The sequence below is a fragment of the Lissotriton helveticus genome, chromosome 8, assembly GCF_964261635.1.
Source record: "Lissotriton helveticus chromosome 8, aLisHel1.1, whole genome shotgun sequence".
Lineage (NCBI taxonomy): Eukaryota > Metazoa > Chordata > Amphibia > Caudata > Salamandridae > Lissotriton > Lissotriton helveticus.
Window position 1 is genome coordinate 468,391,408 of NC_136069.1, and position 72,089 is coordinate 468,463,496.

Genomic DNA, 72,089 nt, shown 5'->3' on the forward strand with positions numbered 1-72,089 from the left:
GCAGATGGGCCTCTATTACCTACCTTTTACTAAAGGGGCGGAGGTGTCATTCCCAGTCTCTAGGGCGGCCCATTAATGTATGCAGATTGAGCAGGGGGCCTGAGCAGAAGTGGTCTAACTTACATTCAGGTGTGGTTCACCAGTGCGAACTAATCCGTGCACAAACAGTTCTGGCAGAATTTGAATTTTTTAATCTCAGTGAAGCAAATGTGAGACATTTTTCTTAGGGTTCCCGGACTTATTTTGCATCCCAATCCAACCCTGGTCATTCCTGAAGAATCTTAATGGCTGTGCCAATGCTTTTTTAATTTTCTCAACGATGGCCACTACGTACTCACACAGGCACAACAGCCATCTTTGAATGGGTTTTTTCAAGTAAAGGAAAGAAAGATCATTAAAAAAGTATGGTTACTGCTTGTTTGTATACATGCTGCCACACTGGTAGCCATTTTGTTTTATTTTTAACGTTTAGTTTTTTTATCCAAGATGGCTGCTCTCTTTTTTAATAGTTGTTGGCGCACAAAGGAATAGAAGCAAGCAGCCTCGTAGCAATGGGCAACTGCTGGACCCTCATAAAAATAAATTAACAAAAAAATTGAAAGAAAGACCTAATATACGGGGTCAGGAGTCTGGGCAATGGGCAACTGCTGGACCCTCATAAAAATAAATTAACAAAAAAATTGAAAGAAAGACCTAATATACGGGGTCAGGAGTCTGGGTAAATAATGATGGGAGGGATTTGAGGAGGGTTGTAAAAAGTGCCCCAGCCACTGGCGTAACGAAAAGTGAGGGGGCCTCCATGCACGGTAGTTAGGGGGGCCCCCTCCGGGCTCAAACAGGAGCTCTCCGGCCAGAGTGCAGTGCTAGGGGGGGCCCTTGGAGCTAGGGCCCCCCCCCGCACCGCTTGGGCTGCGGGCACCTGTGTTACGCCCCTGCAGCTGCCAAGTCTTTGCAAAAAAAGTAAAAAGAACATAATAAAGTTGGGGAAGAGCGTAAGGAAAGTAATGCACTCAAATGCAGTGCTAAAAGACTAATAAACAATAGCCCTTTCATATCAGTAGTGGAGGGATACAAGTCAAACAATCAGAATTATGATAAATTAGAATTGCTCTAGGGGTGGGCCAAACACAAGAATAGGGAGGGGAGCCATCGAAGAAGGAACAGGGAGCTGAGAGAGAAAAAAAAGCCATTCATTTTCATTTATGAGAAAGGAGGCTACCCAAAGCACAAGATATGTATTATGTAGTGTAGACAATAGGGCTTTGAGAAGAGACCCCTAAACCTGCCTGTAGGTTCAGACCTAAAAATGAGTGCCTAACGGCTGGTGTAGATTAGGGTCTCCAGGCCATCAGTGTAATTCAGTTCTTTTAGCTTGTAGTACTTTTTAAATGTAAATAAGGAAATTCCACAAGGAGATGCCAGACTGGAACACATTTTTTATCAATAGGGTCAATAGTATGACATTCAACCGCACTCTCAGCACAACCCTTTCCATAGAATGCAAAAGTGTTAACGCCAGATCTTGAAAGACTGTGGCTTTCGTTGCATCACCACATACTAAGTTTTTTTCAATGAACATGGGTCTAAGAATATAATATCTGCTTTACGTTATAACAAAATGACTACAGTTGTTACTTTTAAAATGTTCAGAGTACTGTAGCTTGTTAAAATTCTGTTGGGAGAGGAATGTCTTCTAAGTGGTTTACAGTTGTTTCTCCTGTCCGAGTGACTGACTGTGAGCATCTTGTATCCTGGTTATAGATTTTGCCCCCAGCTTCACACAAATTCAATGTGTACACAAAGGCCTATTCCTATACCTTGTTATGAGCGAGGTCCTGGCCTTGCCCAGTCACCTGAAGGGGCTCACCAACCATGTCCTCATTTGTTTGACAGTGGACTGGACTACAGTCTATGCTGTTGGTTTAACATGTAGAGTGGTGGTGGAATCGTGCTGTATTTTGTGTATCAGTAGTTTTGGCCAGATCTTTATTGTATTGTATTGTAATTGCATTTATATAGCGCTTACTACCCCTGACGAGGCGTCATATCTGTGTCAATGGATCTGAGACCTACTGGCACGCGTGTGTAACGTTCCACTTCTAGGTGCTAACCCAGATCTTAGCCCTGATATCCCAAGTGTATGTTATATGTGTGTGTGTGACCTGTATGGTACATGAACTGTATGAGTGAACCAGCGTAATGGAGGCCTGCCAGTTCCATTTTGAAAGCCCTGACCTCTTCCTGTCGACACAATGGAGGTGAGACTGATTTCCAAGACAGTGAGAGTGTTGCTGACACTCCTGAAGGTCAAGGGAGAAGACCTGGACACTGATGTGGGGAAAGAGAATACAGGGGTATCTTAACACTGCCTTTTGGCAAACAGTAGGGATGACGTGTGGGATTGCAGTCTCTGTTGTTTAGGGTGAGAAATGTCTTTTAGGTGAGGCTAGTCTTTTGTCTCTTTCTTGGTCACTGTGAGTATTGATAACCAGGTGAAAAAAAGCTCACACCTCTTTGTACCTCTGTTGTGGGTACTCCAGGCTGGATATTACCCTGCTATCAGAAGCATAACTCTACACAAAGAAAATGTCTAGAGAACATCCACTGTCTGCAGGGCCGGACTGGCCGTAGCGGGCACCGGGCAATCCCCCGGTGCGCTGCATGGGTGTGGGGGGGCGGTTTGGGGCCCGTTTTTGTTACAGGGCCGTTTTTGCAGAATAGCTGCAAAATCAGCCCTGTAACAAAATCGGCCGAAAACCGGCCCTGGCAAAGAGCTCGGCGGCACCCACAACCCCCCCGGGGGAGGAGGGTGGCCGGCCGAGCACTTTGCCAGGGCCGGTTTTGGTTCCCAGTCCGGCCCTGACTGTCTGCTTTCACAGTATAAAAATGTGAGCCACTGCCCACTTGTTTTTCCTGTTCCAAGTTCTCTTTGATCAAGAAAGGGAATGCTCAACAGAGTACGCAGAGGACTGCTTTGCAGCCAGATCTGGTGTATGCCTGATAGCCTGCTTCCCAGAGGTGAGTGGACATCATCTGAAGTCTTGCCTGGAAAGAAGCTGTTGTTCCCCTGACCCGAAGCACCTGAAGCCAACCTCCCTGCTTAAAGAATGAAGGAGCCTGCCAACCCTGCAGGAGTTGTGACTGGCCAGGGAGAGCCAAAAGCAGCCTGGTGCAGTGGTGTGAGGGCCTCTTCAAACAGGAAAGTCGAGGAGAGTGATTTGCGCACTCAATAGAATGAGAGCGCATTCTCTCTGGATGAATGGTTTCAGTCAAGAACCGCTGTAACAAATGGTCTGTGGGCCTGCATTTATGACGGGGCCCAAGCGTCTCTACCGCTGCACCAACAAAGTGTGCCAGAGCAGACTGTACTACAGTATCAAAGAAGGATTGCTGAGCAGACTACACCACTGTATCAGTAAAATGTTCCTAAACAGACTATCGCTGCATCAACGAAAGGTGCCAGAGACTGTATTGCTGTAACAATAAACTGTGCTTAAAAGGACGGTGCCATGGCAAAAACAACTTATTTAAGGAGACTGTACTACTGCATCAATGAATTGTGTCTGTGGTGAGGGTGTGCCACCCCAGAGACTGCATCAAGAGAGACCATGACCTCTAAGCCTGCAGCCCAAACCCCCATCTCACTAGAAGCCCAGAAATGGGCCTGGAGTCAGCCAGAGGCTTGTGTCTACACTTGCCTACACAGACGCCAGCTGGCAGGTTCCATTGCTGCCTTCTGCTATCGCTGTCTGAAAGTGAGAAAACTTTCAGCTGCTACATCTTCTCACTGAAGAGGAAACATGCCAAATGCATTCTGCAGCTCCTCGCTGGCTGCCAAGATAGACTGAGGGGTATATTTACTAAATATTAATGCCATGTTTGTATCACAAAAGCAATGCAAAACAACACACATTATTTTTTAACTAATTTACTTTCCAGCGCTAAACTTGTTTAGGGCTGGAAAACAATTGAAAGTCGCACAAAGCAGCACCAAGGGGGTGGTCTATGGGTGGTGCATGGGCGTTTCCATGCAACCACCCAAAGTTTCTGACACTAAGCCCTATTTACTTAAAAAAGTGGACATGGTTTAGCGTGAGCAAATAGCGCCAATTTCAAACAGGTTCTATGAAGGAGAAATTCTTTTCAGATCTCTTTTCTCTTCCGACTTTGTACATGTGCTGCACTCTACAGCACTCATACAAAGTGGGAAAAGGTTTCAAGTTAGTCTAAGCATGGTATTTTGTACTGGAAGGTTTCCCTTCCATTACAAAACCTCTGATAGACTCATGGAGACACCCTTGCACTATGGTGCAAAGGTGTGTCCATGGTGCATGGCAGCATATTTCTGCACCTGCGCAAGGGGAGGAGAGTGCCATATTTCTGTAAATATGCTGCTCTCCTGCTCTCTCCTTCTCTCATAGCGCAGCATTTCCGGCTGCTGCACTGCGTCCTGTGAGAATCTAGTAAATCTGCCCCTCTGTGACTTCGCAGTAGTAAGAAAAAACACGTGGGGACTGCTGAGTGTACTCAACCTCCCCTCACACCCCAGATGGGGGACCTACCTAGCCTAAGCAGGAGGGAGACCCGAGAGGAAGGAAGAGAGAGGGGTGGAACCAGGAACATTTATCCTCAGTGCCAGTGAAGCATTTGCACCTGTCACCTGTTCTGTGAATTATTGAGTGCTCTCTGTGTATTACAGTCCTTTTCTGTATCAAAGTAAAACAAGGGGTTGAACAGTCCGTTATTACGCTACAGGCTGATTGCTGAGTTCTCAGCTTGAGCACTCCCATGCAACCTCCCTGAGAAGAATGTGACCACTTGTCATCACTACCACTGAGAGTCAAGTGCTGAAGGGTTTGTATTTGGACAGTTGTGCAGAGCTGTAGTAGGAGGGGCCCAGGGATATCAGAGGCAAACAACGCCACTCCCCACGGTTGAGGCCCAGAAGCCCCCAAATTCTTTGTGGCTCCAGAATGATACCTGGCAATGTCCAATAAGAAAGGGCTGTCAATAAGGCAGGGTAATTCTAACGTTGCAACCAGCAGAGTCATAAAGTGTGGCCTTATTCAGTTGGGAAATGCAAATAAACCTCTTTGAGAGGGCGTTGGGCACCGATAAAATGCATTTTTGCCTCATAAGTTTATGTTCTTCACATTGTTGCTCCTTACACATAATCTATCTTTTTCCTCTTTACTCTGCTTTTTTGAACATATTCCCAACCTACTGCCCATCTTAATTCTCTTGACCAACCAACCTTCTTTGCTTGCTTGCTTGCTGTCCCTCTTCAAGCCTGCCTGCACTTGGGCCAGGTCTGCCTAGTCTCCTCACTTAACCACATAGCTCACCCTAATGTAATTGTAACTGCCTGTGCAGCCCACCCCAAATTCCTTGCTTGAGAAAGGAGGAGGCCTACCCCACATGTAGGGTAATTCCTGGGCTGCACAGGAACCACATGGATACCTAGTCATGTTCTAAAAGTGTTGTTTTTATTTTAGAAGAGGAGCAATGCATTACAAGAAAAGAAAGAACTTATGCCACTAATGTTGAGCCAATACATTTAACATGCTATACCTCATCTCCTTTCCTACATAATTCAACCCTCTCCGCAAGGCTCTAAAGCCCCATTACCCATCCTTTCCTCTTGTAGGTGACCTTTTTTTTTCTATATTCCTCAATTTACCAGCCTAGGGTCTGAATTAGAGTTTAGCGGACATGATAATCCATTGCATGTCAGAAGGAGTACCCTGCCTGCCACACTCTCGGTCTGCCCGCCCATTTTTAAATCTGGAGGACCATCAGCTTTCCATTGGTTGTGCTTCTATTGGCTCCATTGGTGGAAAGGCTACTCCAACCGCATGACAGAGTGCTGGCTGTTGGAGTAAGGACATCATGGTGCCCATTGGGGGGGGCATGGCTTGAGCGCCGATGAGTGAGGCGGCGTGAGCTGGTAGCTCCGCGCCCGATCCCCTAATTTATCCTGTTAAAACTAACGGAACGCTGTGAAAATCGAGTAACGGGTGTCGGAATACCGGAGTACTCATCTCCGACCAGCACCGTGACACTAAGAGGCTCCTGTGTGACCCGGGCTTGAGACGAGCGGACAGAGCGGCTTGTGGAGCGGAGGCAAGATGGCGGCAAAGAGCGGTGTCTGAGGACGTGCTGAGCCGGAGGAGCGCCTGATCGCGTAGGGCGGCTGGAGTGTTGGGAGCACCAAGACGCATCCTGACACACCGGAGGCGTAGACCTGGGAGCCGGAGAGCGGAGCATTTTGAGGCCTGGGCTGACTGGAGAGCTACGGGGCAGACTTGCTCCCAAGATGGCGGCCCGAGGGCTGTCTGGTCCATCGGGAGTGGGACTCTACCACTGCGGACCGGAGAACTAGTGGTCGCCTGGCGGAGTGGCAAAAGAAGCGCAGCGGTACTCGGCCCTTGAGTACGTACAGGGTAACGGTGGATCAGGATCCCGGGACCCGCTATGAGCTGGACTGGGCAGAGTAGAGCGTGCTGACCCGCCGGAGAGGCCTGCGGCTGATGCAACGACCCGGAGTGAGGCTACAGTGACGGCCAGGCGGAAGCGGACCGCCGGGTCGAAGGAACAAACAGCTGAGGTGCCCCGTTGCAACGCCCGGGTGAGTGTGGCAAAGTGGGCCCTGACCTGGTGCTGTGGAGGTGGGGGCGAGGGACGGGCCCGCGGCGCTACATGAGCGACGGCGGGGGTGCGCTGACAGTGTCCTTGGGCAGTAGGGGCAGCCCTGCTGCCATATAAGAACTGGAAGCCGGGAGGACGGACTGCTGCCCAGAGACCACTGTGAGCAGAGCGGTTGACCCCACCTTGGGCCCACGACCACCGCGCGAGCAGCTCGCAGGTGCTTAGACAAAGAGCGGACATTCGAAGGGCGACTAAGCAAGGGCCAGGTGAGGACTTTTGTGAGATCAATACCCTGCTGTGGGTCACGCTATCTAGGATGCATCAAGGGCTGCAGGACGGCTGGTGAAGCTGCTGGGCGGACACTTTGGCCTGAGGGCTGTGAGGACAGAGAGGCTACGCGGGTTCATAGACGACACCATCCTTTGAAGCCCACTGGGGGACGCGGCCCTGTGAGCGTTGGGCGAGGGGCTGCAGTGCTGTGGTGGTGAGCTTTCCAGGGTAAGCCCCCTCATGAATCCGACCTGAGGTGTTAGGAGTTGCTGAAAGGGGGGTGCTATAATGCTTACAGCGGATCGGCTCCATGGCGCCTAGTGAATCAACGCAAAAAGAGGACTGTACGCAGCCCATCAGCTGGGAGGAGTCTACACACGGGGCGAAGAATTGCCTAGCCAGGAACCATGAAGCCCAAGGGCAAGAAAGAGGAAACTATGGGACATGGCGACACCAGCAGAGCGGGGGGCGAGCCCGAGGAAGTGCTGTCGGAAATAGGGCTGCATCAGCACCTTGATAAGATCCTAGAAGCCATAGCGGCGACGAAGGATGCCCTGCAACAGGATATTGCGCAGGTTGCTATGGGGCTAGGGCTCCTACATGCTGACCACTCGAAACTGGCGGATAGGGTGAAGACAAACGAAATAGCCCTGCACAAACTGAAGCCGGCACAAGCAACTGTGGAGCACCAGTTAGGGGAGGCGCTGGAACGTTTAGCGACGTTGGAGAAAAGGACTGAAGACTCCGAAAGTCGCAATAGGCGTAACAACATACGCGTCGTGGGCTTGCCGGAGAAAACGGAGGGGACTGATATGATCGCTTATCTGGAGAACTGGCTTAAAACGGAAGTCGCCCCAGAGGGATTGTCTCCCTTCTTTACACTTGAGAGGGCGCATAGGGTTCCGGCTCGGCCGCCTCGGCCTGGACGTCAGCCTCGACCGGTGGTGGCCAAGCTACTCCATTTTAAGGATAGGGACGTGTTCATCCAGAGAGCACGCACGGCGGGGCTCTTCAGGGTAGGAGGTGGCACAGACACAATATTCCCGGACTACACGCAAGAGATACAGATATGTAGGGCCTCTTATTTGGCAGTCAAAAAGGAACTACGGGACGAGGGTATCCAGTATTTATTACTATTTCTGGCAAAGCTGAGAGTGATCATGGACAGCACGTCTCAGTTCTTTCTGACGCCTGACGACGCATGGACTTGGCTTGAGACATACAGTGCGGGCACTGATCGAAAGGGGCAAAATCATTCCGAACACCCTACGACCTCCCTGGTGCGCAAATCTCAACGTATCCGGAAACGGAACAGAAACCAGCAGAAACAGCAGTCGGCTCAACTGGCAGCGGACAGGCAAGGGGCTTTGGCGGCAACAGCTGAGATAACGGGCTCGCAGAGGGCGGAGTCGGCGGTGGGCACAGAGTCCGAGGAAGACAGGATGAGATCGGACACTGAATTCTCAGACACAGGCAGCAATAAGGGGCCCGTGGTAACGCCCAGAACTGCGGAAGGGATGCTGGATGAGTAATGATATGAAGCAGTTGAACAACCAAATGGGAATGCATATGCACGTCACTGACTCTGGGACTCACAGGGGACTACATAATCACAGCACATTCTCATATGGGATCCGAGGCGGTGGGGCTTGAGGCGAGGGCCGCTGCCTGTCGGGCCGAGTCACCCTCCCATTGCCCTTAAGGCGACCTGTAGAGGCTACTGCAGGATAGTATTGTGTGAATTGTTGTAAAGTTTGGATGGGGGCTGATAGCTTGTTATTGGGTCCTGTTCTGGGGGAGAGGGTTGAGGGTGTTGAATGGGGAATTGATGAGTAGGGAAATGACGATGGTGTGGGCGGATGTGAACTGAACAGTTTGATGCTGAGGTACGAGCACGATGGGAACCTTACCTGAATTAAGATGTATCACATGGAACGTACGGGGGCTGCAGACTATGATTAAGCGCCACAAGGTTCATGCATATCTGGTGAGGAGGGGGATCCACATAGCCCTACTACAGGAGACACATCTTACCAGAGCAGAGGGTCAAGCGCTACAGCATAGATGGAGGGGACAGGTGTTCAACACAACATACTCGGCATTTGCTAGAGGCGTGCTTATCTGAGTGAGAGCAGGTGTCCCTTTCCAGGCCACGAGACAAGTGTTGGATCCAGAAGGTAGATACGTAGCAAATTTATCGATCTGGGATTACTGCTAGCTAAGCGGGAAATAACCTGGCATTGGAAGTCGAAGGAAGGGCCATCAAGCACGTGCTGGCGCACAGAGTTATGTAAGTAGGCGAACTGTGAGAGTGTTGTCAGGCTCCGACAAGCTAAACGGGCAGGCAATGACAAAGCTTTGGAGATGGCGAGAGCGTGGGAGGCCCTGGTCCAGGTATTGCGGGAACCACAACTGGTAGACGGAAATGAATGAGGGATGTTCGTACGTGTGATCTACAAATAATGAACAATAATGTGCGTAATTACCTGTATAGCTGATACTGTGGAGAGTTATGAGGATCTGGAACTGCCCACACCAACGTGAGTTCAGGGGGGAGGGTTTACTGGGGGGAGTTGGGATTAAAATAGGAACATATTTATCGGATGTGACTGATGTGATAAATGCTTTGTAATGTAAGGTGGCAAAAAAACAATAAAATATGTTTACAAAAAAAAATCATGGTGCCCATTCTATTTAGGGCTGATTTATTTATTTATTTAAATAACTTTATCGTTTTTTTCACGAATTTCCTTCTTGCACCTTTCCTTACAATTTGCATGACAATTTATAATGTACAAAAATGACAACAGTCTGCGTATTACAACTCCAGTAGATCACTATACAAGTCATTAGTATACGATACTAGTGTGTAATCTTGGTATGTCATTGTGCACCCAAAGAACAATAACTAGCAATTAACTATATCACGATATGATTGCCTGCCCACATTTCCAGACTATTGTCGCCAACCCACAAAAAAAAAAAAATAGACACTGATATTATTTAGCAATAAGATACATTTGAAACATTGCGGTGGTACACAACACATACACCAACTATAAATATAATTGAGATCAAAATATCATTACTTCAATTCTCTAGCAGAGGGGCTTTGCATAGGAAAAAGAAAAGGGGGACCCGGAAATATACCAATAAAGCATGTATGAATTATTAAACATTTACTAACAAACTACTAAAATTAAATCTATCAAGAGGGGTCTGCCATTGATGAATAGACATGATGATCTTTGCTGGACTATGTGATGATTGGTCTATCTCTACATTTACTGTAAAGGGGAGGAGCTCTCCAGGGTAATGCTTGAATTTTACAAAAAACTAAGGGGCAGCTGTGCACAAATGAACAGTCCAGTAGGGAGGGATGAGGGGCCTTCTATTTCAGGTTACACCTGCATAGCAGCTTCCAGCTGTTAATGATTTTTGTCTCCTGATACCGTGTCTCCCGTAACTCAAGGTCACCACTCATGCGTCAACCGGATATGTATCACCTTCATTCCTATCACCCACATTGTTGAGGGTTGCGAGCATAGTGTCCCAGTGCTGCGCAATGGGAAACTTACGAAGCCCCGTGGTTTCTTCCCTGTGCAGTGCTGTACTTTCCGCCTGAGCCCAGTTTGCAAGTGATGTCTTCCAGCTGATCAATTCAGGGAGGTCTGCATGTTTCCACCTCTTCGTGATTAAACGTTTCGCAACTATCAATCCTAAGTCCCTAAACCGTGAGATGACTTTGTTCTTCTTGGTCCTCACATAAACCCCCAATATCCAGACCTCCCATTTTTTTGGCAAGGATACATCAGTGCAGAGCGCTAGGGACTCGGTGACTCCGCACCAGTAGCTTTGGAGGGCAACACAGAAACATAGTGGTCCGCATCAAGATGCTTACTGTGGAGGCACTCCGAGGTAGTAATTTTGAAATACCTGTTAATTTTATCAGCAGATAAATACGCTCTGTGTAATATGTAGGTCTGTATTAATTTAAATTTGGAGCTTCTTGGAATGTGAGTGGAGCTGGCCAAAACATTGTCCCAGTCCTTATCAGCCCAGGGTTGGCCCGGATCCGCTTCCCAGCGGGCCCGGAGAGACATTACTGGTTTCAGTGTATGTGCAAGCAAGGCCGTCACCAGCCAATGTACTATATGTGACCCCACCCCCATAACATGTAGATACTGTATTAATAAATGTATCGGGGGCTCCGTCACTAGATCTCGCCAATGAGCCGATAGAGCTCTTGTGAGAGAGGCGTGTAGTAAGAACTGCCCTACTGGTAAGCCAGTGTCGTCCGCCAGATCCTCGAATGGTGATAGCACACCATCTCTATAGAGATCACCCAGGGTTTCTACGCCCGCCGCGCGCCAGTGTGTAAGGGCCTTTTCAAAAGTGCCAGCCCTCCCTCTTGGTGTCCCCAACAGTGGTAACGCCGGGGCATATGGAATGGTCGAGCGAGTGAGATACAAGCCTCTCCTATAACATCTGTACGCTAACCCTAAAAGTAGCTGGGCCGTGCGCAGGGTTTTGGCCGTGGGGTGAAACAGGTGACAGACTTGGGTATAAGTCCAAGGCTGCTGCAAGGTTGCCGTTTCCTCTAGCTTGTTGCCACCTAGCCATTTCGTTACCTATTGCAGCTGGGCAGTCATATAATACAGTTCCATGTTGGGAACAGCTAACCCCCCCTGACTGGTAGGTGCCTACAACTTCTACAACGCGACACAGGGCCTCCCTTTATTCCATATGAGGTCTTGGAGCATGCTCTCCAGGTCCCGGCAGACTTTGGTTGGGACATAGACTGGGAGGTTCGAGAAGTGATATAGCAGCTTGGGAAGGACTATCATCTTCAGCAGGGTGATACGGCTCATAACATTTAATGGGAGTGTCTTCCAAAACTGCAACTGGGCATGCGCTGCTGATATTGCCCTCATTAGGTTGCCTTCTAGCAAATCTTCTGGCGTCCGATAAATAAATAATCCTGGATAGCGGAAGGTGTTGGAGTACCACAGGAGTCGTGAGCCGTTGATGGACACATCAGTTTCCTCTAAGCGTGCATCAAAGGGGTACACTCCGGACTTGGCCCAGTTAACAGAGACCTGACATCGCCTCAAAGGTCTTCAACACGTCCGCTATGGACGCAGGGATGTCAGCGATATCTCGAACATACAATAAATCATTGGCATACAGGCCACAGTATGAGTCCCGTCACCCAGCGGTATGCCAAATCCTCGCATCTACCGCAGAGCAGCATCGCCAGTGGTTCCATGGCTAGAGAGAAAAGTAGCGGGGACAACGGGCAACCCTGGCGTTTCCCCTGGCTCACTCTGATAGAGTCTGATATGAGCCTACCAATGCGGATCCGGACAGTAGGGCGGTGATATAGCAACTGGACCATACTCAGGTAGTGATATCCGAGTTCATATTTATTAAGCACTGCCGCCAAGTAGGGCTTTTCTAAAGAGTCAAAGGCTTTTTCCAGATCTAGTACCAGGCAACCAAAGCGAGGCCACCTATGTAGCGCGTATTGCTGTACCCGAAAAAAACGGCCGAGATTTAGGAGGTATTCCTGGTGTGGACAAACCCGTTTTGGTCAGGATGCACCAGCGTTTTAACGAGGGGTGATAGCCTCCTTGCAAGCAGTGATGCAAAGATTTTGTAATCAGCATTGAGAAGCGCCAGCGGACGATAGGACCCAAGGGATTCCGGGTCTTTGTCAGACTTCAGGAGAGACACCAACAGAGCCTCATTTCGCGTATCAGTGAGTGTGGACATATCTAGAGCGGTCTCAAACACCTTCAGCAGCTGCAGTACTAATATGTACTTATAGGCTTTATAGAATTCGGTCGGCAGACCGTCCGGCTCTGGCGATTTCCCATTAGATAACGAGAATATGGCTTCTCATATTTCCTGCCCAGTGAGTGGAGCATTTAAGTCTCCCGTCTGCGTGCGCGTGGGCTGTGGTAAGTCTATCCGCTCCAGGTAAAGCTGCAACTCCAAAGGTGTGGCCTGAGCCCGAGAACTGTATAGGCCCTGATAGTGAGTCACAAATGTAGTATGAATCTTGCGCTGCGTGTATGCTATACTACCTGATGCCGTCCGCACGGACATGATAGGGGGCCACGACTCTTCCTGGCGGATGAGCCATGTTAACAGCTTTCCAGCTTTGTCCCCCATGTGGTGCGTCCGCGCCAAGTGCGCAGCATAGTTAAGGCATCGCAGTCTCTCCAGCAATCGCGCATGCTCGCCTCTACAGAGATCGATCTGCCTCTGGGACCCCTCTATCGCTTCTTTCTCCCGAGTTGCCAATTGCTTCTCCAGGGCGGTAAGGTCTTTCCCTAACTGTACTCTGTGGCTCGCCTGCGTACCCAGGCAATGGCCCCTAACTACCACCTTTTGAGCATCCCACTCCACTAGCAGTGATGTAGCAGTGCCTGCATTGTCGTCAAAGTACTGCGCCACGCTGGTAGCAAGGGAGTCTCGAAATGGTGCATCCAAGAGGGCATCTGGCTGAAGATGCCATATGGGGATTGGCGGCGTCACGTCCTCCCAACCCAACTCTATAGTATGCAGATTATGATCAGAGTGCGTCCGCCCCATGTAGGAGGACCCTAAGACGCTCGATAGAAGATCATTGGATACCATAAAGCAGTCTAAGCATACATGGAGCCTGTGCGCCCCCGAATAATAAGAATATATTTTGTCATGCGGGTTGTGGTGACGCCAAGCGTCAGATAAGTGTCAATGTGCGGCCCACCGGTTTAGCGCCTTCGCCGATGTGTGCGTAGTCGTGCCTGGTAGAGGGGGGGAAAGATCGGTCCAGTGTCACATCTAGTACGCAGTTGTAGTCTCCCCCCAATACTGAGGGAACAGTTTAAGGGAGATCCGGACCAGGAACGCTGCCTGCTCTGTTTTAGGCGCATACAGTGAAGCTAGTAGAATTTTCCATCCATCCAAAATTCCCTTAACCATAACATACCTACCCTCTGTGTCTATGGGGGAATCTTCCACCTGGAATGGGATCCCTGGCCTGACCAACACCAGCACCCCACGAGCATAGGCCGAGTAGCCCGTTGCGTACAATTAACCCCTCCAGCGCCTATGTAGGTGTTCTATTTCTGACCTATGCAGGTGGGTATCCTGTAACAGCGCTATTCAGACATGATGACTCTTCAAATAGGAATAAATAAGGTATCGGTGTGATGGACTATGTATGCCCCTCACATTCCAGGACATTATCTTGACAGGTGCCATATCGTTTGTAATCTAGTCTTTAAGTGCGCCCTGGTCTATCCCAGCCTTGGGAAGGGGAAGAGCAGTGTATCCGCGTGCAACCCCAAAGTACGTCCCTCAGCATTCCATATCATCACAACTGTCACAGCACCTTCCGTGGAGTAAGGCATAATAGGCCATATAATAACAAATGGCAGCAGTAGGATATACAGTGAACTTTCCACACATACCAGTGCGTAATAGGCAAATGCCCAAATTAAAAAATAATAATAATAATACCAAGAGGGCGAGTGTGCAACAGGCAATCATCCAAACTATATGCAAAAGCATCTAACAATCTAAATCAGGGGGGGTGCGCTGTGTGCTACAATCGAAATGCGTCTAAGGGAAGAAAGAGACTCCTCGGGCTCCCTTTTACTGGCCAATCATGGATATTCTAACTCCGTGCCTATCAGGGTAGGCCTCCAGTTACTCACAACAAAGCAGCAAAACCAGACACACAATAGGACAGGACAGCAAGCGGAAGCTTTGGGGCGTTGCATGTTATATGAGGAATATCACTGCGCTAAACAATAGGGAAATCAATACCATTATGAACAATAGCGAAATAAAAGATACCATAATACGTTTCTCTCACTTCTAATGAGGCGTAACATTGCACAACAGACAACATATACGTGCGTGTACGGGCATGAGGATTGGAGAAATTCAAATAGCTTGAGACAGCAGTGTATATCAAACAATTTTATCAGCCGTCTGGGGAGTAACATCCGGTAGTTCATATGAGTCTTGCGTGATAAGAGGGTCATCCAACATGTCTTCAGCGTCAGCATCGCTAGCCCGATCTTGCTGACTGGAGATAGACACGTTGTCCTCCATCTGTGTTCCACTGATGCTTGCCACTGCTTGTAGAGCTCCTTGCTGTCCCCATAGTACTGGGTCCTGATAGGGGCTTATCTGCAGAGAGAGTGGTATGCACCTCAGTTTTTCCCCCTGAGCCGGGGACGGAGCGACCCTTCACCTGAATTCTTGCTACTCGCTAGATTGAGCATGGGCATGGTACCTGATGGAGTATACCTGTCGAGCCAGTCCTCTGCCTCCTCGGAAGTATTAAAAAAGTGTGCCCTCTCGTTTGCCACAACTCTCAATCGTGCTGGGAATAATAAAGAGTTTTTAAGTCATATTGCCAGAGGCGCCTCTTCACTGCCATGTACGAGAGTCTCTGTTTTTGCACCTGGATGGTGTAGTCTGGAAAAAACATTATTTTATTAATGTCTACCTGAATGTCATGCAGTTTCCTTGTTTCCCACAATATTGTGTCTCGGTCCCTGTAGTTCAACATCCGGATCAGCAGCGGTCTAGGGTTGGATCCCGATGGCAGGGGCCTGGCCGGCACACTGTGTGTCCTCTCCACCACAAAATGTGGTGACAGGGTTTCTTCTGGTAGGAGGTCATACATCCAAGCTTCTGCGTAGGTGACAGGATTCCTCCCTTCTGTTCCCTCCAGCAAACCTACTACTCGCACGTTGTTGCGGCGGCCCGCCCTTCCGCATCCTCCGCCCTATCTTCAAGAAAGTCCACTCTGTTGAGAAGTTGCTAGATATGTTTTCCGCTTCCGCTACACGCGGTGACATTTCTGCCGCCGAGACCTCAAGTACACCAGTGCGGTCTGCCAGCTTGCGATGATCTGCGTGCAGGAGCTTTAGGTATTTGACTGCTTTGTCTATTTTGCTTTCCAAGGCAGTGCGGGTGTGGTTCAAGGTGTCCCTGAGTTTTTCCACAGCAGCCAGGACCGCGTCTAGTTTACCGGACATACTGGCTTGTGATTCAACTCCTGCCATCATGCCTGTCTTGGCTCTTGTTTGCGGAGGCGGGCTGTTGCATCAGGCACACTGTTCTTGAGTCGTCCGCCTCGCGACATCGATCTAGGGGTAACGCTTCTCTTGAGCCAGTACCACACAGCTTGACAATGAATATGGTGGCTGCAATGCATAGAGGTCTGTTCACCCCTTTCCAAAGGCTATCACGGCCCGAGACACTCCCAGCAGCCACTTCTGCTCCTACGCTTGCGTTCCTTTCCACCCCCGCCAAAGCACAGTCCTCCGCTGCACTCAAGCCGTGAGCATACTACTCAATTGGGCAGTAGGATCGTCTCCAGGACAAGTCATCCAGGCCCAAACTACCAGCGCTCCTCCAATGGCAGTGCGTTTTCGAGCTTTCCAACTGGTCAAGCGTAGGCCAATTCTGTTAATGCTGCCTCACCTCAGATCTCAGGGGTATTTCCACATGGACTGTCACCTCAAGGTCCACCCCATCTAACTGCAGCTACCGTCTCAATCTCCCAGGCCCCCGCCAGTAGAGGTTGCGGGATCTGACCACAGGGGACGCCACGTTTGCCCAATATGCGATGTACCGTCAATCCCAACATAGAATTCACAGCCCAGATGCCCAGGAGTCATCAACGGGGATCCGGGGCAGTCACCAATGCCCGCGGGGTGAGGTCGTGCAGCAGCAGTGCAGCGGGCGCTTTACCCGCACGGGGAGCCGCCAACAGGGTCCATGAGTCTCACACGCCAGCAACTGGAAGGCTATGTGCAGGCGAGTCCGTCATAATATCTCCGCAGTGCCATCGGGCCCCAACTGCCGCCGATTGTCCGAATCCGTCCTTTAAAATCCACGACACCACAGCTTTCTGGTCAAAATAAATCGATGAGCTCATGGCATTACTTACTCACAGTAGCACTGGGCGGCCTCGGCTCTCATACCAGCGCCCCTGCCAGCAACAACGCCACACAATAGGGCCTTGTGGGCGGGGCTGAGCCGCAGGCTCGCATGGACTTCACTCCCAGCCCGCAGCTCGATTGCCTCTGAGCCGGGGGTCACAGCATAGTCACAGCGCAGCATATGGATCCCGATATCCACAAATTTCGCACCACGGGGCCTCAAACGTTGCCTAAGTGTTCCGCTGCCATCCAGCATCCATCCTGGAGTAATATAGTCGAGGAAATGCTGCCAGAACAGGGAGCCCCTGGCGGAGCTGTACCGAGCACGTCTGCCACCATCGCCGGCTTAGCCACGCCCCCCATTCTATTTAGGGTTGATGAACAGAAACATTAAAATAATGAATTGCGAACACACTCAAGGAATAAACTCCCTGGTTGTGGTGGCCATTAGTTATTTATTTTTCCAAAACAAACTTGCATATGGGGAGTTTCTTTTTGGAAAGCAAAATGTTTGGTGAACAGCTATCTAAACCAATGGCGGACACCCACCAAATTTATGGTACCTTCAAAGGAACTGTAGTGATGATAATTACTCTGTAGGTACAGAGATCACTCCTCGGCTAGTGATGGTCTCTAAATATGGCGATCTTCCACCACCTTGTTAAACAGAGTACAAAAAGCCAAACCCCAAACCAGGCTCTTAATTGTGACCTACCCACTTCCTTCATTCTTCCCACCTACCAGCCTTCCTCCCACTGTACTTGACAGTCAGTGATGAGGCTGCCAGCCCTTGTCCTAGAGGTAGCATGTCTCCCTACTGGGTTTCCTATTCCTGCCTTCAAAGTCCCTACTTAACTGAAACTCAAGATTGAATATCAACATAACAAGCAATGGCTCTGTTTTACAGAAGTGTGTAGGAAAAATTTAAATGAGATGCCAACCTCGAAGAACTGGTGGATCCCTGCTGTCTGACTTTCTCAACTCCTGTCATCCGGTTACAGCTTGTTCAAAGCCAGGGGTACCGACAGAGAGAGCGGTGCCCCTCCCCTGAGCTGTTACCAGGTTGAGGTGAGGTGACCTATCCTTACACAACGGGTTAATTTTTTTATTTTTTTGTTTTATATTTGTTGTCACAGTATTTTTGGGACAAAACTTTTTCCATCGCAGTAGCACATAATATCTTTTGGTCCTGACGAAAGCCGCGGCACCTTGTAGCGTCCTTGAGGCTGAAACATGTAGACCCATTTATGTCCACCACATGCAGTTATTATTTCCATCTGCAGGTGCTCTGTTTTTAATTCTGACACCAGGAATGAACCAATAAAGTCCATATTTCTCCTGGTAGTTAGTTTTAGCATCACTTCCTTCACATTACTACTGTCTTTTGTTTCGCACCGCGCCCGCTACCCAACCTATTAAGTTGTCTTCTCGTCTGAAGGATTAATTATATCTTAAACAATGTAGGAATAAAACCATCCCTGAGCTCCTCATTCAAAGTGAGGGGGTAGTAGCCCTTTGTCGGGGCTAGGGTTCCCCGTCAAGAGGAGAATCCCAGATGATGAAGCATGCCACCTATGGTGGGTGATAGGATTACATCCTAATTAAGGGACTCCTTTAGTAGCACGTCAGATCATCTCTGCTGTCTCTTTTTCAGGCCTATGTGTATTCTTAGACCTGAGGATTTCAAGTGTTTAATTATCAGTTCAAGACCACCGTACATTACAGGCTCCACCAAGAGGTCAACAAGCACTGGAAAACCCAAAGTCCAGCAGGAGATGGTATACCACCTTACACAACCATTCCTACCTCACACCCATTTCTATCACAGACATGCTTAGATGCAGGGTCAGATCTGCAGTGAAAAGACCCCGCCCTTGATCCATGGCACCTAACACTTCTGATATCCACCACGTGTTAAACATACGCTCTCCCAAACATGCAAGTTAGACAGAGGTGCAATAAACTGGACCACTGGTACCATACAATGTTTTGGGCAAATACTAGCAGTACAAAGGGCTATAAAACTGCGTTGATAAAACACAATACTTTACAACACAAAACCATGTAAATTATTAATCTAAACAACAGTTCATGACAGATTCCATAAACCCCTGAGTAGTGCCATGCAGTGGCTCAAAAGTAAAGTCTATTCAAGAATGCAATGCAGTAAATGGGTGAATCTGGAAATTGTATTTTATTTGACACAGCTTGTACGTTAATGACTATAGTCAAATCTGGTAACATACTCATCAACACCCATTAAAAAAAAAAAAGATTGGCAAGTAACATAAAACATTAAATAGGCATTGTCCCATACATCCAAAACAGTCCCTTTCTTTCCTATGCAGTCTGCTGTTACAGAACTCTCAGTAACTTACCATCCAACAAAGTATTGTATTTGTGCCTACCTAAGTATAACAATGTGTCCTATTCCAAAACAGCATGTTAGACAGACCTCGTGGCACTCATGTGCAAATCTATCACCAAAGCCACAGTTTATCTGGTCAACAGCACATCCCTTTCCATGCAGTAAGATAGATTTCACAACCATTCAGAACAAGTCAGCTTAGAGGGTACCACACCCACACATGAGACACGACCACCCTGACTCATTTCAATGAACATCTTGGACCATACCGGAAGAATGTCCAATCTCCAAACATGCTAGAAGGCCATAAAATGTTAGAAATGCTCTGTATAACTGCTGGTAAAATAACACCACACGGTCGAAGGGGCATAATAAGCTAAAGAATTGTACTGGCTGCTTGCTGGTACCTTTGCATAGCAAAACAACATAAGAATATATAAGTATATCAGTGCACCTAAAATAAAAAATCTAATCGAAATATCTAACGTTCTTGTCTCTTCTTTATTTTACTTCCAAAACGCTGTGATCCAATGCCCACTATCAGAGCACTCTTGGTGCACCAGTCCACATCACAGAACAGGTTCTCTGCCTTGCATTACCTGGGACACACCTAGGTCTCTGGGCACACTATGGGTACGCTCTAGAGTAGCATGACACCATGGCAAAAATAAAAAGTCATGATAACAGTTTCACAAGCAGTTGGCCACTAAGGGCAGTTGTACATGCCTGTTTACAATGAAGAGGGTATTCCATCTGACAAAACGATCCTTGGTCTGAAATAAGAGCTGTCACTCAAATATTGTTTAGAGAGTCATCTATTAGGTATAGTGGCCAAAAACCAAGCACTAAAGCCTCAGTCAGTTAGACAGGTGGTGTGCATTTTTCAACTCTAGGGCAGCGAGAGAGCCTTATTCCTAAAGGTATCTGAACTCATCCATTTAAGGATACGATCGCTAGTGTGACATTTGCAGATCAGAGGTTGAGCTAAGCCTTCATAAATGTAGTAAACTTTACTTCATGCACATCCAGGGCTGCACCCCTGCTGGCCCAATTATGCTGCATGCTCTCTTTGTGCAGCAATTGGGCCTGCCCTCCCTCCCATGGGAGACACTGCTTTGACATTATATTCAAATCTGTGGATCTATTCATCATGGGCATCAATTCATTGATATGCCATGGGAAGCAAAAGTGAGATTGCACACCCTTTTACACCCAAGAGATCATAGAGGTGAACTTTCTTTTGCCCCTTAGCAATAACCTGAGTGTTACTGATCTATTATTGGAGGTGCATGGAATACCAGCTGCATAGGGCTCCAAGAGGCACTTACTCTTTATGTTACTGCCTTCATTACGCTCTGAGGCCAAGGATAGAAAATGTAGTGTTATTGGTACCAATGCGCAAGCCAAGATCACCAAGGAATTTACTAGCTAAAGCACACCCCATAAAAAGTCATTTTGCTGCACTTTGCTAACACTACCAGGTGCCACTTTCTCCTTAAGGTTGCTATCACACCTTGCCTTTTGTTGGAATCAGCTGTGGCAAATCCCATTTGTGGGGGCAAAATCTCACTGCCTTGTATTTTGACCTCATAAATTACGTGTTAGGCAGAGCTGAGCTGCAGTAAGGTCCTCAGACCTTTTGGGACTCAGGCTCTTTGTTGGGTGTAAGCTTATAAATGCGAGTAGCATATGTCTTTAAATAATAAAGATAATGAGAAAATTATGTATACCATGAAAAGATGGGAAACTGTGTAATCAAAGATTGACAGATTTGGAGTTCACTTTCAGTTGTGCTTATTGAAAAGTTATTTACATCAACAAACCCCATGCGACTACACTGCCCCCCACAGCTGTGAGAGCTATAATGTATTTGATTAAATCTCATCTGCAAAACATAGCAAATTGATTAAATTGAGTGTTTGGGGCCCTGAACTGTTTATAGCTGGATGGAATAACGTCTAGATCTAGAGTACGTTTGTCGTCCACTTAATACTGGAGTTGAAACAGTAGCTAATTAGGCCACGATTATGTAAAACCTCATACACTTGCATTAACCTTTCTAACATGTATTTTCTCCTGTGGGGTTGACCACAGGCTCCTTAAGGAGGGGTGCGATGGTGGTTGTTTTTAAGTCTTTTGGATACAGTGCCATGATCCATTGAAGCAATAACTATCAGCGATCTGGGAGTCCTCAACAGGAGATCAATGTCTGAGCACCAGGGTTTAGGTTGCCAGGTTAGGGAGTATTATACAACTCCATGTTCCATTGGTAAGAGGTGCCCGGGATGGTTTTCTCAACCCACGAGGGTCAGTGTCTTGAGCGGCACTTAGGGGCTTCCAGGCATGGTAAAGCTGCACTCTCTGAGTCTAAACCCATGGACTACGATCTAAATCAGCGGGTGAAAATGAATTATAAAAGTGTAGGTGCTCACTGGCCAGGAGTACCGGCTGTATGTTATTAAGAAGTGCAGGTACACTCCCATTAACAGTATTGAACCCCGCTGAGACGTGCAGGGACTCAAATTAAAGAAGTGTAGTTGTTTAGTACCTGTGAGTACCGGCCCATTCAAAGCACTGATTCAGAACTCGGATACAAAGACGTGAGCTGACTTGGTCACTGCGTTTTTGAGAGGGTTAAAGTCTGAACTAATCACTGAAATTGTTCATTGATGCTCCAGAAAGCTGAAAGTGTAAAACAATCGCAAAAACTTCCAGCAGACATTCATTGGTAACGTAAACGGTATAATTTTGTAAAACATTTTTGTAAAAAAAAGTTTTACAAATTAATATAGGTTATGAAGATAAACACAATGAAAGGCCTTACTTTTTTTCAATTATGAACCGTACTTGTGCCAACAAAACAAATGAAAGATGGTTAAACCTCGAGGTACTGACATTTCCCTTATTCTCCCGCATCTCTGCCTCTATACCGTAGATAGCCCATGGGTGCTCTTCCGTGTCTGTATTTTTCCCCTCGTTCAGTTCTCAGTTGCTTCTTTACTAGGTTAGAGCTTCAGAAGTTCTGTACCATATATGCAGGCAGTACATATAATTGTCCACAGGTGCAATTATCCACTGTCATCCACACCCATCGCAAACAGCCCAAATACTCATATCGAATGGCCAGAGAAAAAAACACGTAGGCGCCATTCCGCAGTAGTCAGGCGGAAGAAATTGACAGTGAAAAATGTGCCAGCAAGGTGCAACCTATCTCACAAAAGACCTTTAACATACTGCGTGAGGCTGGTCCGCTGCTGCTCCTCGAAAGCAAATACAGTAAAACACACGAAGGTGGGCCGCGCGCGGCCTTGTCACGGGTTGTCCGTGCAGAGGCCCACGCAGTGCGTCACAGCCGCTGACGCTTCCTAACGTGTTCGACGCACATTAACTCCAGACGGATGCTGTTCATAGGCCTGCTTGTCCACGCGGTGCAGTGCCAGGCAGTGTCTGCTGCGTCACTTGTTTTGTCACTGGAAATAAACATGCCCGTCTGGTCTCACGCAAACTGACAATTATTGCTGTTCCCTCTGTGGTAAACCATTCTAGTAATTATTATAATTACGTTTGTGGAAGCAAACACTCCTCGTCGTTTTGAACTGGTTAAGTTGCATGAAACCAACCCACTCCTACCTCCACCCCAAAGGCTTTCACTCTAAAAGCCCAACACAAATAATCTCATTAGTATCAACTGCACTCACCGCTACAAACCTTCTACTCCGAGCACCAACTCCTGTCTTATGCACACGCTATAGTAGAACGTATCTTGAACATAAACATAGAAAGCGTCTCATTAAATTTATGGAGGTCAGTTAACCTCTGGCTGAAGTTACCAGGGGTGTGCAGTTCTCTCTAGCTCTCCCCATATGCTTAGGTATATTCCAAGGGTGCCTGTCACCACTCCAGGCAGTTATTCAAAGAAACAGATGACTTACTCTAGGGTGGAAAAGCAGCAGGTTAAGCTGAGCAGCATCAAACAATGCAATGAGGAATGAGCACGATAGGTACTCATCATGAACAGTTACTATCTGGCTGAACGACCGCAGTTTGTGGCCCTTTCTTTTCTACATCATTAATTTTGTCTTTTCCATCTTGCTTTCCTTCCCCCTTTCCATCCTTTCGGTACTTTTTTCATCCACCCACCCATCCACCTATGCATCCAAACATGTCTCTATCCTTCTTTTTATCTATCCTTTCTTCTCTCCATCCATAGTCTTTTCTTTCCTTTTAATCCATAATCTATTATTTCTTCTCAACAACCATTCCTCCATCCCCCTGTCCTATCCATCCCTCCATTCTTTGTCTTCTCTATTCATCTATCCACCCATCGTCCTTTCTTTTAATAAATGCATCCTTCTATAAATCCTTCTGTCTGCTTTCTTCCTTATTTCATCCACTCACCCAGCCTTATTTTTCACCATGCATGAATCTTTCTCTCCATCCATTAACCCAAATCCACCCATCACTATACATTTTAACTCCATACCTTCATTCTTCTCTTCATCCATCTTTCCATCCATCCATCAATCCTTCTCCTCATCCTCCTCCTCTCCATCCATCAGTCTCTGCATCCATCCAACTCCATCCATCCATCTCTGCTCCCACTTCACCCACCCTCTCCTGTGTCTCTCCCTCTGCACTCATGCCTACCTCCCTCCTTTTCTTCCACTGCAAGAGGTCGTAGGTACGATGTTCTCTTTGGACAACAGAGTCTCCAATCAAATGTCAAAGAAGAGACATGAACAACAATTTAAATATCTAAAGTGGGGGGGTTAATGACACCTCTTTGTATGAAAGAGAATTATATTGATGTAGGTGTGCTTGCTTTCTTATTATATGGTGTGTAGGCAAAATATGAGGTTTAATAGAACTGCAGGAGTGTGTGATTAGTAAATGTGTGTGTGTATATATATATATATATATATATATATATATATATATATATATATATATATCTTTTTAATGAGACGTTAAGGCAGGGGTCTTCAAACTGTGGGGCGCGACCCCCAGGGGGGCCGTGGAGCGATGCAAAGGGGGTCGCGCTCCCAGTCACACTTCTGCCTAGGGCTTCAGCCCCCCTCTTCCCCCGTCCTGTGTGTCAGCCCGGGCTGCTTCAGTGCAACTTGAGCTGCTTGGGGCTCAGATGGGCAGTGTCTGGAGTCTTAGGTCTTTAAAGACCATTTACATGCCTTTGTAAACTAATTACAGAGGCTTAGTGTTTTTTTCCTGATTCCAGTGCCCCCTGGGTCCCACTCTGCCTATTCCTTACATTTGTATTTTACATTTACTGATGTAGTGTGAGAATGCATTTCATGAAAAGGAATATAAAGTAGGGTTGCCAAAAGTAAAATGCCTGTATGTGTTGTTTAAAGAGCCTGCAGAGACCTCCTCTTGACACTAAATAGATTTATAAAAAAATAAAAACTGTAAATTGATACTTGTATAGCGCACTACTCACCCGCAAGAGTCTCAAGGCGCTTGTACGAATACCGCTGTGGAACCCATCTTGGCTTTCCCTGTGAGATGTCCACTCCTGGGCACCCCCAAGGTGGAGGCCAGGCATCCTTAGCGTTGTGGGGGCCGTTGTGGAGATTAAGCAAACTATTGCCCAGAGTTGCAGAGTGGGACTCCATGATTGGAATAGTCACCGAGGCGAGAATTATCAGGTCCGTGGAATTTTGAGCCCAAGACCCGCCGAGGCGGGGAATTGAACCCTGGTCCCGGGGTAGACCTCTGCATCAGGGTCTGCCGCTCTAACCATTGAGCCACCCTTCTCCACAAAAGTATGTATTCATTCATTATGTGACTTTTCGGTGTTTGTTCTTTTTAATCATCAGTCATGGATCATTGAGGCAGTCCTAAAACACAATTAAAAGTGCTTTCTATTTATATTTGCTGTTCGAAGTATGCACAAGTGCCTAAAATACAGCTTTAGGTGACTGCTTATTTTTGTACCAACTGGGCCATCAAAATAATCTACTGGCAACCGTATCCATAAGACTGGAAGTTTGTTGCAGGATCAGCACATTATTTATTTCCTCCACCCTGCCATAATAGCAATAGTTTAACTTAGATCTTAAACACTACACCGCCGCCAATAACATGCTGGGTTACTTCAAGTGTCTGGGAATGGACCCTGCATTCAGACAACTCTCTCCTCCTTCACGCCCTTCACTTCCATGCTCACCCTGCCCTCATAGCGATCACAATGCACTCACACAGATCACTATGCACTCACACCATTCGCCTGCTCACCCTGCACTCACAGTGATTACTCTGCACTCACAATGCACTTGCGCTGTTCAACCTATACCTCACCCTGCCGTCACACAAGCACACTACTCATCCTGCACTCAAGTGACACTTCACTCACCTGTCCCCCTCACTGCTGAATACACAACTCACTCAAACAATCCCAGCAGTAATCATACATTCATTCATCCCATTCTGAACTTGCATCCACACCCAAATTGGTACGGCCACCTCACTCGCCCTGCAGTCACTCCTCTCACCCTACTCTCACACTGTTGCATCGCTCACCGTGCACTCACATGGGCACTCCTACCACAAACACAGTGCAGAGGGTTAGTGTGCCTGCTACAAAGAATATGTACCATGTAGATCACAGAAATGAGTGTGAGTGAACTATGAGTAGCGCAATAAAAAATGAAATGTTTGTCAGAAAGGTGTTATAGAGAGATGAGATGCATTGTTGGTGAGTGGTAGTGAGGGAATTCATGGAGAAGGAGGAAACGGAGGTGGGGCACCAAAAAAGACTGTTGCACCGGGTGCAACCAGTGTTAGGGCCAGCCATGGCTGGGAGTGTTAGTACCCTTCCCCCGCGTAATTTGGTCCTCAACTGCCTCATAATTCCAGTAGCCTTGCCTACAGGTTTAGAAATTTTTGTCAGGAGGGGGTCCTTACACCTCAAAATGTTGACAGGGGGGCTCTCGGCATCCAAAAGTTTGAAGACCTCTGCGTTAAGGTGACAGAGGTACCATTCAATGGCATTATCCATGATGTCATTAGACAGGTCATCAGTGATACCATTAATGATGTTATTTAACATGTTGCCAATCTTCGAAGGGAGACTTGACTCGCTGAGAATCAGAGCTTTCTGTGAGTGTTTCTAGAAGTGTTGAGCACTCACCCCCTTAGCAGAGGAAGAGAAAACAAAGAAGGGGAGGGGAAATACAGGAGCACTTGCGGTTGCAGGTTGGCGCTGGTAAAACTCGGACCAACAGTGTTGAATTTCATATTAGTATGCTGCCCTGGCTCTTTTCCCCAAGGCGGAGGGAGCGTTAAGTATCGGAGAGTTGGAACTGAGGCCAGCAGCAGACACTACAAAGCCTTTCAAGGACTGAAGATATTTTTACCCGGCTCCAAAATGGATGGAAGGATGATGAGACCAGACACTTACCAGATGCCGGCCCTAATCCTCAGGACACCAGAGGGCAGGGAGAACTTGAACAGCAGTGATAGATGAAAACAACAAACAGATGCAAAACCACAAACAGACGGAACCAGCCTAACTTGAAAGGGAGAAAAGAAAAAAAGTGTAGGGGGACATAAGGCTGAGTGGAAGAACAGTACAGAAGCAGCAGGCCAATACAACACGAGGGGTTGTCAGGCAAAGCACCTTGACTGCAGTAGTGTTAAATACTCTTTACTTTATGTTGACCCACAAATGAATCTATAGGAATGACTTTCACGCACTAGGAGGTCCAACCCCTATGATGGGAAGCAGTCTAGTTGCTCATAGATGCCACTGTCCCGGCTTCCAGAGCCTTCAGCCACTACCTCGCAACCCCTTCTGTGCTGAAAGCCTGATAGTACCCTTGCACGAAAAATCCTGCCCCATCTTGATAGGCCTATTTGGCTCCTCAGAGGTTCAGGAAACTTCGTGGAACTGTCGGACCAGTCGAGGATCATGTAAAAATTAGCCAAGTTCCCGTGGCCTTACTGATATGTCATATCCTTTCCTTGCCACCACATGCTACTATTGTCCATGACAAATCCTTGACTCTACTGTAGCTTGTACTTCATACTCTAGTGTGCCATTACAACTGCTGAAGGAGCCTTTGTCTTGGATGTAGCAGGTTTCACTCAATAAATATGTACAACAGGGTGTATATTGCAATTAATAATGTTAGTCTGATCACTTCTTTCCCTATCAATCCTAAGATTTGAAATGGGCATTTGGGAGTACATGTTGCAAGTGACCAAGGAAAGGAAGGAATTTAGTGGTTACCATACTCTGTCTCCAGTGCAGTAGGAAGGTCAGTCCTGGCATTGGAAATGAGCCTCGTGTACCGTTGACTGAATGTTAATGATGTGATGTATTAGGTGAGAAACTGGAGGAACCTTATGGTTGTTATCGTGGGGAGGCGCAGCGTTTGGGAATGGAGGTCATACATGTAGTAAAATAGAGATGTCCCTAGTGAACAATGTAGGCACATATTTCGAATTCTGCAAGGGCTTTCCACCTTAACAATGAGACTTGTTGTAATCCATCAAAAAGCATCTCAGTCTGTCGATAATTGGTGGATTTGAAAAGAGCTAGATGCAATTTCTTCTTGAGTTTAGACCAAAAGTTCATGGCCTCACCCTAGATGAGAGATGGAATTAGAAACGCCGTTAAGTATCTTAAAAATGAGATCACATATATTACCACTATGAAAGAGGCAACCAAGAATTTACTATTATTTGTTGGCTTAAATATACATTGCTATTTAATCATGTTGTGTTACTTATTGGGATGTATTTTGTGGAGCAATAAGCATTGTATCTGGTTATGGTTTGCATGTCTGTTGTGTGAGTTTTGGATTGTAATCCTACAAATAGATTGCGAGTTTTAGATGTTTCTAGGTTTTAATGTGCAATAATAGCGCCACTTTTTTTAGGGAATTTTTAAGTTAAAAAAAATATGTTGATGTGTTTTTTCTTTTGATAATCAAATTTATTGTTTTCAGAATATATAAGCAAATCAGCAAAAACACGGAGGACAATAGATCTGTTACATCTGTAAGAGAAATAAACACCACATTTCCCACCCCATGAGACACACATCGGTAAAGTGGTTTAGCAAATCACTCAATATCTTCCACAGTGCCCAGCCATTTACCCCACACCCTACGATATTTCTTAGGGCATCCACGTGCCATGTACAAAGCTTTTTCTTGGGTAGCGCACCAGTCCACTCCCTTACGCCACTTCCCCAGGTCCGGTGGATCGGGACATTTCTATGCCGCCGTTATGTCGCGTTTGGCTACAGTCATGGCTGTGTTAAAAAATATCTTGTCATTCCTGGACCCATCCAACCCATCCGTGATACCTAATAGTGAGTGACGTGGGTCATGGGGAATTTCCCATCCTAAGACTTCTGTAAGCTCTTCCTCAATGGCCCCCCAAAAAACCCTCCAACTTAGGACAGGACCAGACCACATGAAAAAAATCGGCCGGGGTTTGGCCACACCTTGTGCATGACGCGTCGGGGCGCAAGCACGCTCAATGGAGGCATAGTGGAGTGAGGTAGGCAGCATGCAGATAGTATAGCTGGATTAGCCTAAGTTTGGTGGAGGCTGTGATTGTCTTGGGTGCCAGGAGGGCAGCACGCCAGTCCACCTCGTCGATGGGGCCCACCCACTCTACCCATTGATCCCTCAACTTGTCCAGTGAGGTGGGGGTGTTATTGACTAGGGTGCGATATATGCGGGAGATGCCCCACCTACCCAGATATCCCAACAGAGTCTGAGCCTCAGTAGGGCTGTATTCCGGGAGCCGAGTGTCGGCGGTGATATGTGCCTGGAGGGCATGTTTTAATTGTAAATACTTATAAAATTGGGAGTGTTGTAGGGAGTAACTTGCTTGCATGTCTTGGTAGGAGAGCATGTGGCCTCTAGCCCAAAGTCCCCAAGTTGTGTGATGCCGATAAGATCCCAAGTTTTGAACCCCAGCAGACCACTAACCTCCCGAAGCCAAGCCCCGTGCCACAGGGGTGTACATTGAGTCAATTTACACGACCAGCCAGTGTGACATAACGATGCCTGCCAGGCCGGCAGCACGGAACGTGTCACGTCTGGTAGTTGGGACAGGATAGGCCCCCCATACATCATGGCCTCTACTTTGGATAGTCAAAGCTCGCTCAATTCCAGCCAATAGGCCGGGAGACCATCCCCCATTGAACCAGTCATGGACCACTAGTAGACGCGTTGCTAAAAAATACAGATACAGATGCGTCAACCCCATGCCCCTGTCAAAGGAGGGAATCAGGCATGTGGACAGGGCGCGCCCTTCCCCCGCCCCAAAGAAATTTGGTCACTAAGCTATCTAGTTCCCTAAGCCAAGACCTAGAGAAGCAGAGGGATAGCGTCTTCCATTTTTGGAGGTCTTCTTTGGCCTTTTTAACCAGTGAGGTGACATTGAGCCCAACTCCGGAAGCAGGGTGACCCATATCCCCAATACTTAAGAGTTGCGTCGAAGCGGTATGTTGGACTGTCAGTCATAACAGTCTCTTGATAAATGGAGTGGGACCAGCACCGATTTCCCTGGGTTCAATCGAAGACCTGAGACTTGCCCAAACGCCTGTAAAATCCTTAGGTATTGTGGTACTAAGGAGGCGGGTTCGGCCAGAAAGAGCAAGACATAATCTGCGTATAACACGATTTTGTCAGTTTCGGTATTTGGCCATTCCCAGCCCCTAATGCGATCCTCAGCCCGCACCAGGGACCCCAAGGGCTCCGTTGCCAACGCAAACAGCAGGGGTGAAAGGGGACAACCCTGCCGTGTACCCCTAACAATGGGAAAGGCTTCTGACAGTATGCCGTTGATAAGCACTCACGCGCGCCGCTGTGCACGGACCAGAACCATGAACTGGGGTCCGAACCACATCCCGGCCAATACATCTTGTAGGTATGCCCAATCCACCGAGTCGAAAGCTTTTTTTAAATCTACAAGGAGAAGAGCTAAATAAGGGGTAAGTACGTGTCGATGGGCCAGAGCCAGCTGCAACCTCCGAAGACAGTGACAGGTCGCACGCTTGGGCATAAAGCCTATTTGATCCAGATGGACAAATAAGGCTTCAGGTGCTGGGCCAGGATGGTGGTGTACAACTTGATCTCCGTATTGAGGAGGGGTATGGGACGATAGACGGCACAGTGACGGGAGGGAGGTTGGGATTTCGGGAGGACCACAATAGTGGCAATGTCCGTCTCTGCCTGAAAGGAGCATTTTTCCAAGGCTTCCTGAAATAGGCCGTCCAGATGGGGCACAAGAGTGTCACCGATAATATTCTTGGGGAAGGCCGCCTGGTCCTGGAGTCTTACCCAATGACGTGAGGGAAAAATGCTTCCTCGATTTCTTTCCTAGAGATGGGGCGGTCCAGGTCTTTCAGGGTGGCCGTCTCCAATCAAGGGAGACGTACGTTACCTCTTTCAAGGAGGATGTGAAGCGGTAGGTCGGGGGTTTGTGCTGCGTACAAACGCAGATAATAAACGGCAAACGTGCGGGCCATCACAAGTGGGGCACTGTGCAACGAGCCCTGGTCGTCCACCACCTCTGGGATTATACGGTTCGCCCTCGGGTAAGTGGCCAGTCTACGCAAAATCGTACAGTTTTTGTCTCCCCAGCCATATACTCTCGCCACCAACGACCTCCATTAGAGCTTGGCCGCATCTAGGGATAGCTTCCGAATCTCGGCCCAGAGGAGAGCGAGTTGCTGGACCTGGGCGGTGTCCTCAGACAGGGAGAGTGATTGCTCCAAGTGAAGCACCTGCGCCCCCCTCAAAGTCATTTCACGTAACTGCGCCTGTCTCTGGTTCTTAAGCTGCCCCTTCGTGATGCCTTGTATGGTAACCTTCCCTGCCTCCCACAGGGTACCCGGGGAGGACACTGACCCCACATTGGTAAGAAAGTACCATTTAAGTTCCTTCCCTACCACCTTCTTGAAGTCTTTGTCTTGGAGAAACCATGCGTTCATCCTCCCATGTTTGGCAGGCTGAGGGAGGGGGAGCTCCTGTACTAAGGAGTACCAGAGAGTGGTCTGAGATTCCTCTAGGTAGGATACGGGTGTCAACGATTACCGAGCAGTCAGTAGTGGGGACGAAGAGTGCATCTATGCGCGCCTGTGTGTGATGGGCTGCAGAAGTATGTGTGAAGTGGCTGGTGCGTGGGTGCCATGTGCGCCACACATCGCAGAGGCCTAAAGACTCGGACCAGGTCCTTAGCTGTTTTGCTTGCGCCGTGCGGGAAGCAAAGGGAGGGCCCGTGGTATCTAAGGCCAGGGAGGAGACTGCATTGAAATCGCCACAGACAGTGGTGCCTAGAGGGAGAATAGTCAGCAGGGCAGCGGTCTGTGCGAGTGTGGGAGTGAGCATCATGGGGGGAGAACACATGGGCATGAGATTGAGGGGGGATCCAGCCAAGGAGCCATAAATTGCCACTGATGTGCCCTAGGGGTCGTGGGTCACCTGGGAAAGGACGAAAGGCAGATTGTGTTTCATAAGGATGGCCACCCCACGGGAGCCTCTGGAGAAGGCGGAGTGCCATACTCTATTGTACCCATAGCAAGCAAGAAAAGGGCAGCAATTTCCCAGCAGGTGAGTTTCTTGGAGCAGGAGGATGTCTATGTGAAGGAGTTGCGCGTAGCGCAGGACTGCTGTACGCTTAAGCAGGTCCAGGAGACCGTTAACATTCCATGACAGGACATGAAGAGATGTCCTGAATGTGGTGTCCTCGGTCATGGCGGGCGATTTCTGTGTCTAAGACCTGTCATCTCAAAGGGTTGTGTGAAAGCATGTGGGAGCCCACAGGTATATGAGTGGATGTGTGCGTTGAGAACGAGTATAACCCATGAGGAAGATGCAGATGTCGATTTGCAGAAGCGGAAACAACAAAACAAAAAAAACACCCACCTAGGGAAAAAACAATCCCAAACCTCCCCCTTGCCCCCTCCCCCACCCTACACTTCGAGAACGGAAGCATCTGTTGACCCCCCCATATAACAAGACCAAACTAAAACGCTCTGGTTGTTTGCGTGGAGGACCCCTCCAGAAGAACGGATTAGCGGTGGATCGGCAATAGGAACATGTAAGTGAACATAGTAGTCTACCAATGTCAAAGGACCCTGCTGATGAGGCGCCCCACTCCGGTGGCGGACATGCAACAAACCTGCCCCCGTAGGTCTTTAAAGAGTAGGAGTGCGGGAAAGGTCAGAGTCCACCTGGGTCAGCAATGAGGATGAGCCTGGTAAGTTCTCGGTGGATCGGTGCCTGTTGCCGGGTGGAAAGCCGGATTGGCTGGAGGAGTCCAGACGACCAAGGGCCGTCACGCTCGAGGATCTGAGTACTGCTGCCTGTGACTAGCGCCTCTTACCAGACCTCGTGTGACGTCGGCGTTGACGTCCCAGCGATCTCAGCCCCTCAGGTTGGGAGCTCACGCGCTCCGATGAAGGGTCACGCCGGAGGCGGAAGGGGCGTTCCTCCATCAGCCATATCCATGCCGCCTGGGGTGAATTGAAGAATTGCGTTTTGCACTGGAAAATGACCCAGAGGCGTGCAGGGAATTGGAGTTGGTACTGTAGGCAGCAGGGCGCGCAGCTTTTTCTTAATGTCTGTGTATGAGTGCAGGAGATCCTGGACTTCCCTGGTGTAATCCGGGAATATCATGATGACATGATTTTGAAATTTGAGGGGACCTGCCGCCCGCAGGATGGCGTCACGATCCTTGAAGTTGAGAACTTTTAAGATAATAGGGCGAGGCGGGGCTCCGGGAGGAGGCCTGGGTGCCAGGCACCTGTGGGCTCTCTCGACCACAAACCACGTCGAAAGGGAGTTTTTTGGCAACCACGACGTAAACCAGCCTTCGACGAAGGAGGCCACCTGGTTTGTGTCAATCCCCCGGGGAAACCCCACCAAGCAGAAGTTGTTACGACGTGCACGGTTTTCCGCATCTTCACCAAGCCTATGGAGTTCCTGGTGTGAGTGCGAAGGTGGGCCACTAGTTCCTTCAATTGGGAAATGTCGTCCTCGGCCGTGGAGATACGGGATTCAGCTTCTGTCAGCCGCGCGGTGGCATTGCGGAGGTCTTGTCGGAGGAGGGACACGTCCACCTTGATTTCTCTGATCTTCCCCTCAACAGATGCCTGTGAAGCACTAATGACCTGAAGGATGGTGTAAAGATCTCTGTCCTGGGGGGGTGGGGGAGGGAGGACCCCGTCGCCCTAATGGGAGTTCCTGATCAGAGGTGGTAAACCGGTCCATTGTGGTCTGTGTGGGAGCTGGCGTAGACTTAGGGGCCCTGTCTCTCCCCATGGGCAAGAGTAAGACCCAATGTCTTCCTGATGGCGAGGGCCAGAAATGGGGGAAGCCAGTATTCACAGGAAGTCTGGGTGGAGGCCGGGAACTCACAGGAGCACTGAATGTCCGTTCACAGTCCGTGGACCTCCCGAAATGCAGGAAGTCGGGGGACACCGTCCACCGGAGTAACACGGCACCAGCAGCGCCGACCACAGGTCCAGGGGGGGTGGGGTGGGATTCTGATAGAGCTTCAGGATCCGAGTGGGCCCAGAACAAGTGAGCCCAGCCTTGTGCCACCAACCAGTCCACGACACCCCTGGCATCCCCACACCACCAGCGCGGCGCCCAGGTGACAGGAGGCCAACCAGCACAAGGGGCCACCCATGGCAGCCAGCCCAGAGGACACCCACGCCAATGCTCCCCACCGCCACCCGATGTGGTGGCCAAGACCGCCCGTCCATAAATGCGGAGCTTAGTGCAGCGGAAATGTAACCAGATCAGCCCCGTCAGCGTCCTGAGACCGCGGACCCCCGCTCGACAGCAAGGGCGGGTGAGGGCCACAAGCATGCACCAGGGCCCAGCCAATGACAAGTCAGAAAATAAGGGACTTGTACTCGGAGAGCACCCTCAGCCACCCGGCAAGATGGCCGAATTCACCCACCGCAGATCTGGCCCCACCAGCGCCTTAGGCCACAGTCCAGGCCCCTCGAGTCTCGTTATTGCTAAGCTGGCGAAGGGAAGGCCCTCAGTTCAGTCTGGGATCCAGAGGGAGTGGGAGGGGGTATGCGCAGCTCTACACGCGCCCCGCTGCCCGACAGTGCAGCCGATCCCCCACCCCAGACACTGAAGGGAGAGGAGGCGCCCAATGACCCTGCTGGAGGCTCGTCTGATTGGGGAAACAGCCCGGCCCAGCGCCACTGTCACCGCGGACCACACTGCAGGCCTCACTGCCCCAGGCACCTCGGGTCAGCCAGGAAGGGCCCCTTTAATGTGCCGAAGCACGCCTGCCCGCAGTCAGCCCCGATGCAGGAGGGACACACCGAGCGTCCCGCGGGACCATGTCCATCGGGGGAAGGGGAGGGCGGTGAATGTCCCACGCCTGCTCTGCTGTATGATCCGACAGCCAGTCCCCTCCACTCACCGGTAGAATCAGCGGAGGTGTCCGCATTCAAGGCCGATCCGGCCCCGCGACCCACAGTCCTTCTCCGTCACCACTACGGCTGCTCTTCAGGCACCAGCCGCCATGCTGGCCGATCCAACATCGGAGCCCCCCGATCGCAGGGCCTCGCACAGAATTGGGGCCGCTCCGGACACCGTCGGTAACGTGGCCTCCCTCCTCACCACCATACAAGCGGCGCCCCGGCTCTGCTGGCAAGGGGGCCACCCACGCGGATACGGATAGGCCGCAATGGTCCGCGGGCTCCACATGGCTTCGGAAGCCCTGCGCCGACACCTGAGACACAAGGGGTCAGCGTCATCGATCGGGGACACAAAGCGACCAGGTAAGACTACCGGATGGGTGCAGATGCCTGCTGGATTTGAGGCGGATAACAGAGGGGTCCGGAGCACTCTTAGAGTGCGACCGCCATCTTGACACCTCAGGCCACGCCCCATGTTGATGTGTTATAACTAAACTAGCAGCCCGTCCCGACCTTGTCCGGGAGCAATCAGGCTTCCCGGACCCCCGCCCGCCCCGACATTGTGCAGCAGCAGCACGGCCCCCCGCCCGCCCTGACATTTTCAAGCAGCCCGGGCCCCAGCCCGCCCCGTCCCCTGCCCGCCCGTCCCCCGCCTGCCCTGACATTGTCAAGCAGCCTGGGCCTCGCCCGCCCCGTCCCCCGCCCGCCCCCCGCCTGCCCCGACCCCCGCCTGCCTGGAGCCTTACCTCAGCCGCCGCTCCTCCCCCACGCTCCTCATTTCACCGCTCCGCCGCTCCTCCCGCCTGTCCGCCGGTCCTCACCGCCATTCCGCCGTTTGTCACCGCTCCTCCCCCGCGTCATGTCCACCGCTCCTCCCCCGCGCCATGTCTGCCGCTTCTCCTCGCGTTCCTGGACGCCGCTCCTCCCCGCGCTCCTGACGTCAGCACGCAGGTTGCGGCCGGCGCTACTTCGAAGGGACTACTTTTTTGTTTAATGTAAATTTTTTAAATAACGCATATTTTTTAAATTTATATAGCCTATGTCCATCTGCACACCCTGACAATTACAATGATGTATCGGATGTGTGGATTGGCGCTGTGGTTCCCGAGTCTACCTGTGCAAAGTTCTTCCTTTATAATAGTAGTATAGATCTACCCATAAATCACGTTAAACTTTATTTTGTTTTTCAGTTAATTTTTTGTGTTTTTTGATTATACACCACATTCAACAACTCCCTGCACAGAAAGAATTAGTGCAGCCAGCCCCCGCTGCACATGCCCTCTGACGCCCAACCATCCTCGGGCAGTCAAATCTCTCTGCGCAGAGCCTTTGGCTGTGCATAGCGGAGGTGGACTGCAACACTTGCCCATCAGCCAGACCTCCCGCACAAGTTCTGCGGAAGTCTGACCTCCTCTGTGCATGAACGGTGGCCGTGGGCAGCTGGGTTTAGCCGCAGGCAGTCAGATACTGTGAACAAACAAAGAGTGTGCAGTCAATCCACAAGGGGGATACACAGTGTATAATTTTCCTTTTTTACTCCCATGTAAAATTGTGATGAAATATATAGCAAAAACTGCTGAATAGGTTCACACCAAAGCGGGCAAGAACATAGAATTTTACTGACAAAATTGTGCTCATTAGGTTTCAACTGCACCACGTTTGTGCTGTGCTTGAGAAATCTATTGTTTTTAATATAAACTTAAAAGGGGCTTACATCCTGCCTTCTCTCTTTCCTGGCTTCTCATTGGTTCCTGTGCATGGCACTTACTTTTTCTCCATTTCTATTGGAGGTAGCATATTTTCCGGCATCTACTAATGCTTGTTTCTTCTCTGTTACTTCTATCAGCTTTCTGTAGCCTAAATACTGTTAACATGCGCTTTGAAACTATTTTTTCATACAGTTTTGCTTGTTTTCGGTCTTTACGCTTGCAGCATAGTTATATAGCAATTTTTCACTCAGAGAGATTTAGTGATTCGCATAGAATCACAGGATGTTGCGCCGCCGAGACTTGAACCGGGATCCCTAGTTCTCGAGTCTGCAGCTCTGGCCACTCCACCACATCCTCTCCACTCCTATGCAATTTGTCAGGGAGCTCTTTCCTTCACCTATGGCCATGATCGATAAAAACAGCCCTTTATTCATCACATAGGCAAAACCGATGCATTACCAATGCTTGTTCTTATTTGGTGGTAATCAGTTCAGTAGGTTTTTAAATATACACATTTGAAAAAGGTGCAGTGTGGGTCTTGAAAGGGTTAACACCTTTGTGTATCTTGGCAGTTAAAAAGCAATTTGTTAATTTGCTTATAATTTTGGCACTATTTGAGAGATACGTCTGAAATTTGGCAGACACTTAGGGCCTGATTTAAGGTTTGGAGGATGGTACTCCATCCGTCAGAAGGTCGAAGGACATTATCTAGGCCACAGATTGCACAGATAGATAGAGAAACGGATAGAAAGCTAGGCAGATTTGTATGGATAAATACATAGAAAGTCAGATTTAGAGATGTATACCTACAGGTTTTTAGACAGAAAGGTAGATATATTACTGTTAGCAAAACATAGACTGCATGCAACTATCTCAGCACAAACTGGCTGCTATAAATTGCAAGCCCCAGCTTTATAAGCAACAGCACCAAGAAGCTTTTATGTATGTGCTCTTTAATAATGTCAATGTAAGCAGAGAAAAACAGATATAAATAGGCAATAAGGCATTTGCACAGACTGAAACTGAAGATAGAAAAGCCTCTACAGAGACTGGCATAGACTGGTTTGCTCACAGACACACAGCTATTGCACCGAAACATGGATCATATTTGGTCAACTTAGTACAAATTGTCGGTCTCTGCAAAAGGGTTGCGTTATACATAAAAAGGATAGCACCAAGACGAAATTTTAACTGCTCATGTGTGCATATACCCATTAAGTATAATGGGGCAACCCTGTGTCCTTCAGAACCTGTTTATAGTTGATAGGTACTACAATGTGTTCTGTCGGGTCATTCAATTGCTTTGTGTAAATGATAATAAATCAGAATCAATCACAACAATAATTCAAAGTCAAAGGCACACCAAACACAAGACATATTTAATATGTATTATAGTTTTATGTCATTTGAATGTATCATGTTATATATGACTGTTACACAATTAAATCACAGGACAAACAACATAAATCAAAGGAATTATATAACATAAAATGTGACAATATTTAGAAAATATTTGTTCAATACGGTATAATGGTGAAGGGAAGTGACAAAAGTCAACATGATGCAAGATTAAGGGAAGTGTTAGGAAGATTACAACAGGTGTGGTTAACAATTTGCAGAAAATGTACACACTTTGAGCATTATTAAAGAAAGCGGAGTAGTATCTTCATCAGTAAAGAATTGATGCTAAAGCCTTTTGACTCCAACGACAAAACCATTGTAATCACTGATGCCAGCACATATGGGTTAGGGGTGGTGCTGATGTGGTGCTGATGCAAGAAAGTGAAGGGTGTGAGAGAGGTGTAACACTTGCATCCCACATTTTGAATGAGGCAAAGAGTATCATGTACTACTGCTGCTCCTGTATGGATGGAGAGAAAATTCAGTGATAAAATGGATCATAAAATGTTAAAAGTGAGGGTAAATGATTATCAGGATTAGTATATTCAAAGAAATAATGATAGGGTAAGAAAGACTCATGACTTTAAGAAAGGAGAATGGACAAGGGCATATGTGGAAGGTCATAAGAAAGGTTATTCCAAGTGGTCATGCCCTAAGATAATCAGTGACGTGAAGGGAAACAAAGTATTACTGCAAGGAAAATGGTGAAACACATGGAAAGTGGTTAACGGCCATGCTGTTGAACCAAAAAGAGTGAGGGAGAGGGTGGTCAAGAATATTAACCAATTAATCAGAAGCTTACTAAGCGTTTGGAAAATTATGATTGTACTTGAGTTTCTAAATATGATATTGTGTTGTTATTGACATATTCCCTTTTGTGTAAACTATGATTTCAATTCAATTGTCAGCTAGGAATGCGTTTCTTAGCAGCTACCAGCAGTAAGAATGTATTATACTGGTTTACTTTATTAAGTTTTATTTCATTAATATGTTAATAGTTATTTTTCTTTATCCTGAAAAGGGAGATATGTTGTAATGCGCATGCTTGGCACTGATGTCACTGAGATTGTTGCCAGGTGGCATTGGCACTAGGCGAGGGGAGCTCTGGAATCTTAGGCATTTGAACAGGTGGTCTGCCAGGGGTTGTACGCTTCATATTGAACTTAATAAACTATTTCATTTAAAAAAAATTTTTAATATATTTTATTGGTTTTATTTCTTGCAACATATCATCACTGTACAGTACAATGCTTTCAGCAGTAAACTTATACACACTATCTCTTCAATCTTTCATTACAGTCACGTATTGCTGTGATACATTTAGGAACATTAGTCACATATTACATTGCACAGGGTTGATAATGAGGCAATACGGTTAACATATTATAAACTTAATGAAGCTCCCTCTACCCGATCGTTGCTACGCTTGTTAAGAGTGTATTCCCATTGCACTTGTCAGTGGGTACGATACTGGGGGGAGCTGTGTGAATGTAGTTTCAAGTTCTCCGCTTTATGGTTCGTGTTTGTAGTAACAGTTGGTGCTGTGTTCGTCAGCTGCGAGCAATTTACTATACCTATGAGTAGCGAGGCCTGCATGCGGACCCTGGTCTGTGTTTCGTGGTATGTTTGTGCCTTTCGGACACGTCAGTCCCATCGTTGTTACCAGACCTTGGTCAAATGACTCGATATTCCGGGTGTTTCCGCATGTATGCGCTATGCTCCAATTACATTCCAGGGTTTGAATGCGATATTCAAAAGCTTATAGTGCAAACAATCAAACAAACGTGTCGTACGGTTAAGCCGTGTCGACACCAACCTCTAAAGATTTACTTTATATGAAGAATTATCAACCCATCAACAATATGGTTGAAGTAGAGACTGGAGAATGTGGGGGGGGGGGGGAAAGTAAAATGGAAAAGAAGAGGGCGGTGGGTGTAGGCAGTGGGGGCATGTCTCTCTCGTGGCGTGTGTCTCAGGTGCAGCAGGCGTAATGTTTCTGGGGTGTGGGGAGCATGCGGGGGTCTGTTGCAACCGTGTTCCTGTTGTGGTAGGTCTCGTGCGTCAATAGGGAAAAGTGGGATAAGCAGCAGTCTCGCCTCAGGGCGGGGGCATCACCAATCGTCGGGAGCGTGGCGTATGGTAAGTCAGCATTAAGAATCCTCGTTACTTAGGACATGATTCCTTAATAAACTATTTCATATATCTGCTGTAAAGCATCTATTTACAAAAGCGAGGGGCACAAGTATGCAACAGTCGGTTCCGAGGCATCCCAATAGCGAATGCGTTGTGGGAACATTCAACCAACAAACAGAATTGCAGTTTCAGTTTGTCAATGTTATTGCACAGTACGTCAGGGGGAAACAAGATCAAAGAAAAACATGCAACAAAAGAAGAACTTTGTGAATTGTGAGGTCCGAGAGGATGGGGAAGTCGAGGCTCAAATGAAATAATTAAGAGGGTCGAGAAGTAGGGTCAGGACTGTCCGAGTCTTCATAAGACTCAGTCCAAGCCCAAATTAAATAATTTATGCAAGACAGGATTCCAAGGCAAACCTTATAGAATTATTAAAATTAAGATCATTACAGATGGCAAAAGTAGTTAGTTAATCAATTATGAATGAGCTCAAAGAAATAGCCAAAGCTAGAATCTGCGAGAGATCTATCGAAAGATCCATGCCTGAAAAAAAGCCAACAGCCATTCCACCTTTGCTCTCTGATTGGCTGTGAGATTTGGCTGAGTGGGCCAAAGCGGAAGAGAAGCATATGCGCAAAAATCGAAAAGATGATAAAGTAATGGATTATATGAGAGCATGGAAGGCGATACTGAATGACTTATTAGAGCCCTGAGATACTAGGCCGCCATGAAGTCGGAGGGATCAATGGGGGAAGGGGAGGAGGAACCCTGGGATGGTCGCACAAGGGAGGGTAATTGACATTATGTTATGGCGGTAGAGTGGATGGGATGTTCATTGATGTCATCATGTATTAATATTGGATGGACTGATTTTGAAAACATGCTGTGTACTCAAACCTTATTTCATTAATGCAAAATATATATTAAAAAAGCCAATAACCAGAACTAAATATAATACACCAAACTAAATATAGGGCATCGCTCAATACTGCAGCAAAGGCAATAACTGCAGCAAAACACTTTGACAACATAACTCCTTCTCTCGTAGCGCTGCAGTGGCTCCCCATTGAAGCCAGAAGTACTCTCAAGATAGCCTGCTTAACCCACAAAGCACTACACTATGGTACTTAGCACACAGTTTGACCATCTCAGGCGGAAGTCTATCTCTGCACAGCACTGACTCCATAAGATGGGAAGCACTGGGATTGAAGAAAACAGTACCTACACTAGCACATTCTTCGGCAAAGCCCCAAGAATATGGAACTCCCTTCTGCTCGAGTTATGCACAAACTCATCAGCTATTACTTTGAAGAAGGACATCAAACGATCGTGATGAACAGTCTCTTACCACAACAAACGTCTCTATATGAGGGGACAGCTGCTGACTCTGAGTTCACTGCCTCAAACAAGGTCTATCCTAGCCTAGAGACATCCCAGTGAATGATCTTGGGATACTGACCCCAAACTTAGAGCATCCGCAGCCTCGTAAGCTCTTTGGGCAACTCTATTCTGACATACAGCACAACCAGACCAGGACAATTAACAGAGGTCTACAGACTATGATTAGTTTTTCTGTCTGCTTCTTCTCACCTTGTATTGTGTTCAGCATTCTGATACCCTTAGCTCATATCTGCGCTTTATAAAACTCTTTTAAATAAAAAAAATACAATCAAAATAAAGCAAATAAACAGACAAAGAGTCTGCTCAGTTTAAAAGCCCAGGAAAGTCCAAAAATGTAGTCTTTTATAGGATTTTAGAAAGAAAAGTCACACACATTCAGTGGTAAACTATAACATAATAGGGTTAAACTTCCTTTTAATCCCATTCATACTCTTTCAAGTATTTTGGTGGTCTGATAGGACAAGTCTGTGCTCTATAAGGGAAACTCCATATAGGTTGTTTGTTTTGGAATTTATTCAATGATCCATTTCCGATGCCCGGATGTTTATCAGAGGTGTGGCGCCGCGGCCAGGGCGACTGACGCTGGAATCTGGGGACCACGGTTCGATCCCCGGCTCCGGCGGCAGGTTAGCCCAGCACCATGTGACTCTGGGCAATAGCTCGCTTAATCTTCCCAACGGCCCCCAGCGCCTAGAGACCCTTACGGGTGATTGTGCGCTTTACAAATGTGGACTTTAACTTTAACTTTAACTTGTGTCCCCTCCTGTCAGGTGGTGGCTGGAATCATCCCTGATCACAGGGTAATTGACCTTTGCCACTCTCCCCAAATTCCATAACCTATCCTAATCTGTCTTTATAGCTTTGCAAAACAGTTTTACCACTTTCATGACCCTTGAAGATGTAGTCTTTGACACCTCCACTTAGAAACTTAGGGCCCAATTGCCATGTTTTTTAGGAAACTGTTCCGAATGAAGCCGCCTCGGACCAGTTTCCAAACAATCAGGTCCTGCGAGTCCGGATGACCCAATACAATGCTTCCAAACATCTTTCGGTTGGACTCGCATTGACTTCAATGGGAGCATATGTTCCGAAGGAGGACACAGGCTCCCATTGAAAAAAGGGGTGGTTGGGGAAAACCTTTCACCCCATGGCGAGCACCCCATGGTGCCTGCCACATTGTACATGGTTGGGAAGAGGGGTCCCTTGGGTACCCCCACAGGCTCATTCATATGCTTCTGGTTAAAGGGGGGCCTGCAATGGGCCCCCAAAGACAGATTCCGACAGCTGTTTCGTGTCTGGCAGACCGAATAGGAACAGCTGTCCGAATTGGTCATCTTAATCGCTCGTCTGGAAACCATGTTCGTAGAGCTGTACGAATCAGCTCTAAAGGACTCGGGCTGTCCAAATGCCTTTCAGAACCGATTCGGACGGCTCAAACGGTTTCCAGGCATTGTAATCGGTCGTTGGGAAATGTGTACGATTCGTTAAGAAACAAGGGTTCCGAATCGGACTCTGGAAAACCGAATCCCATTCAGAGACTTTCCGAACGACATTGTAATCGGCCCCTTAATCTTTACCCAGTCTCCTATGTCAACATTGGATATTTTGGTATGTTTGTCTTGAATCATATCTTTTCTTCCCTGACTTCCTGTTTTATATTTTCTCGCTGTCTCCAGGGTGGTCTGACATTCATTTCAATCCATCCCTTTTCCCATTTCATTCATGGAAGAAGTAGTTGTGAATTGAGTTTTCTCCCTTTAAATACCTCCAATAGGGTTTTCAGAGTACTTTTGTATGATGTAAGAAGGACTGCTCTGATTTTCTTGAAAACTTCAGCCTTCCAATCTAGGTAATTAACTTTTGCTAGTTGTATTCCTTCCTTCCAGGTTTTGTTAAGATGTTCAACAGCATCATTAGTTTCAGGGTGGTATACTGCTGATTGTAGGTGGGGGATGCCATTCTCTTCCATGAATGTTTTAATTTCTTTAGAGCAAAATTGCACTTCATTAACTGTTAGGATAGACAAGGGTAGCCCTTCATGGGGAACATGGCGGCAGCCGGCTGAGCTGTGGCAATGCTTTGCTTCTGGGTTCCCGTCCGTGAGCTGTTAATAGTACAAGGCTAGTTTCATACTCGAATGCCTTGTGTGAAACAATATCGCGCTGATTCTTAAACAAAACGCTTATTGTAATTATGGAGTTTTTCGGCATTTTTTCTAGCTTAGACCCCATGTGTTTGGAAGGGGCGTCTCTTTCGGCGTGTTCCTTGCCGGTGTTCCTTGCTGCTGTGGGCGTTGGCTCGGCACCGCAGCAGAAGGGCCTCGGTCGGAACCTCACCTGGAGCTCACCTGTGTTTTCGACTCTGCTGGGGTTTGGCCTGCCGGTTTGGAGTCTCGCCGCCCTGGAGCTGCGGCGAGGCCGTAAGATCCGTTTTCTCCTCCCTGGAAGACGTGGGGCCGCTGGAGGTCCCACAGCCGAGGTGGATACAATAGCTGAGGTGTTAGAGGAAACACCGAAGGAGGGAGAATTGCCAGCTGATTGTGAAGAAGACGCTAAAAGTGGTGAGAGCTCAGTGCCGGTCGGGGGGGGCCATTACTCGAGGTGAGTCCATTGCCACATTGTCAGCTGGTGATTCATTCAGGCCGGATACAGGGGGGTCACCCCACTTGAGAAAAGACAAACGTAAGGGTACAAAAAGAGAGCCAAAAAAAAGGGAAAAAAACAAGGGAATACAACCCCAAAATACTACAAATACTACACCTTCCCCGTCTAGTTGCTTTAACCCAACTCCTGCCTCAAGTTCAGAGGTGGTAAAGCCTGTAGTTTCTGCTGGGGTCAGTAATACAGACAATGCAAAAAAGAAACTTTCCTCCTATTTAACAGGGCAGGTTAAGGCTAAGCGTGCATATACGTGTAAAACAACTAAAGGGCCTTAAGAGTCGAGCTCTAAACGTAAATCCACTAGCCCTACTCGTGCAGAGTCTAGGATAACTCCATCACTTAGGCCGTATTTCAAGGCGAGTCCCCAAGTGTTATTTCTATCGGATAAAGCTTCCTCCCAGACCTGCCCAGAAAGGACACTTTTAGAGGTTGTGGGTCCTGATGAGGCAGTGAATATTGGAGTAACGTGCAACAATAACAACTCAATAGCCATGGCGACGGAAATTCTAGATGCTAACATGGAAGCTGAAGTTGAAGTAAACTTGAATAGAGTCAGAGGGGAAGAGATCGTAGACACTCTTTCCCCCACTGAAGATCCTGAGAGTTCGGTCCCTGTGTTGAAAACTTTGGGTCCTTCTGGTACATCCGGTTATCCCCCACCCCTAGCCTTGGTTTTGGCTCCACCATTGGCCCCGCCACTTCTGTTGGCTCCTCCATTTTTGATTGCTGGTCCCTCAGACGCTCCAACGCAAGGGTGTAGCACACAAGATAGCACACAAGGCAGTGCACTGGCTCCTTTTTCTAGTGTTAGTGCTTAATCAGCTAACTGTTATAATACAACTATGACCACTTCTCTGCAGACTTCCATACAGGGTATGTTCACTACTATATCTGCTGATATAAAAAAGGGTTTGAGACCTCTGCAGCCAATCAGGCTGACATTAGATGTTTTTGTGAGTCTCTGGACAAGAAGCTAAGCGATCTTACCTTAAGAACAGAGTCAATAGAAGATAGGGTAACGGGTTTGTCCATACATTTAGTTAAAGCAAAAGTGGACATCACAACGCTTAGGAAAGAAGATCAAGAGATGGCAGAGAGGATGGAGATTCTTGAGAACAATGCCCGATGAAACAATCTTCGCATCTTAAATATTCCGGAGGACAAGGAAGGCTCAGATATCAAACAATTTGTCATCTCATTGTTGAAAGATGCATTACGCTTGGATCAGTCTGTTGAAGAATTAGCTCTAGACATCCAACGCATCCATAGAGAGCCTTTCAAGAAGAACCCCCAAAGGACTAAACCTCGAAAAGTATTGGTCAATTTCTACACTTATTCACTTAAGGAGACCATTCTCAATCTGGCCCTAAAGCAGAAATCTGTGAGTGGTAAGGGATTTAATTTCCAGATTCGATCTGACCTGTCAAGGGTCACACTTGACAGGCAGTGGGAGTTTGGGAGGAGGCTTGAGGCTTTTAGAAACTACGGGGCAGTTGCTCAACTAGTTTTCCCAGCGACACTGAGAGTAATGTATAAAAACAGCATGCATAATATAAGATCAGTTCAGGCTGCGGATGAGCTATTACTAACCATGGGCAAAGATAAAGGAGCATCAGGTTAAAGAGAGCCAGGTATTTAATATGGTATGTGAGTCCAGGCAGAAAATCCTTTCTGCAATCTGATATGGTCCTGAAGATAATGCTAGCTTAAACTTGAAATCATAAAAAAAAACACATAAGCACATATACATATACAAAAATAAAAAATTATTTAAATAAAAAAAAAAGAGTGGAACATAAACTATAATTTTCAGTATAGCTATAAGGCATAAAGTTTAGGTTTAATGTCTTGGCTTTACACGTTCACGGGTAGGGCGGGGACCCAGATGGGGCGCTATCTTCTGGTTGCTCCAGATAGATAGAGCAAGGGTTCCCCAGGGGGGTGGGAGGGTAGTTTGGGGCACAGGGGGGGTGGGGTGTCTGGGAAAAAATTAAAAAAAACTCCCTCTTTTTCGCTCTAATCTTGTTTTGAGCTTGTGGGTGCTGTCTGAAGATTATATGATTGTTTTTTACTTACCCTGGTGGTATGTAACTGATAAACCCTGTTGTGTCGCTATAGATACTACTATGTTGCTCATGATGGTAAAAGTCTTGGTGTGGGTTTCTCGTTATAATGAGTAAATTAGCCATTCTTTCCTGGAACACTAATGGACTGCGTATTAATCCCAGAAAAGATAACATAATGCAGTACCTTCGAGACTCTGATGCACAGATTATAGTACTCCAGGAAACTCATCTTGCTGAACCTGAAACGGATTTGTTGGCTAAAAAGAATAGGTGGATCGATCTATGTATAATGACACCGCAATCTGTACATATTAGAGGTGTGGCGATAATTTTTAAAAAATCAATAAAAGCTAGGTTGGTGTCTAAACTGGTTGATCCTGGTGGAAGATGGGTAATTGCATCAGTGATCATAGCAGGGTCCCCAATCACTATTATAGGATACTATGGTCCAAATCAGGACGACCCGTCAGTTTTGAAGACCCTTTTTTCCCACCTTTATTTATTTCCTGAGCCGGTTATTTTTGCAGGAGATTTTAACATAGTCTTAGATCCCCTATTGGATAAGTCCCCTTCTAACAGAGCCAGGTCTCTATCTAAAACCAGGTCTTTTCTGCAGGATAGTAAGAAGCAGCTAGGGTACAACGATATTTGGAGATCACTGCCTGGACAACAAAGAGGTGTTATTTTTCGCAACTATAGATACCACCACCAGTCAAAAATTGATTTTATTTTGATTAGTCAATCTTTGGTTAATTTGGTGAAATCAGTCTCTCACCTCCCTTTTTATCTACCAGATCACGCGGCTATCTATTTAGAGCTGGAGGGGTTTCCTAAGAGTCGCATGAGAAACTGGTCATTTGATCGTTCATTGCTCTCCTCGTTGTATGTTATCAATGCCCTTAATGTGGAGGTGCAGCATTACCTGGAGGATAATGTTGGAACAGCTTCCCCCGGGAGTGTATGGGATTCACTAAAGGCCTTTTTAAGGGGCCTTATAATAAATAAAGCTACACATAAGAATAAGATCCATAGAGAAGTTGTAACTTCCTTAGAAATGGAAATGGCCAGAGTGCAGACAGAAATAGCCATGCACCCGGATGCCCCTACGACCAAAGTACAGGAGTGGCAAAATAAAGTAGTTACTCTAAAAGGGGAATTGGGCTCAGTTCTGAACGCTCGGGTTCTAGAGAGATGGGAGGCAAGTAAATTGGCTCATTTTGAGTATGGTGATTGGACTGGAAAGTTACTAGCCTGGAAAACAAAGACTGAGCAGGTCAGAAATAATATCTATTCAATTATCTCCAATGGTATAACATACTCTACTGATGCAGAAATCAGGGGGGTTCTCCGGGAATTTTTTAGTGAAATATATCGTGAGGACAAAAATATCGAAATCAAACAAGTTGAAGATTGGCTGACGGGAGTCTCTCTTCCTGCACTCTCATTAGAACAACATGCTGTTTTGGATGATCCAATCTCCCAGGAAGAAGTTAGATTGGCAATTATTAGTAGTAAAAAATGAAGGGCATCCGTCAGAAATTTATAAGGCTTTGAACTCAACAATCCTCCCTTTTCTGACCGAGTTGTTTAATGATATCCTCCAAGATGGAATGCTCCCTCCCATTTCTTGGAACAGCGCCTCAATAACATTGATACTGAAACCAGGAAAACCGGCAACTTGCAGTGGGTCATATAGACCAATCTCTATCTTGAACTCTGATTACAAAATCTTTGCGTCAGTGTTATCAAATAGGTTGGGGGCAGTTGCTTCAAGTATCCTGAACCCAGACCAAAAGGGGTTTGTAAAGGGACGCCAGCTCTATGAGTTGACTTATGACCTCATAGGAGCCATTGATATGGCTTCTGTAAAATCTCTTCCACTGGCTGTTCTCACCCTAGACGCCACCAAGGCTTTCGATAGGGTCAACTGGATATACCTATCGGAAGTCTTGGGAAAATTTAACATCGGCGAAAAATGTAGGCGTGCAGTGAGACTTTTGTATCAAAATCCATCTGCCTCTTTACTAGTCAATGGTGAATTAACTAACCCATTTAACATCACGCGGGGCACCCGCCAGGGTTGCCCTCTTTCTCCCCTCCTATTCGACTTATATATTGAGCCATTCGCTTAGCGGCTACGTGACGACTGTAACATCAAGCCCTTTAACTTCGAGGGATGGGAGAGGAAGGTATCCCTGTATGCGGATGATGTCCTTGTTTTCACCTCTGAACTCCGCTCGGCTTTTCCAGCTATAATTGATTTGGCCCATGTTTATGGTAATGTGTCTGGGTATGAAATCAATGCCTCAAAGACTGACATCATGGCCTGGAACGAGCCTGAGCCTGTGGCAGGGGCTCAGTTGAGTTCTGTTTTACGTTATCTGGGCCTAAATATATATAATGATATAAACAAAATAGTTCCATCAAATTTTTCGTTCATTGCTAAGGAGTGTCGTAGATTGATGAAATCATGGTCTTCGCTTCCTTTATCTTTATTGGGTAGAGCCAACTTAATTAAAATGTCTATTCTCCCTAAAGTTTCTTTTTTGTTTAATACCATCCCTCTTTTTTTGAACCCTCTATGATAGCCAAACTTCAAAGCGATATAAGTTCTTTTATTTGGAATGACCACATCCCTAGAACAGCTTGGAAGAAACTAAGGTGCCGTAGGGAAAAGGGTGGTTTGGCGGCCCCTGATATCCAGCTATATGCGTGGGATTTTCAATTCTCTCATGCCAGGATGTTGCTAAAATCACCCATTAATTCTGCCTGTGGGTATATGTTTGCAGCACTGCTTAGAGGGGGAAAAATAGCTGAGCATGCATTTTTGTTTAAGTTTGGCGACCCCAAGTTTAAAAAACAAAACAAATTGAAGGTATTGCGAGATATATCTAAAACATGGGTGAAACTCAGGCGCTCCATAAAACTTGATTATTTCTCTGGTAGATCTCCACTCTGGAACTCACCTGGGTCCCCGAGTTGGCTTCTGGATGGTCTCGCAGCACCTCTAAGAGAGGTAGGATTGGAGGAGTGGGGGGACCTTTTTGTGGAGGGTAGCTTACTCCCATGGGAGGTGTTATTCTCTAGGATAGGGCCAGGGCTCTCCAGGTTTAAATACCTGCAAATACAAAGCTGGGCACACTCACATGTTCCTTCTAAGGGCAGATTTTTGTTAGGGGGTAATAGCAACATGGTCTCCCTCTTAATAGATAAGCCTCCGACAAAGAAAGAGGTTTCATTCTGGTACAACCTACTACTGGAGGAGGTTGATAGTGAGTTTCATCTGCCCGACACATTGCGGGCCGCACACATTACTAATCAAAATGTGGAGAACCTGTGGTTTGAGTCTTTTAAGATCTTGCGGAATATAGTGAAACCATCTTGGTTACGCCAAAACCACCTTTTTACCCTACATAGGGCATATTATTCGCCCGAGATGCTCTCAAAGTTTTCAAACAACTCAGCAGTGACATGCCCTAAATGTGGTCTGGTGGCGGCTTCTGACCTACACATGTTTTATGATTGCCCTTTGTTACTTTCTTTTTGGAATGCGGTCTGCCTCACACTCACTACCGCCTTAGGCTCCCAAGTCCGGCTATGTCCCGCTCTTATAATTTTTGGGGTTGCACCAGAATTTCAGGGTTCAGCAAAGAACTTACTCTTTTTTGGAATCTTGTTAGCCAGAAGGGAGATTTGTAAGAAGTGGAAAGACCCGTTACCCCCCTCCCTGCAGGACTGGCGCATTTCAGTGCTACAAACATCAAAAATGGACCTACTAAGATCAGGCAATCCAGATAAGAGAAACGTTTGGTCTTTACTACACTGACCATAATTGAGTACGTAACCGGGGTTCCCCCCCCCCCCCCCCCCCCCCAAGTCCAATGATTGCGCTGTTTGGCAATCTTTCTTTTTTACGTTTGTATACCCAAAAGGGCGATTCGATACAGGATTGGGTATTTGACTGCAGCATACTACCCTGATGGTTATCTCGATGTGGCGCTGTGGGAATATATCAAAGTACTGATGGGCGAACCACCTCGAACATCCAATGCCTATACCAGTTTATCTGTGACAGTACGCTTATCTCTACGCACTACTATTCAGATACCAAGGGCGTGAATGAGGACAAAAAAAAGGGGTAGCCCTTCATGAGCAAAGATGTCTGTTAAAAATATTATGACACTCTTGGAGCTAATGTCAGACGTGATTCTATTTTCTGGACATCTTGAGTAGAGATCTAACAAGGCTATTATGTAAAGTGTTGCACTTTCCCCAGCTAAGGGACCAATTATGTCCATGGCCAGGTCACCCCTTGGGTCTTCTGGAGGTTTCCGTATGTGCATGGGGGTTTCCTTGTAATTATGGTCTTTTCACTCTCATTGTATGGTATGCACTCTATTACAGATCTTTCAATTTGGATGTCCATGCCAGGCCACTAGAAGTCATTATAAGTCTCTCCTTGGTATTATACACACCATAATGGCCTCTCTCGTATACTCCAAGGAGGAATCAGGTCAATGCACTTAAACAGACGTTCATCAAGTTCTGCTAGTTCGTCTTTAACACACCAATATGCTTTTAATTCTTCCTCAATGGTGTTCTTGTGTGGCCAACTTTCATTTACATACTATTTAACTGTGTTCGGGCTTAATCTTCTCTGAGGCTTGTTTTCCATTCAGCCTCTGTTATTATGCTGTCAGATATCATGCACACATTTTATAATACTACCTCTTCTTCGTCGAACTGTGCTCCATCATCTTTATGACTGTCAGAGTTGGGAGATAGCCTAGAAAGACTATCTGCTGCTTTATGCCTGGGATTTATTCAACTATAAATGTAAATTCTTGTAGATTGACAATCCCATTCCTGATGCAGCTAGACACAGAGGCTAAGCTTCTTTTCTCAAAAAAATCTCTTTCAATGGTTTGGGGTCAGTCCTAACCTTGAATTCACTACATCGGGCCAAACTCTGGAACTTTTTTATGGTCCAGAATACTGCTAGGGCATCCTTTTCTATTACACACTAGTTTGTCTCAGGTCCACACAATGACCTATATGCAAAAGCGATCGTTACTTCATTCATTCCCACTGCTTTGGAAAGTACAGCTCCTAATCCTTTCGTGCTGGCATCTGTAGTTACGTCCACTGTTCTGCCTGGGATGAAGGAGCTTAGCTTAAGTTTATTCTTTCATATATTGTTTCACATCCTGGAATTCCTTTTCATACTTGTTGTCCAAGATTAATTCAGTCTTTGATTTAATTAGCTACCTCATTTGGAATGTTCCGTTTGTGATGTTCCTTATGAATTTTTTGTAAAGCTTTACCATCTCAAAGAATGACCGGAATTCATCTTTGTTAGTTGGACAGACTAGGTTAATGATTCACTAGATCGTCTTTGGTTCAATGCCTTTGCTGGAGATCTTGTGCAACAAGTAGGTTATTTGTTCCCATGCGAATTTACACTTGTCTGCTTTTACTGTGAGTTCAGAACTTTTACATTTCTCCAGCACTTTCACCACACTCTCATCACGGTCTATGTTTGTTGCCCCACATTCCAGTACTTCATCCTGGTAATAAAAGATTCCTGGAATATCTTTAAGCATTGATGACGTGGCTGTCTTGAACCCTGAGGCTGCAGAAAACAAAGGGCAAATCTTTGAACCAGTAAGCACCTAGGGGTGTGATGAAGGTGGTGAGATCTTGTGACTCAGGGTGCAACCTTATTTGGTAATAGGCTGATGCCAAATCAAGGGTTGAGAAAACTCTGGCTCTCTTTAAAGCTGTGAACATTTCAGAATAGTGGGTAGGGGAAATCTGTCAACTACTACTTCTCTGTTCAGTGCCCCATAATCTACACACAATCTCACCTTGCTGTCAGCCTTGTGTGCTACCACAATGGGAGCTAACCACTCCGTGGCTTTGAGTGGTTCGATGACATTCTGTTTACTTAATTTCTCAAATTCCGTTCTCACTGCATCTTGTATGTTCACTGTTAGTTTACGGACCTTGGATACAACAGGAGTTGCATTAGGTTTTAACTTTATTTTGTGAATGTATGATTTGAGGTATCCTAATTTCCAGCTAAACACGTCTGTAACACGTTCTTCTCCCATGGTACTGATTTCCCCCCAAAATTTCCCTTTCATGGTGATGGGCTGGCCCCCATATCCACTGGGTTGTATGTCCATGTTATTCAACAAGACTCTACATTCGAACTTGTCTCTGAATACCAGGTCAGAAATGATTTGGTCTGGAGCACAAATTGAACATTGCATCTACATTTACTTCATCTATTTTTACAATTTCCTTGGGATTACCATCACCTGAATCATTCATTTGCTAGACTATATAATAACATGTTGCAGATACTTTAGAGCTTTTATACCTTTTTCTCATTTCCTTTGTTCCTACGATATGCAACAAAATGCCCCTTCTCACCACAACCCTAACACATAGCCCTTCATGCTGGGCATTCTCTCCAATAAGCCATATGGCATGTCATACCACACCTGAAGTACTGCCCTTTGAAGTTCAAGCCATTAGTTTTAACTATTTATTTCTTCTTCTCTTTAACAACATTCTCCTCCCCCTTTTCTGCATGTGTACTGGTTTTGTTTTCAACCTTCAGTTGTTTCACACAGGACAACGTGTGTTCTAATTGTTTCATGACTATTAACACTTTGGAGGGGTCATCCTTGAGCCATAATTCTTCTCATATTCGACCTATGTTACAAGTTAATAAGAACTGGTCACAGCTGTGTTAATCTTATGAAGCACTGTACTAACGTGTCGCTGCTCTTAGATCAGATCCAAATTCTTCTATACTTTCAACTTCTTTCTGACTTCTCTTACCAAAATAAAATCATTCCTGGATGGTTCTTATTCTGGGTAAGAAATGGTTATACAATGTTTTTGCACATATTCCAAAAGCATTTAAAATCTCTTGCCTCATCCTCAGATAGATCTGGTAGGTGTTCTAAAACATCCTGCCCCTTCACTCATAGACAATGTGCTAATAATGCTACTTTTCTGTCAATATTGACATTTGGACCGCATACTCTAAGATAATTCTTAAAAATGTTTTTCCATGCACTCCACAGCATAGGGGTTCTCCAGGCATATTCATCAAGAATAGTGGTGGTGTGATCTTTTTGAATTGTGTACAATGATTAAACAAGTAAAGAACCAAAGGAAGTAATTATTTCACAGTAAAGATCCATACATTATGTTTTATATATTATATATATTATATATTATTATATTATATTATATTATTATATATATATATATATAATATATATATATATAATATATATAATATATATTATATTATATATATACATATATTATATATGATAGAGCGCGCGAGGCCACCCGACCAATAGTTTTCGCCGTTTTCCGGCTTCAGGTCCCATATACTTTCAAATCACCATACACATTGACCAGGTGACTTCACGAGCTCTACCAATTTGTGTGTGTTCCCTACTATTTGTTTTCAGCGTACCCGACTTACCATCCACTAACACGGGTACCTAATGACCACAATGAATCAGGGAGCTAGCTGAAAAGAAAGGCAGCAAAATACAAACCCAACCAATAATGTTCAAATATTGTTTAAATGACCACGGACAACTGGAAGTTTTAAAATGTTTATCTAAAGTTCGTTCTCTTCATGCATCAAGTATACAAGAATGAGACAATCAATGACCAAGATAATGTAAATTATGTAGCTATATAAAAATAATGATAGGGTAATCATTGAAATACTGATATAAAATGCAAGAGAAAAATACTATGCAATTCAGTAATATCTAAGCATGGGCAGACTATGTATGGGTAACTATAGGAGGGCCTATAATGAGTAACACGCTTCACTTAAAGTAAAGGGGCCTTTGAACAGTCTAGGTAATGAAGTTCTAGACCATATCAGAAAATTACAAACTGCAATGCAAAATATAATCTCTAACAAGTGAGAAGTCATAGGAACAAACTTATGAAAATATGTAATTGACTTTCAATAGTTGCGGAAAGGCATGGAAAATATAACATATGCAATGATGAACTTTATTAAAGCAAAAGTTAGAAATTCAGAAGGTGCAAGATTTTAAGAATTTCAGAGCAATATTTACCTAGAATGGTGTGGAAACCAAACCCTGGCCACGGGTCAGTTAAGGACAGGAAACCCTCAAGGAAGGATACCCCTCAAAGGACAGCAGGTGCAGAATGGACACCCAGGACAGGACAGGATACCCTCGGAATAGGAATCAGGACAGGACCCTCAGGCAGGACAGCAAACCCTCAAGACAGGACCGCTCAGGACAGGACCGGAACCCACAGTTCGGAAGCAACGCCTGCGCTCCACCCGCTCTGCAGCTATCGATCAAGACCCCGATTGGGTCAGCGAACTCCCAGTTAAGTGCTTCGCCAGCACTTTAAGGTTCAGTAGAACCTTAGACTATGGTCAAATTTGGACAGAGTGCTCCGCAGCTCTCTGTATCTTCAGTCACCTATTGAGTGCGTTGGGTCAGTGACAGGTCAGCTAAACCAGACAAGTCGGACGGCTCCCTAGGTGAACCCAGGGTAGATATACAGTTTGGGGACAGTGTACCACCCCCCAATGTTGCAAAGTGTCAGAATCCCTCAATTTGGATTGGTCCTAAGGTAGGATTTGGGTAGCACACCAATCACAACATAGTAATTTAAGCCTACATTTGCATAGTAGGGTACCGCCTAACTAGATTGGGGTTCCCATGAGAAATTGTGCAGAAATACAATGGCAATTTTAACAATGTTGCACTGCGAGAACATGTGATTGGTTCAGCCGAGTTTTCAGGTCGTTTCTCAGGAGCATCTTGCTCATCACTGCCAACTGGCTGTGTTCCATCAGTCAAGGTCTGCTGTGCCTCGGCAAGTCGCGCAGGCGCAGAAGGGACCTCCAAGATGGTTCTCGGTACAAACAGAACCCCATTCTCCGCGGTACATGAAAAGTAAGCGAAAACAAATTAATACATAATAATGTCATTATGAAAACACATCAAAGGGTTTGTACTTTTAACTCATCATCAAGAAATAAACTTATGCGTTTTAAATGTTAGCTACATTGATACGGGTACAAGAGCAGTGGCACGAGCAGTACCACATGATGAGCACAGCTATGGATTACGCATGCGCATAAATTTCCCTCCACTTCTGCAGACGCGTCAGGACACGTGAGTGTGGCTGACGCATGCGCAGCAACTAAAATACAAGCGGCGGCCATGTTAAAGTACACGGGGTAAGTGTATTAGAAATACACGTAGGCAAGCTTCATAAATTTTGCCTAAACAAAAATAAACGTTAGTAAAACATACTTATGTTACCTTATTACACATAAACGAGGTTCTTGACTTCGGCAAGCCGCAAAATATGCGAAGCTTTGCTTCATCAATCCCCTCTTTGATGATATTTAGTATCATCACAAAAATGGAACCAGATGCCAACTTTCTTTCATACTTTATATAGCTCTATCTCTTCCAGCAATCGTTCTAACTTTTCTCTCTCAGTTTTAGTAGGGTGAGAAGTCTTCACCTTTTTGTATATCTGATCATTCACTTCCTCCAACTCAATCTCATCCACACTCCGTTTCAACCCTCTTGCATTTACCTCGTGCTTCTTGGTGCGCTTGCGGCATTTACAACAGATAAAAATGAGAAATATAATAAGACCTATAATACCAATTGGCATCAGTATCTTGAACAACAAGCTTTTACCTACACTAGCAAGCCAATGACCTACATTTGAGAGACCATCTACCAGTCTCTTCCAGGCACTATCAACCTCGAGTGGTTTGAGTTCCTTTGTCAAATTAGTAATGTTTTTCACATATCTTTTGATCTGTACACTTTTATCCGGAATATAAGTGCAACAATGTTGCGCCTTCAACATCCGGCAGACTCCGCCCTCTTTCGCTAATAAGGTGTCAAGAGCAAGTCGATTCTGTAAAACCATTGATCTGATCGCAACCATTTCGGTATTGACCAGCAGAAATCCATGAGCTGTTTCAGTAGACAGCACATCTACTATAGTAGACAATTTGCAAATTCTGTGAGTGTTCAGAACCACTCCCACTCCAGGTATCAGTGCACTGAAAATACTACCCATAATTTCACCTATACTTTCTCTTTTACTACGCACTAAGCCATTAGTATCTTCATTGCTTCCAGCTTTTCCATTCACATGGTATATTTTCGGGAAAACAATGCCAAAATAGCAGCTTCCATACCAGTGATCCGGCAATTTGAAATAAGCCTTGTCCCCACAAATATAATAAATTCCAGGAAACACAGGCTCTGACCCATTTTTGAAACCCCAACCTCCAATTACCTTGTAATTATGTTCGCATTCACTGGAACCAATGAAAACATTATTATAATAGCTAGTCTTCTCGCGATGAAGACATAGCTTGCCTTTCTTTTCAAAATCCAGCAACAGAGCAGGTCCCGCCCCACCATTTGAGGTGCCTTCCATGTTCTCTGCCCACTTTGGCTTTTTCTGACTTTCGTCATTAGCCTTCTTTTGTATTTTAATTCTTTTTTTCTCTGCCATGTTCAGGAACATCTTTTCCTGTTCACGCAAAGAACAAGTCAAGTTATCTCTGTGTGCATCAGCTATGTCAATGTTACCTATAGTCAAGAAGTAGTCTCCCATATATCTTATGGTGTCGCTTTTTGTATGTACAGGATTCAAGTTCCCACGTATAGGAAGTTCAGAAAAGATTACATCATTATTAGAGTAATAGTACTGTAACGGTCCTCTTTTGTAAAATAAACTAGCTAAAATGCTACAGGAGATTCCATATGTTAATGGCAAGTGATGGTATGTCACGCCTTCAGCCACAGAAGTAGGTAGCTTCATGCAGACATAGCACTCTTCAATTTCCATAGTCTCTACATAGTGTATTAACAAGTTTGCAAAAACATTTAAGTGTGTCCTGTTCTTAATTCCATGATAATGTAGTCCTCCCTCATCTGATGCTTCTAAGTCTCGTTTTGTTTGTCTCAGTGCTCTCTCATGTCTTGCTACACTCTGTGTTGTCAACTCCTCACTGTCGGTATTTACAATTTCAGTAGGGACAATGTTAGTATCTTTACTTACAGTGAAGGGTATAAAGATTGTTAGTCCTATCCAAATTACTATCAGTACTACTATACTACATATACACACCTTGCAGCACGTCTTGAAACGACTGCAACTAGGTCTACCATTCACAGTTGAATCAGACATTTCGGCTCAGAAGAAGTTTCTTGACCCCTCTTTGTGTCTTTACACAGCTAGCTTACTTTGTGCAAATTCACGGTGGTTCGTCTTCTTCTTCAGCAGAGTACTCAGGGACGGGCTCTCCGTCGCTTACGTCAGTTATATCAAGATCTTCAAGTTCTTCCAAAACGAGTGTCCATTCAGGAGACTTGTATTTCTTGTTTTGTCTTTTTAATCGTTCACTCCTTCTTTTGGAAGAGTTTTCTTCTTGCTCTGCTATCCGTGCACTTCTCCTTGCTTCTGCACGTTTCTCTTCCACCGTCTTTATCCTTAGCCTTAGTCTCTTTATGAACCTAGGCTCAAGGTTGTTTCTTTTCTTTAGTCTCTTAGTTGGTACTTGGACTTCACTTTCTTCTCTTATCCTCTTATTCTCTTTAGCTTGTGACAATTCTGCTTCACTTTCTTCTTCTTCTTCCCTTATCTCGCTAGTTCCAGGGCTATCATCAATTTCTTCTGCCTGGTTACTAATCTGGCCTAGTTCAGGAATATTTTGTTTTTGGCTTTCGATTGTCTCTGTTTCTGTTTCTGTTTCTGTTTCTGTTTCCTGAACCCGTTCTTCTAACCCTATCTGATCCTGTTCAAGCACTTCGATCTCTTGATTTTCTTCTGCTCGAACTATCACTCTATGTCTAAGCTGTCCCTTATCCTCATCAGGAGTTAATGGAGGTGTATCGAACACCTGTTCTGTCCCTGTCTGACCTTCTCCTTCCTCAGTTTTGATGTGAATCTCAGGCGGCTGAGGTTCTTCGCCTGTGCCTTGCTTTTCCTGACTAGTCCACTCTCTACCTTCACTAAGTCGCTCTCTTGTTCTGATAGGATCTTCGGTCAGATCAATCATCGGTATCCATTCTTCTGGCCATATGCTTGGCAGCTCGTCATCAGCTACTCCTGGCTCAGCTTCCTGGACCTCTTCAGCAGGCTGGATTCTTGGCAGTTCGTAGTCAACTACTCCTGGGCCAACGTCTGCTGTTCCTGCAGCCTGACTGGTGCTAGGCTGCTCGTTGTCAGCTACTTCTGGTCTGTCTCCTGCAGAGTCCTCTGCTGGTTGCCCTTCTTCTGCAAATTCTTTGTCTGGTAATACCTTCTGGGTGTGGCCAGCGTGGATCCACTGGGGAACACCTGCGACCTTCACTGCAGTGGTTGTTACCAGGATTACTTGGCGTTTCTTTCCCCACCTTGGTGCCAGACAGTTTGATCGAGTGTGCTTCTTTATTTTGACCCAGTCCCCTGGAACCAAGCTGTGGAGAGGAGTCGTTGGATTGAGGATGCCGTCGTCTCCAATCTGGCGAGAGATAGAACGCACTTGGTCACCCAATCTTCTGCAGTATTCAAGCACCAAATCATCAGTAATACTCAACAGTTTGCTTCCTGGCACCCATGCTTGTCTCATCACTCTTCCCATAATGATTTCATGGGGACTTAGGCCTGTCTTGCGGTCAGGAACACTTCTCAGTCCCATCAGGACCAGGGGCAGGGCCTTCACCCAGGTCATGCCAGTAGCATCTGTCAGCTTTGCTAGTCTGTTTTTGATAGTTCCATTTACTTGTTCCACTATTCCAGAAGCCTCTGGGTGGTATGCACAATGAAGTTTTTGCCTTATTCCAAAGGCCTTACAGAGTTCAGCCAGTATTTCATTCTGGAAATGTCCACCCTTATCTGATTCAATAATGAATGGCACCCCGAATCTAGGTATCAGTTCTTTTAGTAAACACTTCGCTACTGTCAGTGCGTCACTTTGGGGAGTAGGGTAAGCTTCTACCCATTTTGAAAATACGCAAACAATGACAAGGACATATCGCTTCCCTTCACAACGGGGCATGGTGATGAAATCAATCTGTACCTTCACGAACCTTTCCACCTGCCTGTACCAGTCTACTGGTTTCTCTCGTAATTTTGGAAAATCGTTCGTAAAGGACACAATATCCTGTCTAGACCAGGGGACATGCACATATTTACCTCCAGGTACTTCGCGCATGGGGCATAACTGTTCAGGTTTCTCCACCTCCCTTAAAGCAAATTCAGGAGTCACTTGTCGGGAGCGAGCCTCTTCCCTCTTTTTCGCCCACCTGCTTCTCCATCTTTCCACATCTCCCCATTTCTGTAGTACTCCCAATAATTCTTTAATCTGCAGCTTTTTTCCTGCCACATTCAAGTGCTCTATATCTTTGTCTGAGAAGTCTGCTCTGTACGGTTTCTGTAAGGGCTTGGATTTTGAGATATCTACCCCCATACTAACTGCTGTTTCGGTCAGTTTTTCGTGGAGCACTCTGGTGTTCCTTGTAAAGCTTTTACATATAAACGACAATTCTTCTTCAGAGTAGGTATTCAATCGATCCAACCCCACATTTCCTGCCATTAATTCTTCTATTTCTACCCTCAGCTTGTAGAGGTCTAAAGGTTTCGTTTGCGGAGTCTGTTTCTCTAATTCACGACTCCAACTCTCAATTTCATCTGGAGTTACCAGAGAGACATTCCTAGTGCCTGTTGCGGATTCTAATTTAATCTCTTTCGCATTAAAAGGGTTATGCCTCTGCTGCATTCCCTTTCCGGTCGGTTTGTTTGGCAAGTCCAAGAACGCAACTTCAGACTCGCACTCACTGGACTGATCATCTATGATTATCGGTTCCTGTCTCGGGGGTGCCATGACTGGGGTCATAACTGGAGTAATCGGATTTCCGTATAACGGGACCACTGGTCCAATAGTTACTGGAATAGTCAATGCCTCAGGGCTGGTATTTAACTGGGAGATTTTCTGAATTATTTCTGTCCTTTGTCTAGCTAGAGCCTCTTGCTCCTTTTCCACTAGTATCCTTCTTAAAGTCGTGTCATGTAATATCTGTGGGGTCAAAGGAGGAGTAAAACTCGGGGCAGTAGGATGCGTTTCACTTGGTCCCCCACCATAATTTGGTTTCGGAAATAAAGTTCCAGTGTTAAAGGACCTGCGCTCTTCCCCATATGGAGGTTGAATAAAAGGCAGTCCTGAATTCGATGGTTTCTCTTCGCTTTCATACAAGGGTCTGGGAAACAAAACTTTCGTACGTGAATATTTTTCTTCCTGGCTTGCGGGCACTTTGGGATATATATCCCTTGTTTCCGCAGGTTCGGGTTTCTCAGAATAGGGCAATACTTGACCACCCCCTCCCAGTCCTAGGAATCTGTCTTCTTCCTTGAGGAAGTGGCGTCGGGGAGCATCTCCTACACTGGAAGGTCGGGTTCCCTCGTTATAAGGTGGCGGACTTCTGGTACAGATGTCATCTATCAGTTCATCATCTGACTCCCCCGGGGCCCCCCAATGCTTACACTTTTCGGTACTTTTCTCACCCGCTGCAGGGTTATGACATGCCGGCATCATGGGAAACAAACCCTCAACAATCATGCTCTGCCTCCACTGCTTCATCCTTTTATCCCTGGACTCCTGTTTCAGCCTGGGGTACCACTTGGTCAAACCCTTGTCCATTCGGGGTCTTTCTCTTTCAAAAGCCTCAATTTCCCATTCCTCTAATGCCTCATACTGCGTTAGTCTCGGTCTGGGATGCAATTCGTTCATCCGAGTCCTTAAATTAAATAGGATCCTACCATTGAAAGTCCCATCTAATGGAAATGCCAATACTCCATCATCTTTTGTGTACTTCACCCAATTCTCCAACCACACACAGGTATTGTACCCTCGGTCAAACATCATAAATGAGGCAGGAGTATTAGGTGGTGGGACAAGAACACCTTCCCTAGATTTAATTGGTTTGTCCGTTTTAAAATAATTTTTCACCTTACTTACAAGGGACAATTTTCTCTTTGTTCCGTACATAATATCGTATCTATTAGTTTTCCACTGATCCCTTTCAAACCCTAGGTGCCTTGGATCAGGTCGAGTTCTTGTAGTCTGCGAGTGCCACATACGACTTCTACGCTAAACTTTGTTTACAAACTACCTCCAATCAGAACGCGCTTCAGAAATCCGTGCGACCAATGGGTGCGCGACTCTGAATAATCTCCGCCAATGGGTGCGCGGCCCCTTCGTGAGACAGTTCCCACGCTCTGGCTCTCACCCCTCCTTTACAATACCAGCTCCGCTACCCGCCCGCTGCTTCTACCAATCCCAGCGTGGCACAGAGTGACGTCAGAGGCGCTTCGCGACTGACTCCCTCCCTTCACAAGGTAACGGAAACTTTCTTTCTTTTAAAGTGCTCAGTGCTTGGTTATTTTACAACAAATACACATTCGCCACAGTGCTCAAGTGTCTAGATAAAGAAAGAATTATTTTACTGCAAGTAAACTACTTCCATTTACTTTTCACTCGCTGCGAGTAGATCTCTTCCGCCTACCCTTCACTTTAGCATCGGTGAACCTGATATTCCCCTAAACTCATCCACTTCTTTCCGGGATATATTCCGAGTTTAAGGTTTCCCAGCGGACCCCTTTGCTTTCACGCTAGCTCCGAGGAACCTGCTACTCTTCCGATGTGACCCTTACCAGGTTACGCCACTATGGGAATTTTGCCAACGAACCCCGTTACTGTCATTTATTCACACATGTATTCAGAAAAACCCTAGTTAGTGCTTCCCGGTTATCTTAACCTGCACCTAACTTTCCTCGAGCCTGTGACCTCAGGACAATGGATTCTATTCACCACTTGCCCTTTCAATTCCCCGGGGAGTTCGGACAACAAGAAACAATACGGTTTACAAATGCATGGATTAGTACATATAACAATATAAGAACAAGAATAATAACAATACAAAAATTCATGAGTTTCAGCAGCGTATTCACAAGAGAATGATCAGGTCTCTTAGAACAGCCGCTCTTCTAGCAGCATCAATATACTAGCAGCTTCCGACTCAACTAGTTCAACTAATCCCTGCCTTACTCTCAACTAGTCCCTAACCATCCTCTAGCTACCAGAAAAACTGATAGAGCGCGCGAGGCCACCCGACCAATAGTTTTCGCCGTTTTCCGGCTTCAGGGCCCATATACTTTCAAATCACCATACACATTGACCAGGTGACTTCACGAGCTCTACCAATTTGTGTGTGTTCCCTACTATTTGTTTTCAGCGTACCCGACTTACCATCCACTAACACGGGTACCTAATGACCACAATGAATCAGGGAGCTAGCTGAAAAGAAAGGCAGCAAAATACAAACCCAACCAATAATGTTCAAATATTGTTTAAATGACCACGGACAACTGGAAGTTTTAAAATGTTTATCTAAAGTTCGTTCTCTTCATGCATCAAGTATACAAGAATGAGACAATCAATGACCAAGATAATGTAAATTATGTAGCTATATAAAAATAATGATAGGGTAATCATTGAAATACTGATATAAAATGCAAGAGAAAAATACTATGCAATTCAGTAATATCTAAGCATGGGCAGACTATGTATGGGTAACTATAGGAGGGCCTATAATGAGTAACACGCTTCACTTAAAGTAAAGGGGCCTTTGAACAGTCTAGGTAATGAAGTTCTAGACCATATCAGAAAATTACAAACTGCAATGCAAAATATAATCTCTAACAAGTGAGAAGTCATAGGAACAAACTTATGAAAATATGTAATTGACTTTCAATAGTTGCGGAAAGGCATGGAAAATATAACATATGCAATGATGAACTTTATTAAAGCAAAAGTTAGAAATTCAGAAGGTGCAAGATTTTAAGAATTTCAGAGCAATATTTACCTAGAATGGTGTGGAAACCAAACCCTGGCCACGGGTCAGTTAAGGACAGGAAACCCTCAAGGAAGGATACCCCTCAAAGGACAGCAGGTGCAGAATGGACACCCAGGACAGGACAGGATACCCTCGGAATAGGAATCAGGACAGGACCCTCAGGACAGGACAGCAAACCCTCAAGACAGGACTGCTCAGGACAGGACCGGAACCCACAGTTCGGAAGCAACGCCTGCGCTCCACCCGCTCTGCAGCTATCGATCAAGACCCCGATTGGGTCAGCGAACTCCCAGTTAAGTGCTTCGCCAGCACTTTAAGGTTCAGTAGAACCTTAGACTATGGTCAAATTTGGACAGAGTGCTCCGCAGCTCTCTGTATCTTCAGTCACCTATTGAGTGCGTTGGGTCAGTGACAGGTCAGCTAAACCAGACAAGTCGGACGGCTCCCTAGGTGAACCCAGGGTAGATATACAGTTTGGGGACAGTGTACCACCCCCCAATGTTGCAAAGTGTCAGAATCCCTCAATTTGGATTGGTCCTAAGGTAGGATTTGGGTAGCACACCAATCACAACATAGTAATTTAAGCCTACATTTGCATAGTAGGGTACCGCCTAACTAGATTGGGGTTCCCATGAGAAATTGTGCAGAAATACAATGGCAATTTTAACAATGTTGCACTGCGAGAACATGTGATTGGTTCAGCCGAGTTTTCAGGTCGTTTCTCAGGAGCATCTTGCTCATCACTGCCAACTGGCTGTGTTCCATCAGTCAAGGTCTGCTGTGCCTCGGCAAGTCGCGCAGGCGCAGAAGGGACCTCCAAGATGGTTCTCGGTACAAACAGAACCCCATTCCCCGCGGTACATGAAAAGTAAGCGAAAACAAATTAATACATAATAATGTCATTATGAAAACACATCACAGGGTTTGTACTTTTAACTCATCATCAAGAAATAAACTTATGCGTTTTAAATGTTAGCTACATTGATACGGGTACAAGAGCAGTGGCACGAGCAGTACCACATGATGAGCACAGCTATGGATTACGCATGCGCATAAATTTCCCTCCACTTCTGCAGACGCGTCAGGACACGTGAGTGTGGCTGACGCATGCGCAGCAACTAAAATACAAGCGGCGGCCATGTTAAAGTACACGGGGTAAGTGTATTAGAAATACACGTAGGCAAGCTTCATAAACTTTGCCTAAACAAAAATAAACGTTAGTAAAACATACTTATGTTACCTTATTACACTTAAACGAGGTTCTTGACTTCGGCAAGCCGCAAAATATGCGAAGCTTTGCTTCATCAGTTACAGGTTACAATAAGGACAATAACAAGTATTATACAATTGTTAATGAGATGTCCCCTCAGAGTCACTTTATGAAAAAAGGGGGGGTTTGGCCCAAAGGATAGGAGGGTAGGTAGGGCCTAATATCGAAGAAACTGAAAAATTTACCTGAACCTCCACATTTTAAATCATATTACTAGTATGAAAAGGATAAACAAAAGTTAATACATTTATCTTGACAATAAATTTTGCCTATTTACTTTTTAATTATTTTTTGAATTCATATTTAATCACAAAAAGAACACATAATCTACTAAACAGAACATCACATTATTACAAAACAATCCAACAATACATTTAGACTCAACAATATTGTGTCACAAAACAATTATATGAATACAATACACAACAATTAATTTGTCACAAAACAGTTAATATATATATAATCAATTTCATATAGTTGTAAACAAATTAAACAACTAAAAGCATTCCTAAACTTAGAGGATAAATAATTCCAATACTCTAAGTGTTCGAGGACTTAATTGCCACTTATGTCATAGCCGACGCGTTTCGAGTTCTGGTTTTATGAATTACCGGACTCTCATCAGGGCTGGATAAATCCTTTCTTAAAAAGTGACTGTTTATGACAAAAAACAAAATAAGTTTGTTTAGAAAGCTTCCCAACTGTCTTTTAAATGCTAATTTTATCGTTAACTGAAGACCTATCACCATACCTATGTGGTGCCAAAATCGGTTTGTGGCCTTCGAATTATGTTTCCACGCAGTGGCTGCCACTCTGCAACAAAATATCGAATTCTGAGTGATATTGTGTTCCAAATGTCTTTTGCATTGCATTTGGTGATCTTATGAATGGAAATTTACCTTATTAATGGTATATTTATCGAAGCCACTTATGTCCAATATTGTTCAGATTAGGGCAGGCAGGAGCCACTCTGCAACAAAATATCGGTTTTCTTAGTGATACTATGTGCATATGTCTTTTGCATTACATTTATCGATCGTCAGAAAGAAAGTTACCTTGTTAGTAGTGTGGTTGTAGAATCCACTTATGTTCAAAAATGTTTGGGGCAGGGCACTCTAGGGTCTTTAAATCTGAAAAAAGAGGGCAATGGCAATTTAGCCATATAACCGTATATTATCGGGGGAACTGTAATCCACACACTCACAAAAAGCTACTTACTCGTGAGTCGATAAAGGATTGAGAAGAATTATTTATTTTGCCATTCCGATCGTGGTTTGTTTTCAGGCTGCGAGGGACAAAAAGAGGTTTTTTTAAAAAAAGGAAAGAAAGAAAGTTCCCGCTTACTAAACGAGCAGTACTGTACTGCACTATACCGATTACAAAAGAGGCTCACCTTTTGAGGGGCTTTATGATTATTTCAAGTTCTCTCTCATATCGCGTTGAAGGAAAGACGAACCCGGAACGGCTTCCAGATAACTTACCAGGTCATGTGGCCACGTGACCGCGGTTAGAGCCAATCGCGTGAAGGAGCCTCCCTATGTTTTAGAAAGTGCATTATGGGAGTTGTATTTTCAGATCGGAAATTAGACAAACAGATTGAATGATTATTATGTTGATACTAGTTCTAAATTCAGTAGACTTATTAATTTTTGTGTGGAGCGCATAAGGATCCGCGCGCCAGAATTGACAGATTAGTGTCCTTTTATGAATGGAAAACGACCCATTGGGATACAATACTACAAGTGGGTTTCACTCTATTTAGCTCACTCATGCAATTGAGTCCTCTGTTTATACTATCAAATTTCCTGATTAAATAAGCTTCTTTGCGTAACAGGGCACTTTCAATGCATGGGGACCGATGTTTTGGGTCAATCCCTGCCAAAATGGTCCATTGGAACTCATTCTCACTGTGATTAGTAGACAAGAAATGTTCGACCATGGGAGCAGTCAGAACTTTTCTCCTGATCCTCGACCTGTGTTGTGTTATTCTCATGTTGACCTGTTGGCATGTTTTGCCAATATATATTTTGTTGCATGGGCATACCACTGCGTAAATCACATTTTTCGTTTTGCAATTTGTAAAATTGTCATGCCTCCATTTGATTCCATTGTGGTCAAAAACATTCCCCTCCAACGTTGCGGAACAGGCCACACAATTCCCACATTTGTGGTGTCCAACAACGGGTTTTAAATTCCATTGCGTAATTAGGTCACTCTTGGGTTTTGGAATATAGCTGTCTGCTCTTATTAGCTGTTGGCCTATACTTAAATTCTTTTTCATTGCAAAATCCGGTTTGGGTATTGGATGTTCTAAGTTCTCAAGTAAATGACAGTTTTTCAAGATGATTTGTCTAAACTTGTTGGTGTGAGGCCCGTAGGTTGTCACACAGACAAGTTTATCCAAATCTGCTTTAACTTTTTTCTGTAATAGATTCTCTCTCGGGGTAAATCTAGCTCTTTTCTTAGAGTGTTTCAGCAATTTTTTAGGATATCCCTTCTTTTCCATTTCTTTACAAAAGGATTCTGCATGGGTGTCAAACTCCACCAATTCAGTTCAATTTCTTCTAATCCGCAATAGTTGTCCATACGGAAGATTTTCTTTTAAACACTGTGGGTGTGAACTTTTATAGTGAAGAATAGTGTTTCTGTCAGTCTCTTTTTTATGCAAAGATGTGATTAGTTTTTGTTCATCACAGCTGACTGAAACATCAAGAAATGTCATCCTAGTTTTGCTAGACTGTATAGAGAATTTGATATCAATGTGTCTTGTATTGATCCAGTCAAAAAATTGGTCCCACTCAGTCTGGCTCCCCTGCCACAGGAGCCAGACGTCGTCAATATACCTCAATCAATCAATCAATCAGGTCATTTGTAGAGCGCACTACTCACCCGTAGGGTCTCAAGGCGCTGGGTGGGGGGGGGGTGCCGCTACTGCTCGAACAGCCAGGTCTTGAGCTTCTTCCTGAAGGAGAGGTGGTCTTGGGTCAGGCGCAGGTCGGTTGGGAGTGAGTTCCAGGTCTTGGCGGCCAGGTAGGAGAAGGACCTTCCTCCTGTTGTCGCTCTTCGGATGCGGGGGACGGCGGCGAGGGCGTGGCTGGTTGATCTGAGGAGGCGCTTGGGAGTGTAGAAGTTGATCCGGTTGTTGAGGTAGCTCGGGCCTTGGTCGTGTAGGGCTTTGTGCGCGTAGGTGAGGAGACGGAAGGTGATTCTCTAGTTGACCGGGAGCCAATGCAGATCTCTCAGGTGTCCGGAGATGTGGCTGCGTCGGGGGATGTCGAGGATGAGTCTGGCCGAGGCGTTCTGGATCCGCTGGAGTCTCTTCTGGAGCTTGGCGGTGGTTCCGGCGTAGAGGGCGTTGCCGTAGTCCAGTCGGCTGGTGACGAGGGCCTGGGTGACCGTCTTCCTCGTCTCGGTGGGGATCCACCGGAAGATCTTACGTAGCATGCGCAGGATGTTGAAGCAAGACGAGGAGACGGCGTTTACTTGTCTGGTCATGGAGAGGGAGGAGTCCAGGATGAAGCCCAGGTTGCGTGCGTGGTCCGTTGGTTTAGGTGCGGTGCCCAGGGCGGGGGGCCACCAGGAGTCGTCCCAGGCGGAGGGCGAGGAGCCCAGGATGAGGACCTCCGTCTTGTCCGAGTTCAGTTTCAGGCGGCTGGTCGTCATCCATTCGGCTACCTCTCTCATCCCTTCGTGCAGGTTGGCTCTGGCGGTGGCGGGGTCGTTGGTCAGGTCAGCCATTGAAGTATATTGCCTGAGAAGGGGTTATTGCTGTATATAAACCTCTCTTCATATTGGGCCATGAATAAAACTGCAATTTCTGGCGCATAAGGACATCCCATTGCTGTACCCTTCATCTGTACAAAAAATTCATTCTCAAATTTGAAATAGTTACTTCGAAGTGATATTTCAGCCAATGAGATGATGAAGGGTGTGGGAACCCTGTGTGGTCTTTCCCTCGACTCCAAATACAATTCCATCACTTGGAGAGCCTCATCCTGAGGGATTTGGGTATACAGGGATGTTACATCCAGTGTAGCCATTATTTGTGTCTCTTCATTGAATTGTCTACCCCCCACTTTTGTTATGAAATCAGTCGTATCTCTGAGATATGATTTTATACTCGATAGAAACGGTTTTAAGAAAAAATCGATATATTTCGAGGCTGGCTCCAACACCGAGTCACAGCCCGAAACAATCGGTCTTCCCGGAGGCGTAAGGCTGTTCTTATGTTTTTTTGGCAAAAAATACAATACCGGGGTTCTCGGTTGTTTTTTATTCAAAAACTCACATTCCTTGGGGCCCAGAAAGCCTTGATCTAAACCATCTTTAGTTATTTTCCCAATCTTATCCTGTAGAAGTCCGGTAATTCATAAAACCAGAACTCGAAACGCGTCGGCTATGACATAAGTGGCAATTAAGTCCTCGAACACTTAGAGTATTGGAATTAAATATCCTCTAAATTTAGGAATGCTTTTAGTTGTTTAATTTGTTTACAACTAAATGAAATTGATTATATTTATATTAACTGTTTTGTGACAAATTAATTGTTGTGTATTGTATTCATATAATTGTTTTGTGACACATTAATTTTGAGTCTAAATGTATTGTTGGATTTTTTTGTAAAAATGTGATGTTCTGTTTAGTAGATTATGTGTTCTTTTTGTGATTAAGTATGAATTCAAAAAATAATTAAAAAGTAAATAGGCAAAATGTATTGCCAAGATAAACGTATTAACTCTTGTTTATCCTTTTCATACTAGTAATATGATTTAAAATTTGGAGGTTCAGGTAAATTTTTCAGTTTCTTCGATATTAGGCCCTACCTACCCTCCTATCCTTTGGGCCAAACCCCCCCTTTTTTTCATAAAGTTCTAGAGCGGGTAGTTACCCGAGTGGGTGTGGATCGACACTAAGGTGTCCTTCTTATTACCTAACGATTTGATCGTCAGCATTGGACTCGTCCACTGCTTAATATGGCCGAAAAGGACACGCTGTCCTTCACAGAAAGTCACATCCAAAATTTAATTGCTTCCTGCCCCTTTTCAGCTCTATCATTAAGCACCTCAGCTAAACAACAGAATGAGGTTGACAAGTTAACTCGGCTACGCAAAAAACATATAAGAACTGAACTCCATGGTTACTTCCTTCTTCAACATTTGCGAGCAGGTACTATCCCTTGGGGACTTCAGATAAAAAATATTCCGGTGATTTTCACTGAAGACTCAGAATACAAAATAGGTTTTAGTTACATAAACACAAAGTGCAGTCGAGATCTTATGGTCCATACCATAGAGACGGCCCAGAGACTTTGTAGTCAAGAGGAAAAGGAAATTGAGGAACTTATAAAGGCTATTTCTGACAATCCAACAGTAACTGATGCTAAAGCTTTGATTGATAAGAGAGAAGGAGATCCAGACCTTCAAAGACTATACAATTAATGTTAAAACTGCTCAGTTTGAGAGAGACTCAAAATCTTTTAAAATAGGACAGGTGTATCCGTTCCTCAAAGAAGACTATTACACATCAGCAGACTCAAGGAGAGCTCTCACTACCTTTCAAGGTAGATCTAGGAATAGATTTATAGGTTTCTCAGACACTTCATCATCGGACTCTTCACCTGACTCGAGACCTGGCAATTCAAAGAAACAAGGAACCTCTAATCAGTCTTTTTTAGCCAAAGGAGACCAACCCAGGGTCCGCTTCAAACAACCCTGGGAGATGAGAACACGCAGCAGGTATTACAAGAACTAGACCATTCTACCATAGTTAGTCTCTCTGATAAACAGCTCACAGCGGATGAAAAAATGATTCTCAGCTTAGGGCTCAAGTTTGTCCCTAGTAGACGAACCGATTTCACTAAATTGAAATTAGAGGCATTGGATTTTTGCCGCAAAATCAGGCTAAAATCTCATTTTGCAGGGGTCGAATCCATATCTAGTCAAGAAACAACTGGCCTGAGAGTTAAGTCTAAATTCACTCCCACTCAAAACATACCGAAGCAAATTTATGCCTTTGAGCAGGCTGTACTTTCATCTATTACAAAGTTGGAAAAAGCAAAATGCTTTGTACAAAACAACATAAGCAAGGGACAACTAACAGCGATTCATGACCTCAAGGCTGATACTTCAATTGTCATAAAACAAGCAGACAAGGGCGGGGCTGTAGTTATCTGGCCCCGCCCTATGTATCTGACTGAAGGGAAATTACATGGTGAAAATCGTGAATGGTACAGACCAGTCAGAGAAGACCTGTTTATGAAATACAGGATAAGATTGGGAAAATAACTAAAGATGGTTTAGATCAAGGCTTTCTGGGCCCCAAGGAATGCGAGTTTTTGAATAAAAAACAACCGAGAACCCCAGTATTGTATTTTTTGCCAAAAATACATAAGAACAGCCTTACACCTCCGGGAAGACCGATTGTTTCGGGCTGTGACTCGGTGTTGGAGCCAGCCTCGAAATATATCGATTTTTTCTTAAAACCGTTTCTATCGAGTATAAAATCATATCTCAGAGATACGACTGATTTCATAACAAAAGTGGGGGGTAGACAATTCAATGAAGAGACACAAATAATGGCTACACTGGATGTAACATCCCTGTATACCCAAATCCCTCAGGATGAGGCTCTCCAAGTGATGGAATTGTATTTGGAGTCGAGGGAAAGACCACACAGGGTTCCCACACCATTCATCATCTCATTGGCTGAAATATCACTTCGAAGTAACTATTTCAAATTTGAGAATGAATTTTTTGTACAGATTAAGGGTACAGCAATGGGATGTCCTTATGCGCCAGAAATGGCAATTTTATTCATGGCCCTATATGAAGAGAGGTTTATATACAGCAATAACCCCTTCTCAGGCAATATACTTCAATGGCTGAGGTATATTGACGACGTCTGGCTCCTGTGGCAGGGGAGCCAGACTGAGTGGACTAATTTTTTGACTGGATCAATACAAGACACATTGATATCAAATTCTCTATACAGTCTAGCAAAACTAGGATGACATTTCTTGATGTTTCAGTCAGCTGTGATGAACAAAAACTAATCACATCTTTGCATAAAAAAGAGACTGACAGAAACACTATTCTTCACTATAAAAGTTCACACCCACAGTGTTTAAAAGAAAATCTTCCGTATGGACAACTATTGCGGATTAAAAGAAATTGTACTGAATTGATGGAGTTTGACACCCATGCAGAATCCTTTTGTAAAGAAATGGAAAAGAGGGGATATCCTAAAAAATTGCTGAAACACTCTAAGAAAAGAGCTAGATTTACCCCGAGAGAGAATCTATTACAGAAAAAAGTTAAAGCAGATTTGGATAAACTTGTCTGTGTGACAACCTACGGGCCTCACACCAACAAGTTTAGACAAATCATCTTGAAAAACTGGCATTTACTTGAGAACTTAGAACATCCAATACCCAAACCGGATTTTGCAATGAAAAAGAATTTAAGTATAGGCCAACAGCTAATAAGAGCAGACAGCTATATTCCAAAACCCAAGAGTGACCTAATTACGCAATGGAATTTAAAACCCGTTGTTGGACACCACAAATGTGGGAATTGTGTGGCCTGTTCCGCAACGTTGGAGGGGAATGTTTTTGACCACAATGGAATCAAATGGAGGCATGACAATTTTACAAATTGCAAGACGAAAAATGTGATTTACGCAGTGATATGCCCATGCAACAAAATATATATTGGCAAAACATGCCAACATGAGAATAACACAGCACAGGTCGAGGATCAGGAGAAAAGTTCTGACTGCTCCCATGGTTGAACATTTCTTGTCTACTAATCAC